At 38.8% G+C, this 72,089-nt stretch overlaps 1 protein-coding gene and 1 long non-coding RNA gene across 2 annotated transcripts; one reads left to right on the top strand and one right to left on the bottom strand.

The window, feature by feature from the left end:
* Nucleotides 1-20,876: 20,876 nt before the first annotated feature.
* LOC114300303 (uncharacterized) lies at nt 20,877-61,230 on the bottom strand. Its single transcript, XM_028245197.2, has 10 exons — nt 61,035-61,230; nt 60,137-60,292; nt 59,544-59,621; nt 59,291-59,416; nt 58,911-58,985; nt 35,114-35,269; nt 34,555-34,629; nt 34,302-34,427; nt 22,319-22,393; nt 20,877-21,099 (listed from the first exon to the last, which is right to left on the bottom strand). The coding sequence occupies exons 1-10, from the start codon at nt 61,147-61,149 to the stop codon at nt 21,023-21,025; spliced, it is 1,059 nt and encodes a 352-aa protein (XP_028100998.2). The 5' UTR covers nt 61,150-61,230; the 3' UTR covers nt 20,877-21,022.
* LOC145819654 (uncharacterized) lies at nt 55,097-57,274 on the top strand. The gene is made up of 3 exons (XR_014360425.1): nt 55,097-55,204; nt 56,190-56,243; nt 57,007-57,274. It is a non-coding gene; the product is annotated as an uncharacterized LOC145819654 (long non-coding RNA).
* Nucleotides 61,231-72,089: the final 10,859 nt, after the last annotated feature.

Below are 72,089 nucleotides of genomic sequence, written 5' to 3'. Positions count from 1 at the left end.
ACTTTGCAAAAGAAGTGTTGATAGACTAGGGCACAAATTGTAATAAAGAAGTTGAACGAATTTTTTTTTTTTGGACTAAAATTTTGATATGTTATTTATGAATTTTTTTTTGATTTCACATGAAATGGTAATTTTATTTGGCGGGCCTTGTATTTTGCTTGGCTTTTTGTAGCGGTTGAGGTTAAACCGTCACTATAAAAAAAAAATATGGCAGCATTTTAGGAAAAAATTGTTACTGAAAGTTTTATTTTTAGTTGCGGTCAATAACTGATACAATAGCCCATCTATAGCAACATTTTTCAAGCTGATGCAATAAAAAACGCTACTAAAACTTGATTTCCTTGTAGTGAGTAAATCTAGGATCAAGAACTTGCTAGGATTGGAGGAATTAAAGCCTCTAAGTAATTGAACCCTAAATTCATAAACTTAAGTCATATAAATGTGACTTCAAGAAGAATGTGTAGTTAAGTATGTGAATTGAGCAAAGATTATAGGAATTGTAATCAATTTGGACATGCATGCATGAATTTGTTTTGATTCTTCAATTTTGAGCATAAACCTTGTAAATTATGATGGGTTGGAAATTATATCTTTCATGCATGCATGAATTATCATGTTTTAGAGTCCAATTTTAAGTTTATAAGTCTACAGATGCAAGATTTGAAAAATGATTCATATACATGAAGTTTACGTTTTGAATTTTGATGAATTCATGGAATTTTGAACTATGGGTTGAAACTAGCTTCAAATATATGCATTTGGGAGTGTTCTTGCATATTTGAGTGAGTCATGCATAAATTTGAAGCCTTGGTTGTGTGTTTGAAGCTCAAACAAAATTATGGAGATTCCAGAATTTGAGCAGTTCGCTCAATCGATGGAATTGTCGCTTGAGCGTACATTTCGAGCTCCTAGTACTTTTGCAGACATCGGAGATTGGCTCGAGCAACCAAAAGACAGCTCGAGCGACCACCTTTTATTTTCAGTCTTGGCTCGAACAACCAAGAAGTTGGCATGAGCATAAAATGAGAGCATCCAATACTTTTGTAGACTAAGGGGTTCGCTCAAGCGAAGTACCCTATTTCAGGAAACTTTGAAAAGTTGTATTTTGTTCCGATTTTCATTCTTTTTCATTTTTGAGTATTCTTAGGCATACATTGAACATCCTAAATGAACTAAAGAGTTAGAAAGAAGCCTAAGAAAAGATTAACGAATTTGAGAACGGATTGAATTGTATTTGTGACCCAATTTCTATATGTGTTACGAATTGTGTACGGTCAACTTTGAGAACGAATCAACCAACTGAACACTGTGAGTAATATCTTAGTAAAGATATTTTCATGTATGTTATTTTCTAAATACTACCTATGTGGTAAGCTTTCTGAACTCATGAATTTGTATTATGAATGAGTATTTTGCCTGTCTGATTTGTAAATGGCTTGAAAAGGTGATTGATAAGCACGAACCTATAAGATTGGACCAAAGGTCGTTTTGTACGAATACAAAATGGGCCCAAGGTCATTTGGTATATTTGACAAAGACACGGAATGGGCCTAAGGCCATTTAGAATGTTTGACAAGATAGACCTAAGGTCATCTTATATATGAATTAGACTGAAAGTTATTTTGTATGTTTGTTAAATGGTCCAAAGGTCATTTTGAATAAGGAAATGATTGGACCAAATGTCGTTTTGAATATGAATACGAATGTGAACATGATCATGACTACAAAAACAACCATGAAATTGAATGGACCAAAGGTCGTTTTGAATATGAGTACGAATGTGAACATGATCATGACTATCAAAATGACCACGGAATTGATTGGATTAAAGGTCGTTTCGGGTATGAATACGAATGTGAACATGATCATGACTACAAACGTGCGCACAAATAAGAATTTGAAAATAATGTACCTGAGGTCGTTTTGTACATGTGTCTTGAAGGACTAGATGGTCATTTGTGTATGGATCCATTAGACCTAAGGTCAGTTTATGAATAAATGTTTGGACCCAAGGTCGTTTTGCCCCTTTAATATGCCTTGAGCATAAGGAATGGACGTGAGGTCGTTCTATTTTGATAATGATCAATATGTGTTATTCATGAGTATGATTTACCTATTTAAGAGTCTCATTCATATAACCTTTTATTCTGGTATTATTCACTAGGCGTTAGCTCACTCTTTATCTATATGTATGTAGGTGAGCAGCGGGATGTTCAGCCCTAACTCTAGTGAAATTGTGAAAGAGTACCAAGTTTTGTGGAGTCAGCCTAGGATGCCTCATGCAAGAGGCTTTGTTTTTAATCCTTTCTCATCTTTTGACTTCTCGTTTCTTTTTGTTGGTCGCTTGACCATATATGTAAATATTGTAAGCTTTAAGCTACATGTGAAGTAACGTTTGGATGGTCCTGGAAACACGAACTTTGTAATTATCTGTTGTGTGAGTTATCATATACATATGTGAAAAGTTTTGTTATGTCATGCATGCATAGCTCATTGGACAAAATTTAAAGTTCTGCTTTTGTATCTGGACCATATTATTAATTTTTTTTTTATGGCTTTCAGTTTAAGGCCGTCGGTAATCTCATGATTACTGGCTAGTTATGATCCTAATCTATAGGAGCGGGTTGGGGTCATGACAATTACCTATCTTTATTTTGCATGTCTGTCTTAATGGATACGAAAATCAACAAAATCCAATGCGGGTTTTTATGGGGTGACAGTCAGATGAAGAAAAAGCTTCACATGGTTAAATGAGAGAGAGTAACTATGGATAAGGGATTGGGAGGCTTAGGCTTGAGAAATTAAGGGAGATGAATGACTCTCTACTGTTAAAGTGGTGGTGGAGGAGAATGAGAGATTATGGAGAAAATTAGTATGTGATTTATATTGCCTTCATGAAGTGTGTTGGTTACCCCAATTTCCTATTAATGAGATCCAGTTTAGGACTCTAGAGGGAAATTATGTTGGTGGAAAGAAAAGTCCAGTTGTATTTAATCTGTTTTTGAGAAATGTTATTTTTAAGTTGGGTGATGGGTCTAGAATGGCATTTTGGAAGGATAGGTGGCTAGGAGGAGGTGGTGCACTAAAAGATCTCTTTCCTAGATTGTGTCACTTAAGCATCAATAAGGATGGAGGTGTGGCTGATTTTATGGAAGTCGTCAATGGAGTGATCTCCTGCAAATTATTGTTTCGAAGGTCTTTGTTCGCTTGGAAGGAAGAGGAGGTCATCAGAATTCAGCTGTTGCTATACTACAGGAAATCTCATTTTTGCCGATTAGAAACTTGGTCGGCAAAAGTCTATTTTTAGTCGACAAAAGCTATTCACGACCAATTTTTTTGGTCGCCAATTGAGGGTTGGCAAAAGTAATTAGCGACCAAAACTTTTGTTAGTCAGGAAAAAATTGGAACAAAATAAGTAAGGAACAAAATGAAGAAAAGCAAGAAACTTGTATAACCACATTAGGAAAGTACCTGCTTAAATATAGTACTTGTCCTAGACCCACTGTATCCAATTAGAAGAAGTTTTTGAAGGGTTCTTTGCTCAATGTAGTCAGGCACAGCTCGGCTAACTAGATTATTCACTTGTTCTCCACAAGGATTTGCAGACTTGGAAGGAACATGAAGGGATAGTACAGCACAAACCAGCTTTGTACCAGCCTGAAAGGTAACTAAGTTTAACTAAAAAAAAAATAGTGCTTTTCTTTTTTTTTTTTGGTGTGGTTAAAAAGATGCAGAAGTATATAGACATCGATACACACCTTACCCCAGATATACCCTCTTGTATTTTTCTGTTCCTCTTCCTGGTATGAACCATCCCCGTTCATGCAAAAGTGTGGGTTTCCAGCACATTGGACCCTTGCCAGCTACAATGTTCAACACAGTAATATTAGGAACAACTCAGGAATGTCATGGGTAATAGGTGGGCCATGGTACTCCATGGAAAACAAGTATTTTGCTCCATCACCACCTAAATTCGCCCCTTCCGGTGACATTTCAATTACCTTTCTAAATTACTCAAAGTTTGGTTTCTAGGTATATAAACAAAAAAACCACCCTAATGAAACAGAGTAAATCATTTCAAGAAAAGCTCTAGCTTTACGATTTCACCATCAAAAGAAATCTAAACAAGAAAAAACAAGAACTAATCAAATTGCATTCCAAGTATAAAAATAAAAATAAAAAAATAAAAAACCCTAATCCTAGTTTGTGTTACAGACTATAGAGCAGTGAACTGAGAAAATTGAAGGGAAGGATGGGAAATTAAGAGAGAAGAGAAAGTGGGATTTGAATTTCTTACCAGGGATGCCTCCAAACACCATAATCTATCAAAGATTGATGTACCCATAAAAATTTTTAAAAAATGCAAATACCAGATCAGATTTCACCATTAACATTATTTTTCTATTCTAGAAGATGGCTCTCATATTTAATTATGCAAACGAACAAATTCTAAATACATCTACATAATTCAAGAAAACTTAGATGATAATAATTTTTAATGCATTTTCATCATCCAAAAAACAAAGGAACAGTAGAAATCTGAGTCGGCTTTCTTACCTTAGGCAAAACAACAAGAACGAAAAAAACAAAACATGAACACAAACATTGAGAGGAAGAGGGAGAGACTGACAGAGAATGAGTAAGAGAGGGAGAGAGGATTTATACCTCAATTTGTTTTTAGGGAGAGTTGAAGGATTTCTACCTCAAATTGTATTTAGAATTTCCACACAGTAGGCTCAAAACATGAGGCACACTAGCAATAGAATTCCTAAACCCATGAATTGGGGCCAAAATACCCACTAATCAGACACTAGCAACAAAATTCCCAAACCTAGGAATTGGGGCCAAAATACCCACTAATCATTAATGATGCCATTTTGGTATTAACAAGACAAGACTAACAAAACAATATGAAAACCCTACATACACTGACTGATTTTGTAAATGGGTTGGTTTCAACAAAAAATAAAGAAATGCTTACCAGACAGTGTCGGTAGAGGATTTCTTGATGGCTAGGTGAGACCAAGCGAGTTGTACGGAGTTACAGAGCTCTTTCTTCCACTGAAATTCTCTCTTCAGAACAAGAAGAGTATAAGAAAGAGAAGTAAAGGAAACCAAAGAGAAAAAGTGAGATAGAGAGAGACAGAAGCTTGAAAAAATATACCTAGATAATGGTGGCAAGGCGAAGATGGACGGTGGCGCTGATGGTGGAGAGGTGATGTTGGCGGACGATAGCGTTGATGGTGAAGAGGCAAGATGAGTGGCGCGACTGAGAGGGTGGGATCGATTAGGCGTGTTTTTGTGAAATATTATAAGGGTTTGAATTTGTTTCACCCTACAACAATATTGGTCGGCTATTTGGAGTCTGTGAATTTAACAAGAAAAACGACGTCATTTTGAAATTTACGACTAAATTGCAACAGTCGCTAAAAGATTTTAATCTCCCTCCTAGTGTTTCACTTTCCCGTCTAAATTTTTGGCGACCAATATTTCAAATTAGTCGCGAAAAATCACTTTTCAGCGACTAAATTACTTTAGTCGGTAAAAGTATGAACTTTTGCCTACCAATTTTTTTCTTAGTAGCCAAATGTGATTTTTTTGCGACCAAAATATTTTTGGTCAGCAAAAGTGGTCGGTAAATGTGTTATTTCTTATAGTGCTAAATGTAGAAGTAGTCATAAGGTTGAGCGAGCCTGATACGATGGCCTGGAAGTTGGATCCTACAGGAATTTTTTCAGTTTCTTTGCTCTATAAAAGCTTCAAATCATTGGTGGGATCACCGGTTAAGCTACTCGAAGTGAAATTCTTCGGATGGTTAGCTTGGTGTGGGAGGATCAAATCGGCAGATCGACTTATGAGGATTGGGATTATTTCTAAATAGGAGAATGGGATGTGTAAGTTCTATGGAGTTGCTATTGAATCAATTGAGCATGTTCTGATCTAGTGTGGTAAGGTTTGGAAAGTATGCATTGAAATCTTAAAATGGTAGGGAATGATTTGGGTGGTTTCGGGGTTGGTCAGCACTCTATTGGAATGGTGGCAAAAGTAGAAGCATAAAAAAGCAAAGAAGGTGATCTAGGAAGTAATCTCATTTGCAGTTATATGGTCAATCTGGGCTTAAGGAACAAATGCATGTTTAATAATGTGCAACAAGATTGGGGAGAGTTGGTTGATTTAATGAAGCACTATGTCGTATTTTGAGCTAGTGTGAAATCTGAGCTGAGGGGGTATCCAGAAATAGCATCCTTTACTGTTGGCAAGATCTTTCATTGCGTATCTAAAGGGGCTGAAGATAGGTGCTATTGTTAGGCTGTGCACTAAGGTCTTCCAGAAGGATGTGGCTCGATTCATTATTGCACAAATGGTTCTATTGATTATTTGGTGTTGCTAAAGATTTAAGTTGGGGCTGCTATGCTTTTGATATGCTTCTGTTGTTATTATTGCCAAGGTGAGCTTGGTGTGGTTTATTACTTGCTGTTGTGGTGAATGATGTCTAATGAGGTGGTGAATTGTGCGGGATTTGCATATGAGGCTATTGTTGTGCAGTGAAAATTGTGTTTGGTTTTATTAGTGCTTATTTTGTAGCTTTGTTTTTTTGGTTGTTCTGTAGTTGGTGCCATATTAGCCTTTGGTGTAGTGTTAGTAAATGATTGGACTTTCTTGTTAGTGTCAACTTAGTTGGGATGATTGAGTTTGCTTTGATTGTTTTTGCACTCCCTTTTTATTGATGTTTACATTCTTATATGTTTGATCTTATCAATAAAATTTTCTTTTGCTAAAAAAAAAAAAAAAAAACATTTGTGGCATCAGTTAAATTGAAATGGTTAAGTGGGGTGGTTCGGACCGGAACTAAGTTTGATTTTCGGTTCAACCTGCTAGTCTGATTTTCAAAACTTCTCAAACTATTTTTTTTTTTCAAATTTATTTTTCCTTTTCAAATTTTATCCAAATAAAATATAAAAATGAGTTATGTTATTGATTGTTACACTTGTCTCTTGTATAAAGGGATGTCTGAATTAAAGAATTAGTTTTCTGCTGAGTCTATTGACCACCACACCAAGTTTGATGCTGAAATTTGTAAATTAGTACTTGATTAGAACCCACTAACAAGCACTATATACATAAAATAAAAAGAAAATGGTGATATAATCACCGTATTTATTATTCAAAGTCTATGTGACAAACAATACTCTCATCCTCTCCCTATATCTGCGATTACTTATTATGCATACTGAGAGGGAGACTTGTGCCGAACAAATGGATCGAGCTACGGCAGCACAGGATATGATATTGGGCCTTGCGAGAAGATCATGTGCCTGACCGAACAACCAATGCAGCTCCCCGGCCCATTACGTTGGGCTGGGCAAACCGACCAGAATGTGGAGCGTGCAGGTGTTCAACTGAGCTGTTGTTCAGTGAAATTCGATATTCGGTTAGATCCGCACTGATGTGTTGGGCCGAGTTACGGATAGTCCGGACTGACGTAGGACCGAGGCATCCTTTGAGATAGTAGAGTGAGGCCGAGATGCCGAATCGTGCACCCTACGACCAATCAATTTAGATGGACCGATATATTATAGCTCGGCCATCCCAGTCTGTTATGATGTTTGATTCTTCCAAGTGATAGCCCGGTTGTGTAAGCCACCTGGACCAATGGTGAAGAAGGGGAAATCCACTCCTAGTATGCATTAAGTAGAGGGGCGCACAGCCGCCTGCCCAAAGAAGGACAGTAGAGGTAGTGCACCTACAATCTCTGAGGTTGCATGGCCAGCCTAGAGAAGGAGAAGTGTGGAGACATTAGAGGTAAGCAATTTGAAGCAATCTGAAGTGTGGAGACGTTAGACGTTAGAGGTAAGCAGGCCGATGCGCAGAGATATGTTCGCAAATGCAAAAAATGTCAAAAATTTGCTCACCAGATTCACCAACCAGCCAGAGAGTTGCTCTCCCTTACAAGTCCTTGGACATTTGCACTTTGGGGGCTAGACATTGTAGGACCTCTTCCCGCAGCTCTAGGCTACTGCAAATTTTTCATCGCTGCTACCGACTACTTCACCAAGTGGGTGGAGGCCGAGCCATTGGCCACCATTAAGGAAAAGGACATTAAAAAATTTGTCTGGCAGAATGTCATCACCCATTTCAACATCCCAAAAGCCCTCATTTCGGATAATGGCACTCAGTTCGACGGAAAACTCTTTCGCGGGTTCTGTGAGGAGTTAAAGATTGAGTTCTTCAATTCTGCACCGGCTTACCCCCAATCAAATGGTCAAGCTGAAGCTTCAAACAAAACCATCTTGGATGGGCTGAAGAAGCGACTAGAGAAGGCCAAAGGAAAGTGGGCTGAAGAACTCCCGAATGTGCTTTGGGCGTACCGCACTACACCAAGGCGCTCAACCGGGGAAACTCCAATCGCCTTGGCTTACGGCATGGAGGCAGTCATACCATTGGAGATTGGCATGCCAACCATCCGATCTGAAAGTTTTCAACCAGACTTGAACAATGAAGCTGTAGCCTTGGAGCTTGACCTAGCCGAAGAAAGAAGGGAACGGGCTCTAATCCACATAACAACTTACCAACAAGAGCTCTCCAAGAAATACAACAAGACCGTGCAGCCTAGGCTATTCAAGGTCAGAGACTGGATCTTGAGAAAGGTAATGGGCAACACAGTGATCCCTGGTGAGGGCAAATTATGAGCAAATTGGGAGGGACCATACAAGATAACTGGCCTTGCGAGTAAAAGGGCATACTACCTGGAAGACGTAGATGGTAAAGCTATCCCCAGACCATGGAATGCGGCCAATCTCAAGATATTTTACTTTTGAAATGTAATCTTTTTTACTTCTTTGCTCCTTGTAACTTAACCTTTTGGCGTTGGGTGTAATCTGTAACATGTAATAGAATATGACGCATTCTTTCTCTTATGTTTGTGTTTCTACACAGAAATGTTACAAAGATATTAAGCTGCAATAAGTACCAGGGGCAAGTGTTCCAAATCAGGATAACTTTTGCAGAACGAGCGGTTATCCAGTTATGAGTTGATTTTGCTTGTTGAACTGAGTTGAACTCGCTCGACTGCCCAAATAGTTGGTGTTTTGCCTAACTTGTATTTGAGCCGAGCCAATTTTATTCATAATTATTCGAGCTGATTTTTGCTCAGCTTTGTGAAGCTGATTTTGCTCATCATTGACTGAGCTGGTTTTGGCTCGCCGATTAAAGAGCAGGTTTCGCTCGTGATTACCCGAGTTGTTTCTTGCTCACCGATGTAGAGCTGATTTTGCTCATTCATTGAGCTAATTTCACTTGACCACATGAACGAAATAAATTTTCCCAACTTATATTGTAACCGAGCTGACATTGCTCGCCCGCTTAAAATGTTGGTGTCTTTACCTAGTTTTGAATAGAGCCGAGCTGACCTTTCTTGGCCTATCTAACAGTTGGTGTTATGTTCAGCTAATATTTTAAACCAAGATGAATTTGCTCATTAAACTGAGACCATTACGCTTAGAATGCACTGAGACGCTTTTATCTCAGCCAAACCGAAGAAAATGACAACAACAAGGCAAACAAAAATTTGCATACATGGTGAGCAAAAAGTTCGCTTTTCATTCATGATAAAGTTTGTTTAAAATAGTGGGGCTTGTAGCCCGGCTACATCAACACAAATAAAAAAGAAAAAAGAAAAAAGAAAAAAGAGAAAGATCAATCCAGGTTCATGTTGTTTGCCTGGTCGGTCACCCCTATCTCGACATCTTCCACTTGAGCGCCGACCACCGCATCCACCTTTTGATCGGGTTCCTCACGCTCTTGGGCTCCTCCTTCCTTGGACACCTCAGAAGGAGGATTTTGCTTGGTTTGTTGCATGGTGGAGGCTTCTGCCACAGCTGCTAGCTTCGCCTCTTTTATTAGTTTTTTCTGCACGGCGCTGGCATAAGCCTGTATGTGGACTGGAATGAAGGTGGCAGGGGGATTTTGGAACACGTCTGTAACGCCCCGAAATAATCCCAACATGAATGATACATCAAGCACATACATTCATTAGTTTCAACCATTCCCATTTGCTATATCAAAATCTCTATAGTTTATACAAGGGTTCCACATGCAAATTATACATCCATGGGTAAGAAAACACATGAATCTATAGCACGTGAAGCATAAAGTTCCAAAATAAATAGAATGCCCTTACGGGCTACAACTTCCAAGGCTTAAGCCCGGTTACACAAAAGTGGTCTCTCGGATCCATACAAAAATAGCCCTTGGCTAGCAATTTAATCACAACAACAAAAAGAGTATTACTCTTCACAACAATTCCACGCCTTCAATTCAGCGGGATCACCATATCTTTACATGCACCAAAACCCATAGGGGTAAGCGCAAAGCCCAGTAGAGAAATACCAAACAAAGTATATACATTTATGTTAGATGGCCAAAATTGAATGCGAGTGCATGTGCGATGCAATACTCTTTTCAAAATATTAGTTATGTCTTTCTTGAGAAACACCATGCATTTCATTTACAATTGCAATCTCATCAATTTCCAAATTTTAATTTTTTAGTCACAGAGGGCGGTAAATATGACACTAGTAATCCCTAGGCTGGTGTCTGCAAGTAGACTCTACGAGTACTACCAAACTGTCATTTTTATCGGTATTAACCGGAAGGCTTGACACCTATCCGCGCGGTTTTTTGGTCTTTCACTATGGACTCTCAGGCCAACTTATCAAATTCATCTACACCCCCTAACCGGACTTACCATCGTATTTACCCTATACACAATTTCATAGTTCACATTATAATATAATCCTTCTCAAAATAAACATGATGAGAATGTGCAATGATAATAATAAATCCAATGGAGGCATGATGCAATACAAAATAACCCAAAATATCCTTCTATTTCGAAACATTTCTACAACAAAAAATCAATTTACTACATTATTCATTACTTCCCCTCAACAGTATTTCACAATGGCCAAGCCACCCATTTATAGCAACAACAATCTCTCAACATGACCAATTCATAACAAGCTATTCCCTTCAAGGTCACAAGAGATACTTTTCAAACATCAACCCCCATGTTTCTCGATCTTTCACAAAACCAAGATACACAACCATTTATTAACTCATAACAACACACTTTTAAATACTCAACCATAATGTTAAAATCACATCTCATTTCTCGTGTATCATGTTGTAGACGTCCCCGAACGCCCCGGGAGGAACGAGCTCCCGTTCCGTTCATATTGGGGTCACTACAGCTCAGGACTCTCAAATTTGTCACGGTTCTAAGTCTGAACCAAAGATTCCAAATCCGGCAAATCGTTTTGAGAAAACTGATTTTTGAAAGAAGTGCCAAACATGGACTGCTTTGCCAGATACAGAGTCGCCACCTAAATGTTTTTAAAATGGGAAATTTAGGAAACCCTGACTCAGTGCCAAAGGCCACGTGTCCGTCATCACCAAAGTTGCCTCGGCTCGGGAACTTGGGTACGATTGGGGAAGGTCACTTCGTGAGCACCCCCGCTCGCCCGGTCAAAGACCGGCCTCTACTAACCATGATATTAATTTTTGAAAACTTTGTGTGTCTTTATTCCGGTTATTAGCCTAGGTTACTATGTGATGCACACAGCATATAAGTATAGACTGGGTCGCCCGAATTGGAACAAAACATTTCATGCTTGTTTATTTGAAAGATGGTTTGCTACTCGCAAGTAGGCTTAAAATGCAGATTTTGCCACCCTCAGGTGGGCTTAGAAAAGATGGTTTTGCCACTATCTAGTGGGCTTAAAACAAACATTTGATGAATTGTCTCAATCCAACTAACCCAACCTTCACCCACAGGCATTCAAGCAGTTATATCACATAAGCAATTAGCCTCATGGTAAGCATGCTATTCATGGCAGTCACTCACACGCATGCAAGGATGCTAAAGCATAAAACTCACCGAGTACTCCAAGCCAAAACAAAAACTCATTAGAAATCATGCATGAATCCTAAGTATACAGAAATGCCTAATGCAATACATGCAAAAATGCAAACTATAGCAGGCTCGGCTATTCTAAACATGGCATATGGAATGCTACAGCTAACATGTATTCAATTTGGAATTGAAAATACAATGCAGTTAGTATGATGCGCCGAGCCCGGTGCATGCAAAACAGATGAATGATGCAAACATGCTTTCATACTGTATGCTAATTGAAATATGCCCTAATCTAACCATCATAAGCAGGTAAATAAAAGGGAAGAAAGACGTGGGGTTGGAAGACATACATCACACTCACCCACACTTATTACAACATTGCCCTCGCGCAGAGGGTCCGAATAAATATACAGTCCCGAATAAAAGAATATTACAGTCCAAATAATACAGTCCAAATAATGCACAAATTCCTAATTAATTAACAAATTAACTAAGAAAGCTGTAAAACTGGCATGCAAGCCAGGGACTGCCTTGCTTCTGATGAATGCTATATGTTTGGGCTGCCTTGCGCGGAAATCCACTGGGATGCCCCAATTAGCCTCTGTTTAGCAGTTATTCTTGGAAAGCGTGCCAGACTCCGAAAAGTTGCTGATTCTTCATTTTTGCTGCAACAGAGAGCAGGAAAGAGGCATAGCAATGTATTTTCACAAATATATGCATACCTCGATCCTCGTGCCACCAATCACGCATATCGAGGCATGATGGCTGAGGAGTCGAAATGCACAATTCAATATAGGATGAATGCACATGAAAACACAGCTAAAACCTAACTCCATCATGGATAATCCGGAGTGTCGGTGACTAGGGAATTGAGATACATTCCGTCACTCGGAGTACGGAATGCACCTCGTTTCCCGTGCCCGGGCTAACTCCTATTCCGAACATGATGCAATATGCATGACATGCATGAAATGCAACTAAGATACAATTCTAACATACACAATGTTATGAAATGAGATGCCTCGAAATGCGTGCACGCGGGCACGCAAACCGAGGAAATGCATGAATGCGATCTAAGATATAACCTAGTATGCACTATGCTGTGAAAATGAGATGCCTCGAAATGCGTGCACACGGGCACGCAAACCGAGGCAATGGCATACGCAATGCAATGGCATGGGATGGCATATAGAATGCAACATGGACTTATACTAACATGAGAGAGCCTCAGCCACACTCACATAAGAAGCCGATGGATGAAAATGAAGTGCCTCGAAATGCGTGCACACGGGCACCCAAACCGAGGCAATGGCATACGCAATGCAATATGGCATGAAAACATGATATGGGCTTATACCAACATGAGAGAGCCTCAGCCACACTCACATAAGAAGCCGATGGATGAAAAATGAAGTGCCTTGAAATGCGTGCACACGGGCACGCAAACTGAGGCAATGGCATACGCAATGCAATATGACATGAAAACATGATATGGGCTTATACCAACATGAGAGAGCCTCAGCCACACTCACATAGGATGCCGATGAATGAAAATGAAGTGCCACGAAATGCGTGCACACGGGCACGCAAACCGAGGCAATGACATACACAATGCAAATGACATGAAAATGTGATATGGGCTTATACCAACATGAGAGAGCCTCAGCAACACTCACATAGGATGCCGATGGATAAAAATGAAGTGCCTCGAAACGCGTGCACACGGGCACGCAAATCGAGACAATGACATACACAATGCAATATGGCTAAAATGGCATATAGAATGCAACATGGACTTACACTAACATGAGAGAGCCTCAGCCACACTCACATAAGAGGCCGATGGATGCAAATGAAGTGCCTCGAAATGCGTGTGCAATGGCATGAAAAATGATATGCAAACATGCTAATGGATTTTCAGCAATGAAATGTGGGGGAAAACAACCCCGAAATGAGACGAAAACACACCCGATGCATGAAATCTCTCCCGAAATGCAAATTAGGCGCATAGAATGAACTACAGCTATACAAAGCATGCATAATTGGTACACGAGATGAAAAGACAGAAGCAAGGCAGCCTCAAAATAAGCATTTTTCAGTTCAAAACATGGTCAAGTAGCAAGCAAAAACAGTGCAAAACTAGCATGCAAGAAATGGCCCTAAACATGGGATTAAGAAGCAACTCACAGCTGCTGTCCTCAAACAGGTTAGGGCCCTTCAACAAAGTTGAAGAGGGGCCCAAAATATGATGTTTTCCAGAACTGTAAAAACCCCAAAAACAAACACAGGTATGGCTGCACTCCCATGCAAGAAAAAGGGCCAAAAGGTGGCCAAAGAGGCAAGTGGTATATGCAAAGCCCAAAATGAAAAATTCCCTTCTACAAAATTGAAGAGGGACAAAAAATAAGCATATTTATAGAACTGTAAAAACTCCAAAACAGTATACAAACATGCTAGAAATGCAATGCAAAATGAGGCTCAAAAGTGGCTATAACACAAAGTATACAAAATATTCACCAAACAGCCAAAGACCCTTAATGAAACATGTTAACAAGGTCAAAATAAGACTATTTCTAGGCCTGTAAAAAGACCAAAAACAGAAGCATGATAGGCTGCCAAAGCATGCAAGAAAATGGCATTCAAGGAGGATATTGAAGCAAGTGCAATATGGAGGGCTCAAAATGGGTTGAGCCCTTAATGAAACAAGAAAATGAGCTCAAAAAAATGACCTTTTCAGTTTTGGTCGGAGCTCAAATCAATAAGCATGTATGGCTTACAAAAGGTGCAAGAAATGGACCAAAAAGGGGGAAATGCTCCTCACCCTTGAAGACCAATGCTTTTGTTGCTTCTTGGACCAACTTTGATGACTTTAAGCTGCTGGAATTCCTCCCCTTGCTGCTGGAATGGAGGGGTGGTGGTAGAGCTTGATGATGATGAAGAAATGAGGTGTATAACTTGGATATTTTTTGAGAAAATGAGAGAGATAGAGGGAGAGTTGTATGTAAAGCTTCAAAGCAATTTTGTTCCAACCCCTCATACAAGTGTTGGCAGCTGGCTATATGGAACAAAAAGAGGGTGTAAAGGTGGGGGAAAAAGGAGGCAAGCTTTCCCCCACAAAATATCCCCCGGATTGAGATATTTTCTGGGGGAAACAGCTATACAGCTGTAAAGTGTGCAGAGAGAGGAACATGGCCGGCCCATTATTGGACTTGGATGTGGCCGGCCGGCCACCCCCCCTAGCCGGCCGGCCAAGGGTCAAAAAGGCCAAGTGGCTTTAGTGGCCAGCCACCACATATTGGTGGCCTCCCAGGTCTCCTCTTCACAACCCTGTGGTTCGAATTTGGAAACTCTAAAACAGGAGAGAGAACAAGCCATTTTTAGGAGGGGTTCAAAAGGTTCAAATGGAATTAATGGCCGGCCATAAACTTTTAGGGTCCTCCCATGTGTGTACAACACAAATATGTGGTTCAAAGTTCAAGAAAGTGGCCCAAGGGTGTTCAACATTGGCTCGGAAGGAGGGGTTCAAAAGGGTCAAGAAACATTAGTGGCCGGCCATGAACTTTTAGGGTCCTCCCATGTGTGTACATCACAAATACGTGGTTTGGGTTTGAAGAAAATGGCTCCAAGGTGTTCAACATTAGCCCGGAAGTGTGAAAAACGGGCATCGGAGGGCGTCGGAGAAGTAAAAACTGGTTGTTGAGACAATTGCTGGCCTCCCACCCTTCTACGGTCTTCCTGGTGATAAAACAGAGGTTCCTGCCAAAAATGAACAAAAACCGATGCAAAACAAATGCTCGGGGGCCAAAACAAGCAGTTCGGGGTCCCGAAAATGGGCTGCTAAGCACCGAAAGTGGCATTTGGCCACGAAGTGGGTTTCTCCGACCCCAGTGTCCCTTGAAAGGGAGAAAATAAGATGTACGCCAAAAATCAGAGCAAACGGAGATGGTTAGGCGGTCCCGAACCGAGGCACACGGCCAACGGTCCCGAAAAACCGGAAACCGGACTCCGAAATGGGCAAAATGGCCTGCGGCCACAAAATGTAGCCCACGGCCACTGAGAGATGGTCTACTGGACCTCTCCCTCCCCTCAGGAAAAGAAACAGAGAAAACCGAGTCTGGTTCGCAAACCGAGGCAAGGCACAGAAGAGGGTTCGGAAGTCCGGAGGCAGGGCTCACGGCCGCGACTCTGAAACTTCTGAACGAGCACATTATGCAATATCACCAAGTGCTCAACTGGTGACGTCTGAGTCTCAAGGTCGGTCAAAAATGGGGTGTCTACACATGTAAATTGCCATACTTGCAAACATATGATGAAAGTTTACTCTCTTAATATAGAACACCAAGATATCTCTAAGCATGTTCACATCTTTCAAAATTTCCCCAAAATTTCTAGGGTTTTTTGTCAAAACAAAACAAACATCTCCATCTTTTAAAAAAAAAAAATTTCTCTCATGATATTCCCTCTCTTATTATTTGAGTTATACTTCTCATGAAAATAGTTAGAAGGAGAGAGAAATCAAACCCACCATTCAAACTCTAGCATTTATGAGACAAGACCAAACCCCCAATACCATTTATGAAACCCTTAAGCCAACCAAACCAAACATAAATATATATATAACTCATGAAAATTTCCCTACCTCAAGTTTGATGGAGAAATGGAGTAGAAACCCTAAGATTCAAGGATGAGAGAGAGCTTTGATTTCCCACCACCACAAGTGAAACTCTTGCTCCAGATCTTCAAGGTTATGAGAGATGATGATGATCTAACCCGATGGAGCAAGAATCAAAGGTTTTTGGTGCTTTGGTTAGGGTTTTTAGAGAGAAGGAGGAGAGAAAATGTTTTTAGAGAGAGAGGGAGGGGTATTAGAATGAGATACAAACAGCCCAAAAGTGTAAAAAAAATAGAATTTTCGGACTGGTTCCGCCCTGCACGTGCGATTACCCTCTCCCGTACGTGCGGCACTGATCCCCGCACGTGCGGCTGGTCTCTCACTACCCCTCCGCACCTGGAATTTAAGCAGAATGCAACACACTCGGACTCCTCTCTTCCCGCATGTGCGGCCCCAACCCAGTAGCTTAGAATTTCCTGATTTGACTCCTGGGCGCTCCGGACCTAACCACGCATCCTCTGGAATCTCTCAGTAAACAAGACAAGAATAAGAACTAAATCTCAAAGAGTATTTTCGGATACCTCAAACTCCCTAACAGCAAGAAGAAAACGGAGTGAGGACGGAAGAAAAGAAAAGAAAACAAGACCCGGTTGTCACAACGTCAGAGTCTTGACCAAGGCCAAGTTTTGCCACGACGGCTTTCCAACCACACCGGGAAAAAATGTCCTTGGTCTCTTGCACCTGCCGTTCATAAGCTTTTTCACCCTCCGCATAACGCGGCCTTCAGTATCATCTACCTGCTTCTCCAGTTTGGCTTTGTGGGCTTCGCGGAGTTTGTGTAGCTCAGCGATGTATTTGGCCTTGGTCACTTGCAGGGTATTTTGCTTATCCTTATCTGTCCTGGCCAGCCGCTTTGCAAGTCGGTCGTGCTCGGCCACCGCCTCTTCCTGTGTGGCTTCAACTTCTCTAGCTCGGTGGTCTTGGCCTTGTTATCGGTGATGGCCTCCCGCAGACTTTGTCGCACGACGATCATTCGCTCATGGGCCAGGTAGTTCTTCTGCGCGGCCTACAAGGAAAGAGGTGTCAACATGCCAAAACCGAGCAACAAGTTAACGACAAGGGGACTTGTTCACTTACCAGCATGATTGACTTTGCTGTCGAACGGATGACTTTTAGGTCGGACAATTCTTCATGCTTCTTCATGTCGACAGGGAGCAACAATCCCTTGGTCATGTTGAAGCCGAGTGAGTAATTCTTGTCGACATAGACCGAGTCGGCGGTAGTGACTGCCCGGCCTTTGTATTTCATCTCGGGTGACTAGACTGGGGGGCACTGGAGCGGGTAGATGGCTCGGTGATTAGTTGATCAGTCTGCTTCCCCAGGTCGGCAGATGGATGCTCAGCAGAATCTTCATCCACCAAATGTTGCTCGGTTTGGTTTCTTCTCGACTTCTTCTTAGACCGACCGGTAGCTTGCTCGCTGGTAAGAGCCAACACTGCCCCTTATCTTGCATAACTGGCGTGGAAGATTGTTCCCCAACTGTTTCTATGGGCTGAGAGTCGCTCGGCTTGCCAGTGATCATTGAATTGATAGCCCGAATCTTGGCCATTTTCTACTTGGCAGTCAAAGGAACTAGTTTGATTGGGGGAAGGTTTGGATCTGGCTTTAGAGAAGGGGCACGAAGGAAGTCGGTCACCCTGCTCCTGTGCGGCGCCATGTAATGGTAACTCGGTTCGTAGCCGAGCAATTTTTAAGGCTTTCGCTCCTCGGCTGGGTGCTGCAATGCAATCCTTATGGCTTCTTAGTTTGCGCGAGAGTAATCTTCTGCCAAGAGTCTGTAGTTTGCAACAGGAAAGCAAGGGTTAGATTGGCAAAAACAAGAATAGTTACAAAAAAAAAAAACACATGCCAAGATGCTCACTAGCACTCCTAAAGTCTTTTCTAATGTACCAGCCCGATATGGGCGCTTCGGTGTCCTCGTAATTACCGGACACCCACAAGAAATCGTCGTCGTTTGTCTCTTTATCCGGGTTACCCTCAATAAGTTTCGCTCGGCCTTTCTTGACTTTGAGGTACCAGCAAAATCCACCTTTATTTTTGCTAAGAGTGTATTGGTGGAATATCTCAGCGAGGCCGAGATTTAGACCGAGTATTCTATTTAGTGTGGCCACGTCGTTTATTATTTTGTATGTGTTGTTGGAGACTTGGGTAGGGCACAACTTAGTTTGCCTCAAAAATTCGTAGACTAGGGGTTGGACCGGGAAGTGTAAGCCGCCTTCCATGATAGACACGACCATGAAGGGGCATTTGTCCATCTCACCCCAGGAAGTGTCTCCTTTCTTGGCCAACTCCAGGTGGACATTATCTAGGCTGTTGTACTCCCTACGAAATTCAGCCATTGTCCTAGAAGAGCTGACCATAAAACAATATTTCCCCATCTATCCTGGTTTTATTTGTATGGTGAATTAGTTGGTAGCTCGGTCAAAATTGAGCTGTTCAGATTATTATTTGCTCGATCTTTGACCTTACCGATGTAATGTTGATGTGCCTGGTCGGTCCTAGTTCTGCATTATTAAAAATTAGTGCAAGCGTTAGCGCGACAACGAGTGCACGGCTCTCAAAAACTCTCGCATACTGAACTTTTACACAGTTTTGGGCGTTAGACCGGTCGTGAATTGTTAGGCCGGTTGTGGGCCAAGTCCTAATTACTTAACTACTTATCTCGGCTAGATGAGACCCTTAATGCACCAACGCGATGGCTGTCACATGGAAGATTTACAAACTACTTTCAGCTTGGTTCAATCCTATTTGAGGATCTAGATTGGGATCTAGGTTAGTTTTTCCCTAAAATCAATATGTTCATCTTAAAATAGAGGCCATATACAGAAGCTGAGGAAGATGAGGGGCATGATGGCCCCATGTGCGTTCTGGGTTTCAATTTTAACTAATTTCTACAGATACAAATCGATTTTGCCTCTTGAGAGAAGCTTGGGCAATGTATTGACAGTCCCAAACGAAGAACACGAAGAACACGAAAATAGTGATGAAAGTAAGAGGAAGTTACAGATTTGAGTACCAAACCAAGCTCTAATTTGCCTCGACCTTCACTGTGATGCTTGATGAGATGGAAAACACTGGGAATGATGCAAGCGAGAATGACAGCAGCGATAACAATGGCAGAGCAAGCTGGGGCTCAAAAGAGTTTAGGGTTTAGCTCAAGGAAGATGAACAGTGATAAAGGGGAGGGAGGCATGCCTTTCGTATATATGAATGATGAGAAAGGGAGCCAACCTTTTGAATTTCGAAGATAGTGAGACAGTTGTAGGAGTGCACGGAGCCAGTCAATGAAAGCCACGTGGCATTGAAAAGACGGTTTGTCAATACGGCTGATTGATCGATGACAGGACTACTGGCACAATCCTCATTGACCGACCAAATCGAATAGCTCGGTCAGAACAGTAATCCTAATCATGATCAGCTCGGATGGGATTAAGGGGCAATTGAGAGGAAGACTTGTGCCGAACAAATGGACCGAGCTACGACAACACGAGATATGATATTGGGCCTTGATAGGAGATCATGTGCCTGACTGAATTGAACCAACGCGGCTCCCCAGCCCATTACGTTGGGCCGGGCAAACTAACCAGAATGTGGAGTGTGCAAGTGTTCAACCGAGCTGTTGCTCAGCGAAATTCGATATTCGGTTAGATCCGCACTGATGCGTTGGGCCGAGTTACAAATAGTCCGGACTGATGTAGTTCCAAGACATCCTACAAGATAGCAGGGTGAGGTCGAGATGCCGAACAGCGCACCCTACGACCAGTCAATTCAAATGGGCCGGTATATTATAGCTCGGCCATCCCAGTCTGTTGTGATGTTTGCTTCTTCCAAGTGATAGCCCGGTTGTGTAAGCCATCTGGACCAATGGTGAAGGAGAAATCCACTCCTGATATGCGTCGATACCGTTTGGCGGTTCGACAAATACTGTTTGGAGGTTTTGGTTTCTACACGTGTGAGGAAAGTAGAGGGGAGCACAACTACCTGCCCAGAGAAGGACAGTAGAGGTAGTGCGCTCACAATCTCTGAGGGTTGCGTGGCCAACCTAGAGAAGAAGAAGTGTGGACACGTTAGGGGTAAGCAATCTGAAGGAATTCCCAATTTCTCTCTCTAGAGCGTTCTCTATTCTTCTTCCTTTCCTCCAAGTGTGCTGACTTGATAGTCAGAGGGTTTATCCGGCAGCACACCACCGGATAGCTCACCATCTTTTGATTTTCAGGTGAAGCGGTGTTACGTGGAGTTTGGGTTTAAGGAGTACGGATAACTGAGAATATTTTACCCCCGTATACATACAAAATTACAAACTGATTTTTTTTAAAATTAATTTTTACAGACCAATTTGACAGAAAAATGAAAGTATAACAATGATATAATATTACAAAGAATAATGAAATCCTAAGTGGAGTGAGAGGAGTGGTGAACTAAAAGCCAATGATCTACTTCCACATAACCATCACGATGGACATGAGAGAGACAGCTATCCAATGGAATGTTCCTGGCAGAAATGAGGAACCTACGCCCACAAGAAAACAAAGAATGATGAGAGACAAACACAATTAATTTATAGATCAATCCATGAATATTCAAATCGATGGTGAGAGACAAACGCAAGTAATAGATCGATGGATGAATATTCAAACATGGATGATGAGATACAAAATACAGGTAACCGATCGATGGATGAATAATTAAACATGCCCCCTTATTTGATTATCAAACATGCCCTTAAAGATTTAAAGTAGTGTGTTGACATGAGATTCCTACTTCTTGCCTTTTAAGTATTATAAAAAAATAAACAAAAATCTTGGCATGCAATAATTGGACCGTGTAAAATCTCATTTTAGATATTTTCTATATGAAGGTAGACATTTTAATTCACATATAATAAAAGGGTAATGTTATTTAAGTTTAAAAATTAGACTAATTTTTTAAAATAAAATAATTCTTTCTCATATTTTCTCTAATTATCAATCAATTATCTTACCTATATTAAATTTAGAAAAGTAAGTTTAAAAAAATAGATTTATGTATCATTTTCATAATTAAAATGTGAATTTTTTGAATTTCATCAACTATAAAGAGACACCTATAACAGATTACTAAAATATGTTTTAATATTAAATATATTAATGACTTTCCTAGTCCAGCCCAAGGATTCAAAAACCTGGGGCTATCAAGTATACCAGAAACGGCTTTCATGGATGCAATCAATATCTTTATTTTATAATTAACAATTTGTGAAAAATTCACATTGATAAATTCAATTTTTTTAAAAAAAAATTATTATAATGTTCACTTATAGATAGTTGGTTTTAAATTGATGATGTATTGGGTAACCTTATCAAATAAAATGAAAATTTCTATTTCATAGATGAAATAGAATGAATCAAAATCCATTAAACTATTTACTTTATGGAGTTGAATTCATTACTTCTTTTAAGACTAAGCCTTTAACATTGTATTTGGTTAAAAGATTTGAGAAGGGATTTAAAAAGGAAATGAAAAAAGTGTGTTAAACTAGTTAAAATATAAATATATTTTATTTACATTTCACTTATATTATCTTTTTTTCTTTTTAAATTCTCTAAACAAACACAATGTGAGAGAGTCATGTAGCCAATTAACCTAGGCTAGCCTAGTTGGTTGCAAACCAAAGAGGAAAAAAAAAAAATACAAAACACAATTGGAAAGAAGGGCTTAGAAGTTAGGAGTGATTTGAATCGTCATCTTACCTTGATTGCTATTGCTTGAAGACGTTGAGTTTGAAACCTTAATCCCAAGCTTTGCACAGTCAGAACCAAGGGCACCTAAACCAAAAAATAAAATACAAAAACAAATATTAGAAGCCACAAAATCATTGGTGTACGAGAACGAAATAATTCTCTTGTATAATCTTATTGATCAAGTTTGTACTCCTCCAAAAGTCGTTGCTTTATTATCTGAAAACACAAACGTGAGCTAGCCGGCAGATGTGTGCCGGAAACCTCTCTAATGCCTAAGTCAGCAAATAGACAATAGATATAAAAACTCTGTGTATTCTTGAGTAAAAATTGTGATACCTGTACATAGGTCCTGTATGAGCTTTTGTAGATGCTGCCTGGCACAATCCTAGTAGGACTCCAACTCTCCTCAACAGAGTCCTCCTAGGAATCACACTCTCAAAGATAATGCTTATCCTGATAACATCCTACTCACTACCAACTAAGTGAGATGGCTTAAACCTCCTTACCTCGGTTTGGTAGCAGCTCAATCGAGCTAGCATGGTCGTGCCCTACGCCTGACTTAACCATACTCACACAGCTCGGTGCTGCTTTAGGCAACACAGCAAGTCTTTACTATTTAGACAACGCCCTGTAGAGCTATCATATACCTCGGTCCTCCTTCCAACGATACCTTGGTCCAGGATAGCCAGACCAGGCCACTGGTAGCTTGCCTCTGACAGAACTATCGGGATAAAAGACCAAGCTTCATTACCTCGGCCCGTAGTTTTGCCCAACATGTAGGAGATTGCGCCTAGCTCGGTCCATATCAATAGTTGCACTTAGCTCGGCCCAATTTACACATAAATTACCTTATCAATTGCCCCTTAATTCCATCTGCATAGCATGATTAGGATTATTAACTTCCAGTTGAGCTGCCCAAGTCCAACCTCGTTGAAATAACAATTCCAGCCGAGATAAAACAATGATTCCTGCCGAACTTAAGTCTGTTTGGCTTCCTGAACTTGCACCGGTCGCCCGACCTGTCGTTTAAAAATTTTTGACAACACATCCTTATCAGGACACGTGGCACACGTTGATTGCTTCCTGGTACTATGCCAGCCGTTTTACATTGCTAAAAAAATTTGAAAAAGGCCCGCCGTTTTGCCTCCATCATAAATATAACCCCTTCATTTCGAACAGTCACCTTTTTACTGTTCATCTTCGTTCTGGAGAGAATCTCTGCATTCTGAGTTCCATATCCGTGCCTTCTGAGCTCTAATCCCAAACCAAGGACCTACAATATCCGTTTCGCTTGCCTTCTTGCTAGTTGGATTTTGTCCTCATGCTTTTGTACTCGTAAGTTTGCAAATGCCTCTCTCTCCCTTTTGCTGATGTTCCTTTTTATTTATTTCTATATTCCAGTGCTTAACCTCCATTTGTGTGTTATATACACTAGAGCGTTTGAGTACTATACAAAAAGAAAAAACCTCACGCTCAATCCTAAACACACGTATATGACCTTCAGAACATGATCTTTGATCCAAAATCGTGCTGTGACCGTACTAGGCACTTGTTTGTGACCTTTAGGCTTGTACCTGACCGAACTAGAAATGCATTGATCACCAACCATGCTATAAACTGTGAGTCGGACCTGTTTTATGGCCGAACTAGGAAATACTCTGTAAGGCCGTTATAACCGAACTAAATTTACTTAACTTTACTTAGCCCGGTCTAATTTTTTGGGCATAACCTGTTATTTCCACTTTGCAGACTTGACTAGGCTGGCCAGACACACCCTAGCACTTTGCCTCTGGGCCATTTTGCTCAACCGAGCCATCCAAAGTCACACTAGCACCGAGCTAGGCCGCCCTGCTCATTTTTACACAACAATTTTTTAGTATTAATGGGTAAATACCGATTTCTGGTGGACTCGCTTGGAGTCATGGCCAAATTTCGTAGAGACTACCATATTCTGGACGACATCCACCTCTCCTTGGCCGAGCTAGACACTACACCCTGGGGCAAACCGGGCTTCATCCTTTTCACACTTATATCGATCGTAGAAGCCGGGCTGCAAGTTCCTAAGGCAAACTAGATTATATTGTACCCAACTATCTACAAACACTTATAGAATAATAAATGGTATTGTCGAGCTAAACCACCGGCTCGGCCTCAACCTCGGATTGGCCGAGATATTCCATCAATATTTGCTCAGCCAAAATGATGACGGTTGGGTGTACTACCTCAGAGTAAAAAGAGGCCGAGAAAAAATTATCAAAAACACACCGGACAGAGACTTAAATGATGGTGATTTCTTTTGGGTTTCTGGCCATTTTGAAGATCAAGAAGCCCAGATATCGGGCTACAATATAAACTGGAATAAAGAAACTGCTGGTAAGAACATTCCGGTTCAACTTTCTTTTTTGTTTCAATAACCACCGCGCTAACCCATTACGTTCATTGTCTTTTTCATAGATTTAAACAAGCTTAAATCACATTATGCCTACTCCAATCAAGACACCCTTTGTGCCGCACTTCGATACCGCCATCGAGATTGGACCGAGCTACTAAATTTCAAGCCGACCTATTGGTATAGCGGAAAAAGAAAGGCTAGGGTTACTGACTTCCTTCTTGAACCATCACCCGAAACAGACCCCAACTTGCCCTAGATCAACCTTATCCCCCTAACCGAAGAGCAAGAGATGGCTAAAAGGAGAGCCGTCCGGGCTCCAATCACCGAATAGGCATCTAACTCAAATGCTGAGGTTCAGACTGTGCAGACTATAACCTGTCAGACCATCGAAACCGTCGTTGCATTGCCCTCCTCCTGGGCTACCTCATCTCGGCACAACAAGAGGCTGTGCACCTTGTCCTCTCAACCGCAGTAGCTAATGGATGAAGAGGATGCCGAACCACAAGAGACCGAGCTACCCGTAAGCCAACCGAGACAAGGGGGAGCCGCCCCTGGCCACACTAGCTCCTCTTCGGCATGGGCGCCGACTTTAACTTTCAAAGGCTGTGCCGTTACCACGGCTGATTCTGTCGCTGTCAAGAAAGACCACTTACTGGCTTTGGTTTATCCAAAAGTTTGTGTCTTCCTGCCAATATGGAAAAGTATGAGAACTTGACCGAGCTGAAGACAATTTGGTCCACCACCAAGTCGATGGTCCTGGTAAGCTTTGGACTTCTCAGTAAATCTATTTTTTCCCACAATCATTTTGTACGGTTTAAAACTTATTTTTACGAACACTATGCAGGCCATCTAGAAAAATCACATTGCGCACCAGCATGTGATCGAATTGCGAAGAACGGTCAAGACAACTGTCGCTGAGGTGAAAACAAAAGAGGCTGAGCTACAAGTCCTAAAGGCTTCTCTGGCCAAGCTAAGCGCTGTAAATGAAAAACTCACTGAGCAGGTTAGCGCAGCTGAGGCAGATAAGCAGAAGGCCTTAGCCGAGAGAAAATATCGATATTTGCGCGAACTCGCTAAGCTTAAGAAAAAGAAGGACGCCGAGATTGCGGAGCTGCAGAAGAAGATGGAGGATGCAGAGGAAAAGAAAGTGAAGAAACCTACGTCAAGCAGTGCGAAGCTGCGAAAGACATATTCTTCAAGTGTGGCTGGAAGGCTGTAGCTGAAAAGCTCGGTCAGTCGCCCGACTACCAGATGTTCCTCCATCCTCTTGCACATTTTATTCCAGTCTACATGACGGACTAGGCAAATGCCATCTAGAAAAAATACCTTGAAGTGGAAGCTGAGGAGGAAGAGGTCCCAGATCTCGCTGACATTCCACCCGTCAACGTTCCATCTGCCAACACTGACCTTGGTCGCTAGTCTTCTTTGCCAGCCTGGTCGGAAGTACCTAACCAAGCTGTGCTGGACCTTAGCGAAGCGACTAAGATTGATCAAGCACGTGAAGACGAAGTTAGAGGAGTCCGAGTCGATTTGGATGCCGAGCTGGATGACCTCTTTGCTTGATTTACCAACACTTTTTTGTTTTTGCTTATTTAAAAAATGTAACTGGGCTACAAGCTCCTCCCCTTGTACTTAATTTCAAATGAATGAAATCAAACTTTCCTTTTTTAGCATCTCTTCGTTCAGTTTACATCACTTTTTCGCTTTGTAGTGTATCAGTTTTGCTGCATGCCCAGCCGACCTAGTTAGCTTGGTTATGCCTTTATCATGCCCACCTTGTTCGACCGAGGTACTTATCCTGGCTGAAAAACAACTTTGGGAAACTGCAAAAACTTTTGTAATCGAGATGTGTGGCTTGATCCTTATCTCGGCTAAAAGAAAACAGGTTTGATTAACCCTGCCAATGTACTTGAGCCTAGATCCTTATTTTGATTTGAGGGACGAACTAAGTGTTTGGTCAAACCTACCCACCTTCTTGAACCGAGGTCCTTATCTTGGCTGAAGGAGAAAAAAATCTGTTGGTCAAACCTGCCAACTTCTCTAAGCCTAGACCCTTATCTCGGCAATAGGGAAGAGCTAAATGTTGGTCAAACCTACCAACTTTCTTGAGCCTAGATTCTTATCTCGGCTGAAGAGGAAAAATTTGTTGGTCAAACCTGCTAACTTCCTTGAGCCTAGATCCTTATCTCGGCTTAAGGGATGTGCTAAATGTTGGTTAAACCTGCCAACTTTCTTGAGACTAGATCCTTATCTCGGCTGAAGAGAAAAATTTGTTGGTCAGACCTACCAATTTCCCTGAGCCTAGATCCTTATCTCGACTTTAGGGACGAGCTAAGTGTTGGTCAAACCTGCTAACTTTCTTGAGCCTAGATCCTTATATCGGCTAAAAAAAAAAAATTTGTTGGTCAAACCTGCCAACTTTCTTGAGCCTAGATCCTTACCTCGGCTGAAGAAGAAAGCTTTGTTTTTGGTCAAACCTGCCAATCATCTTAATTGCCCCCAGTCGATAATAAATATGAATAACTTGTACATATAAAGGAAAGACTTTCGCCAGAAAAAGCTACTTGTTTTTATTGCAAAAGAAAAATTACAAGTGTTTTAAGAAAAGGCTAAAAATAAAATAGTTTGAGATTGGCCATGTTCCATAGCTTGAGAACATCCTTGCTATCTATATCTTCTAAGTGATGTCCTTTTTCCCGCTAACCCAATCACCTGGTATGGTCCTTCCTAGTTAGGTCCTAACTTGCCATCTCTAGGTACTAAAGTGTTGCCCATTACTTTATGCAGTACCCAATCTCCAATCATGAAGTGTCTTGGGTGTACTGTTTTGTTGTATTTTCTGGACAACTCTTGTTGATATGAGGCAATGTGTACCAATGCCCTTTCCCTTCTTTCTTCTGCGAGGTCAAGTTCTAGGGCTATGGCCTCACCATTCAAGTTTGGATCAAAATTTTCGCTTCTAATAGTGGGGAGGCCCACTTCCAGGGGGATTACTACCTCCATGCCATAGGCCAAAGAAAAAAGTGTTTTGCTAGTTGACCGTTGAGGTGTGGTACGGTAAGCCCACAAAACATGGAGAAGTTCCTTAGCCCATTTGCCTTTTTCCCTTTCCAACCTTTTCTTCAAACCGTCTAAGACTACTTTGTTGGAAGCTTCAGCCTAGCCATTAGCTTAGGGGTACGTCGATGTAGAGTTGTAGAATTTTATTTTGTATTCTTCGCAAAAGCTCTTAAAGATCTTACCATCAAACTGAGTGCAGTTGTCAGATATTAAAGCCTTAGGTATGCCAAACCAAGTTATGATGTTCTGCCAGATAAAATTCTTGACGTCATTTTGTTTTATGGATGCGAGTGCTTCTGCCTCCACCCACTTTGTGAAATAGTCTGTTGTTGTGAGAAAGAAGTTTCTGTTACAGAGCACAGTTGGGAGTGGTCCCACTATATCCAGCCCCCACATTGCAAAGGGCCATGGGCTGGTCAACGGTAGAAGCTCTCTAGCTGGTTGATGTATTTGGTGTGTGAACTTCTGACATTTCTCACACTTCTTGACATATTTCTTTGAATCTTCTTGCATGTACGACCACTAATACCCTTGTGAAATTGCTCGGTAGGCCAGTGATCTTCCCTCTTGTTGGCTTCCGTCAATGCCTTCGTGTATTTCGAAAAAAAATGCCTCGACCTTACTGGGATAGACACACTTCAAGTAAGGTCCTGTGAAGGATTTTTTATGCAATGCTAGTGATGGGGAGAGCCAAAATCACTGTGACTTTGCTAGAATTTTGTTAGCTTCTTTCTTTTCTTCAGGCAAGATGCCATCTGTTAAAAATACTATGATGGGATCCATCTAGGAAGGGCCTAGCTCGGCACAACATACTTCGGCTGCTTCAGGCTCTTCAATACTTGGTCTGGGTAGGAAGTCAATCAACAATGGGTGTGGGTTAGATGTATCTACCATTGACGCAAAACTGGCCAGCTCATCTGCCTTACTATTTTCCTCTCGGCTGATTTGCTCTATTCGAACTACTTCAAATTTCATGATCTCCTTTTTGACCAACTCTTGGTACTTAGCCATTCTATCATTCTTTGCTTCGTAGTCACCCAAAATCTGGTTGACTACCAGTTGGGAGTCACTGTACACCATTAGCTCGGTGGCCTTTATGCGAAGTGCTAATTTCAAACCTGCTAATAATGCTTCATACTGTGCCTTGTTGTTGGATGCTGGGAAGCCAAGGTCGACTGCTTGCTCAATTGTTAGGCCATCCGGTGAGATAAGGACTATGCCTAGTCCTGCACCGTACCTGTTGGATGCTCCGTCCACGAAGAGTTTCCACATCTCTCTGACGAATAGCTTCCACCAAGTAGAGAGATCTGATGATGTATTGGGATTAGGGGCATTGTTGATGCCTTCTTCCAAGTTAATGCCTGCCTTTGGGTTTTGGTCTTCACTATCTGACTGGCTCAAGTCTTTACTTTTGGGTGGGTTTTTGCTGGCAGTGCTGTGGTCTGTTCTTTCTTCCCTTTCTTCAGGCCTGAATGGCTTGCTATGCAGTTAGGCGTTCTGCTTTGGGGGTTGTGCTATTCCCGCGACACTTTCTCTCCTTTTTTCGGTTGCCTCGGTCAAGTCGATCGGGTAAACATGATGACTTCCAGGCGTGAACTCGGCCACGAGGTCTGCCAAAGCTTGGACCTTTATTGCGGTTCTTGGTTGAAACTTAATGTCGAACTACCCCAACTCCACTGCCTACTTCAAAATTTGTCCAGAAAAATCCACCCTTTCAAACAAGGCTTTTAAGGGGAAAGCCGTTAAGACAATCACGGTGTGGGCATGGAAGTAGTGCGACAATTTTCTTGAGGCCATCATCAAAGCTAAGGCCAACTTTTCCAATGGCAAGTATCTTGTTTCAGCGCCCAGCAATGTCTTGCTGACATAAAAGATAGACAGGTGTTGTATTCCCTCTGCTCTTACTAACACTACGCTCACTGCATGCTAGGAAACTACTAAGTACGAAAAGAGCTCCTCTCCTGGTACTGGGGTCACTAACAATGGAGGAGAGGTCTTGTAGTCTTTCAAGCTTTCCAGGGCACGGTCGCACTCAACATTCCACTCAAACTTGGCCTTCAGTGCTTGGAAGAACGGTCGATACTTGTCTGATGATCGACTTATAAATCGGTTTAGTGCGGCTGCTAGGCCAGTGAGATGCTGCACCTCTTTGACGGTGATGGGCCTTTCAAGATCTTAGATGGCTTTGATTTGAGAGGGATCAACTTCTATACCCCGGTTGGTCACTTAGAAGCCTAGAAATTTACCTGACCCCACGCCTAATGCGCACTTAGATGTGTTCAGTCGCAACTTGTGGAACTTCAAAATTTGAAACATCTCATTTAGGTCTTTGAGATGGTCCCCCTTCATCTCTGCTTTTGACCACCATATCATCTATGTAAGCCTCCATTGTTCTGCCTAACAAAGGTTCGAACATTTTGGTGATCATCTGTTGAAATGTAGCCCCTGCATTTTTTAGGCCAAAGGGCATGACCTTGTAGCAATATAGTCCTCTGGGTGTTGTAAACGACGTGACCTCCTAATCCGGCTCATACATAGTGATCTGATGGTAACCGCGATACGCATCAAGAAAGCTAAGTCGGTTATGTCTTGCTGTTAGGTCCACTAGTTGGTCTATTCGTGGTAGGGAAAAGCTGTCTTTTAGGCATGCTTTGTTAACTATTTTGTAGTCCACGCAAACGCACCATTTTTCGTTCTTTTTTGGCACCACTACAGTGTTAGAAATCCACCTGGGATAGTGTACTTCTTTGATTGCCCTACTTCAACAAGTTTCCCATTTCTTCGGCCACTATCTTTGCATGGTGGAGTGTCGATCGACGAGTTCGCTGTATAATTGGTCTGGCGGTTGGATGAACATTAAGTTGATGGTATATGAAATTGGGGTCAATGCCAGGCATGTCATACGGCGTCCAGACGAACACTTCAATGTAAGAGGTCAAAAATTCCATGATTTGTATTCTCTTGGTGTTGGACAGAGACGAACCGAACAAAAAGAACTTTTCTAGGTTCTTTTCATCTATCCTTACCTCTACCACATCTTCCACTGTCTTCTGTTCGGCTGCTTTGCCAACGTCTACGAACAGTTCGCTTCTCTCTGGTTCTTTTACCATCTATACAAACCCCTTTGCAGCTCGGCTGCCGTTTACTGTAACGAATCACTATTTCGACATGATTTGGTCCCCTAAGACTTCTTCAATCATTCCAATTTCGTTGGGGAACCGTAGCATCTAATGGTAGGCTAATGCCACTAATCGCATGGCATGCAACCATGCTCTTTCTAAGATTATGTTGTAAGTAGAAGGGACCTTCAATACCCAAAATTCCACCTATTTCGTCATTGTTCCTGCCTTGACTAGCAGAATTATCTTGCCTACCGACCATTCTGGCATTGAGTTGAAGCCGACTAAGGGAGATGTTGCGGGTGCCAAGTCTTTGTCCTCCAATTTTAGTTGCTTGAAGGTCTCGTAATACATTATCTCGTAGGAGCTCCCTTGGTCAATTAGGATCCGCTTGATGTCGAAGTTTTTGACGCGCAAAGTAACCACCAACGCGTCATTGTGAGGGCATTATAACCTTGCTAAGTCCCTATCAGAAAAGGAGATGACATTCATTGCTTCTGTTTTTCTCCTCTTGACTTTATGTTGTGCACTTAGCACCTCTCTCAAGTGCTCATCCTTTTTGATCATCCCTCTGAGCTCACATACCCGTTCAGATTCGATGATCCCATGTATTACGTTGATTATGCCTTGGGGTAGACTGTCGATCGGCATCCCATCTAGCCTATTGCGGTCCTGGGGGGCCGGCTGTGTTCCCCCCTCTATATATTGGTCCAGGTGGCCAGCGGCCACTAACTCCTGCAGATGTTGCCTTAATGGCATACCATTTTCAGTTCGCAGTTCGGTGCCCCTTTTCATCATGGAAGGTGCAACGGTACCTCTCATCGTAGCCCCTTTGCGTTTCTCCCAACTTGGCTGGCCGCCGAACAAAGGGTTCATCGCGTGTCTCGCTAAGAATCTAGTAGATAGGTTTATTGAATACCGTGGTGATGGCAGTGTGGACTCTCAACTTCCTTGCTTGGGGGTCCTCCCTGTTGGCTCGTCTGCCTCGCCCTTTTTTGCTTGGTTGTTCAACCGTGTTGACTTTTGCCGAAGTCTTTCTATCTAGTATCGCTGTTGTGCCAGATTTTGTTTTAGTGCGGGCGCTATCTTCTTCTACCCGGATGTGCTGATGTACTCTCTCTATTAGGGCCTCCATTGTGAGGGGTGGTATCATCGTCATTGAATCCCTTAACTTGTTACCTGCTGGTAAACCCCGTTTATACTGTGCGATGGCAAGGTTTATGGGGCAATCCCCAATCTGATTGAAAGTCTCCGAATATCAATTATTGTAAGACTTCAATATTTCCTTCTCGCCCATGTCAATGGAGAGTAGCTGGTCAATCTCTACTGGCATCTTGGTGTTTGTTCTGAATCTGGTCACAAATGCCTCTGCCAACTGCGCCCATGAAGCTATGCTACCTTCTGGCAACCTCTCAAACCATGCTAGACCCAATTCACCAAGGTTAGAAGGAAATAAATACACATTAGGGCTTCATTTCGTTGATACACGGCCATAACTTGGTGAAAGTGGCTTAAGTGCATGCAAGGGTCTGACTTCCCCTCATAAGTAGTGAATTTGGGCTGGTGGAAGCCTGAGGTAACGATGCGTTCTCAATTGCCGGAATGAACGGTGAGCTCTGCAACTTTGCTAACACTTTATCTGCTAGTTCATAAGCAAGGCATGGTATTGGCATCCCTACCTCGACGCTCCCATGTGTCCTAGGAGCCAATCGCTATAGAGCTGAAACTCTACGAGGGTTGCGAGCCTGGGTGTCCTCCCTCCATCGGGCCCTCTCCTCTAGCACAGTACGCAGGTCTGCCGACCTAGGCAACTCCGTGTGCCTAGATGTCGTTTGGTGCGTGTGTGAGGGTCGATAACTGCTTCCCTCCGGATACGACCTCTCAGTCGTTATTCTCTTAGACCTGGAGTAACGAGTCCTAGAGGTTCGTGATTGTGTATCGCCTGTCCTTAGGCTTCTGCTCTCCATCTGAGACGGTGTGACTTGCTTGTCACGATCTTCTGAGTGGCGAGGGTGCGCCTTGCTCTTGCCCACCTCTTCTTCCGCCGCTCATTTGCCTTTTTTCTGGCCCTTCATAGTCTCCATGTCTGCCGCCATCCTCCTTATCAATTCATCCTACTCTCTTACGTGATCCTCCAGAACCTGAGGATCCATCATTCGCCTTTGTCTGTCAGGGCTTTGAGAGTGACGCGGACTTGAGCCCCGTCTATCGCGTGTGTTTCTCTGTGAGTTCTGCCTCTGGGGATCCAATTCTTCCATGGGCGGAACAAAAGGTAGACCTTCGTGTCTCCCGCCCCCTTTTGGGGTTTGTCCATCAATGGCAGAATGTTTTAAATCTTCGTTGTGCGCCATTGAACGTAGTGGAAGGAGAAACTTTAATCAAAAGGTTTGTTTTTCGCGTATTTCCCACAGATGGCTCCAATTGTACGAGGACGAAATAATTCTCTCATATGATCCTGTTGATCAAGTTTACACTCCTCCAAATGTTGCCACTTTACTACCTGAAAACACAAACGTGAGCTAGCCGGCGGGTGTATGCCGGAAACCTCTCCGATGCTTAAGTCAGCAAATAGACAATAGACACAAAAGTTTTGTGTATTCTAGAGTAAAATTTGTGATACCTGTACATAGGTCCTGTATGAGCTTTTCTAGATGCTGCCTGGCACAATCCTAGTAGGATTCCAACTCTTCTCAGCAGAGTCCTCCTAGGAATCACACTCCCAAAGATAATACCTATCCTGATAACACCCTATACACTACCAACCAAGTGAGATGGTTTCAACCTCCTTACCTCGGTTTGGTAACAGCTCAACCAAGCTAGCATGGTCATGCCCTACGCCTGACTTAACCGTACTCATACAGCTCGGTGCTTCTTTAGGCAACACAACAAGTCTTTACTGTTTAGATGACACCCTGTAGAGCTATCATATACCTCGGTCCTCCTTCCAACGATACCTCCATCCAAGACAGCCAGACCAGGCCACTGGTAGCTTGTCTCTGACGGAACTGTCGGGATAAAAGACCAAGCTTCATTACCTTGGCCCGTAGTTCAGCCCAACATCTAGGAGATTGTACTTAGCTCGGTCCATTTCAATAGTTGCACTTAGCTCAGCCCAATTTACACATAAATTACCCTCTCAATTGGTTAAAGTTCACTTCCACCATAAAAAAGAACAAAAGGTCGGTGGTGGGTAGTTAAATTATGCATATGTAGAAATATTATCCAGTTATTCGGGCAAAAATCAATCACTGAATCGGACACAATCGTGTCTCATGGGTGTGAATCCACTTCATGTGAGATAGTTGTAATCAGATCATTAATCAACTATTGTGTTCGTAGACATTTTCAATAATATCGACATATACATGTACATGTAGGATCAAAATAGAAGAGAGTTTTGAGGGCATGAATTAATTCTTACAGTCACTGTAGCAGGGGAAGGCAGTGATGTTGAGAAGATTAGAGTAACCAGGGTTGCATTGGCAAGTTTGCGTCACTGTTTTGTTCTTCGTGCATGTTCCTTCGCCACAATAGACCCAATAACAAGCTACAAAACCCATAATCATATTATTAATATTAATTAAGGTAACCAGATTATATCCAGAAATAAAGGAAAAATTAAATGATATTGATGGTAAGAGTAGAGAGGGTATAGTGTGAGTAAGGATGATTACGATCAAATACAGATGAATTTAATGGAACGGATGGAGCTGGAGGAGCTGCTGGCATGCACGAGTAGTCAAGAGAACCTGCAACCACCAACCAAAATCAAACCATTATTAATTCCATCACTAAACTGCACAAATAATATTTGTATGTATATAAACACACCAACTACTGTTTGATTAAAATTAATTTATAAGATGAATTTATAATATGTTTTGGCAGATTGCTGAAAAGTTGTGTTGTTGTTGTTGTGACTGTTATGCATTTTCTACTATTTTTATTTTGTTGAAGCCAAGTCAATAGTAATATTATGTTTGAGTTTTGATTTTGTAAAAGAAAATAGAAATTGAAAAAAAAATTCAATTTCTGCTTAATTTTTTTATCCTTCATTCACTATTTTTATTTTTATTTTTTCGTCAAAATTCAAATACAACCTAAAGTAACTTGATAGTTGAGAGTTTGAAAACTTTTTAGATAGATATTGTATTTGTTTATAAGAGAATTATGAGAGGGAAAGAAAAGAGTATAGGAAAATGAAGAAAGAGAAGAGAAGAGAGGGTAAATTACAATTAGGAATAACGCAGGGAAGAAACAGAAGATCCTGTTCACTGTCAAGACGGGAATGCTTCCAACCATTTTCACATTCGCATTTGAAGCCGAATGGCCTGTCAAGTGCTACACTGCAATTTCCTTTTCCACATTCCACTTCTTTGCATATATTGTCTGTGTATACACATGCATTCACATTCATGGGACAGAGATTATATTATTATTTTGAAAAATGTTAAGGGCTTCAATATTTTATTAAAGGTTTTATCAAATGTCTTACATAAGTGTGACCGAGTAAGACATTTGATATAATATTTGATAAAATATTTGGTGTGAATCCCACACCCTGTGACTATTATTTTTTATTATCAAACATGCCCTTAGAGATTTAAAGTAGTGTGTTGAAATGAGATACCTACTTCTTGCCTTTTAAGTATTATAAAAAAAAAAAAAAACAAAAATCTTGGCATGCAATAATAATCGGTCCATGTAAATGAAGGTAGACATTTTAGTTCCCATTTAATAAAAGGGTGATGTTATTTAAGTTAAAAATTAGACTAACTTTTTGAACTCAATTATGTGATAGTCTATTAACATATCTAAGACAACTTTTTCTCATATCTTCTCTAATTATCAACAAATTATCGTACTTATATTGAGTTTAGAAAAGTAAGTTTAAAAAAAATAGATTTATGTATCATTTTCGTAATTAAACTGTGAATTTTATTAATTTCAACAACTATAAAGAGACACCTAACAGCTTACTAAAATATGTTTTAATATTAAATATATTAATGACTTTTCTTAGTCCAGCCTAATGATTCAAAAACCTGGGGCTATCAAGTATACCACAAACGGCTTTCATATGCAATCGACATCTTCATTTTATAATTACAATTTGTGAAAAATTCACATTGATAAATTCATATTTAAATAAAAAAAATTTATTATTATAATGTTTACTTATAGATTTTTTTTTTGATCAACAAAATAAAAAGAACTTTATTGATGAAACAAAAGACTATTACATCAATAAAAGAAAAAGAGGATGGGTGCAAAAAGCATCACGACGACTCAAATCAATCACAACTAGGTTGGCACCCATAAGACCATCCAATCATATGTTAGCACACCATCAAGTGTGGGTGAGGAACCAACCCAAAACACCAAAACTAACCTCACCCAAGTACAAAACCAAGAAGACTAATACAACAGTGCAACCCAACCTACCAACCAACAAGAAACCAGGACAACAACTAAAAACACCAATCTGCAGCAGCCACTCCAACAGATCATTACCCACACATATCAGCAACATACCATATCAGCAACAATCCATAGCAGCAGCAAAAAAGGCTTGAACACTTCCATTACCAGCAAAACAATACAATTTGACAGCACCAGAGTAGATTCTTGGACACTTCTGTTGTTTTATCTGATTGTATTTCAACTTCAACCATGGTTACCATCAGATAAAACAACCGCTGTTCATTATCCAATTTATTAATTGCATGCTCTTTCAAATCTCTCCAGTTGTGAATCAAGTACTATGCAGATCAGCCACCAACACCTAGCCATTTCAGATACAAAACCTGACTTGACTCAGATTTTCCACAATCTGATGCACAAAGAGTACTGGACAGAAGGCATGGAGGACTTAACCCACAACCCAACATGCACTTTCACAACCTCACACAGCTCATTCATATCTGGTTGCTTGCCATTAAACACAACCTCATTTCTTAGCCTCCAAGTGGACCACAACATCACTATAGGTACTAGCAGCCAGATTTTCTTTACAGCTTTTTTGTGCTTAGTTCCCAACCACCAAGATAGCACTCCATCCACAGTAGGAGGGGATACCCAGCAGAGATTCCACCATTGTAACAAACATCCCCAAACCTTCCAAATCTGAAAACACTGCACAAAAAGATGATCCACAGATTCCACAGTAGCTGAACAGAAAGGGGAATCAGTCACAGAAGTATGACCCAACACTCCAAGCCTCTGCAGAACAGCAGCTGTTTTGATTCTACCTCTCCAAGCCAACCAACTTATAAATTGTGCTTTGGGTGGAGCTTCATTAAACCAAATCATCCTAGGAACAAGTAACCTAGGTCCAGACCTTAACAAAAGCCAATTTCTCACAAATAGCACTGTAAACTCACTAGAGGGGGATGCAGCCCACCTTACTACATCTTGCAGATCCACATTCAGCCTAGGAACATCCCTTATCAACAATTGCATCTTCTTCACCTCCTCTTCCTCCCAAGCAAATAATGACCTTCTAAATTGAAGCCTCCAATCACCCGTACTGTCCCTCCTCTGCATAAAGGAACTCAGCAGTCCATCTTTATCCATGGAGAGCCTAAACAATCTGGTAAACTCTACTTTCAACTGTAAATCCTTGAACCATCTATCATGCCAAAACTGAATCCTACACCCATTCCCAACCACAATCTTGCACTGTGACACAAAGAACTGAAATAGCTCCGGATTAGATCTTTCCACCACTACAAGAAAACCTGGCAAATAACATGGAGGTTTTTGCGATGGGGTAATTGCCGTCGCAAAAAATGGTCTTTTTGCAACGGCGTGTATCTGCCGTCGAGAAAAATGGACTTTTGCGACGGGGCTGACCTCTGTCGCTAATGATTGTAAAAGAAAAATGCTGGAACATTTGCGATGCACGGTATACTGTCGCAAATAGTATTATTTAGCGATGGTAAGAAGTTGCCGTCGCAAATGGTGGACCATCTGTGATGGCAGAAGCCCATCGCAAAAAACTATGGGTAAAACGACGTCGTTTTTATTTGTTAATTATGTATCATTTGCGATAGTTGAAATATGTCATCGCAAAAAAATAAATTTTTGATATCCCGCTATTTCTATCCTATTCGCAGTCAAAGTCCCTAAAATCCCCAAAATCCTCAAATCAAAATCCATCTGAAACCAAAATCCCTAAAATCACCAAAATCCTAACCTAATGTACTGTTGCCCAATCCATTGATCCAACTATTAGAACCAAAATCCCCAAAATCCTCAACTCAAAATCATTCAGCATTGCCGGAGTGAAGGAGGGTGAACGACAGACTTCGCAGAGTGATGAGGGTGAACGATGGCCTTCGCCGGAGTGACGAGTAGCAGCGACTGTGAACGACGAGTGATGAGGCAAGACAGAGCATCAACGTTTCAGAATTTTTATCAATCAGGTGAACATTTTAAGGGTGAGTTCCACCACCTTCAATCCTTTCCAGATCCTTGCTTATTGGGCTGCAAGCATTGGACATTTACGTACTTGTTGAATAGAGAAAATAATTAAATTCCAACAAAGTAGGATATTGATTTTGAATTGAATTTCTCCAAAATTTTTAAAATGGTATCAAAGTTATATCTTGGTTGGTCTCTACAATCAATTCTTTGTTCCCGATCTATTTTTTCCGTCTCAGTCATCCCTCTATCACTTCTGCATGCAATTAGGTTGCGTCTGTAATAAATATAAAGTGTTAGAGCCTATCTCGTTTATATAAGCTATCCAAACTTGATAAATAGTCTACAAGTTTTGTCACTCAACCCTAATTGATTTTGAGTTGAATATTATCAACATTCTAATGTAGTATCAGAGTTGATTCTTGGATGGCTTCTTGGGGTATTTCTACATTTATATCTCACTCATCTTTTTTTAATCTCTCTATAATCTCCACGGGTGATTGGACCACATGCATGAAAGATTTAGCCAACGTCTCTCTAAGACACATAAATTTGGTCTATACAGTTAGGGTTTGATGTCTAAAAAATTTAATATGTCATTAGAGTTGGATCTTGAGTAATTTCTTGAGCCAAGTCTTCACGCATGTTGTGTTTCCCTCACTTTATATATAAAATACTTTGTTATTATTTTCATTCATATTCACTAGTCTCTCCACTTAAACTCAATTTACAGCAAAAGTTCAATTTTTTCCGATGTACCTATATATATATATATATATTTATAGGAAGCAATTGAATGATTTAAAAAAAATGTAAGAGGAAAAAAAACCTAGGTACCATTCTTTTGTCTCCAGGGAAGATATTCACAGAGCTAGGTTAAAAAGGACATTCTTGCTTGGTGCCTAAGTTAAAGTTGTTAATTTGATAAAAGAGATTCACATCGGACGCCACTCTCTCCCTCGCTACTAATTTGATAAAGATATTTTGTCTATTTTTTTTTTATCATAACATATAAAGATATTAGAGTTCGCATTTTTAAACACATGTACGATGCACACCTTTGTATTCAATGATAAAAAAAATAAGTGAAAAAATTATTTATAAATAGTATTTTTCATAAGCTACACTATGGTTTGTCTTGAGGCAAGTGGTTAATTCAATCAATAGAATAAAAATGAGAGACATCTCATTGTGAATACAAAGCAAATTACACCCCCAGACTTGTATTCCAAATTGCCACAAACTAGATACATATACATACACCTTCCATATAAGAAATAAAAGTTTTTTTTTCTTCTTTTCCTTTCATAAATCCCTACTCAAATTCAAGATCCAACACAGCCTAAAGGTAAACTCGCTGCCAAACCACAACCACAACAAAAGAAAAGAACTTATTAAAGCCATATCTATATAACAGCACATAAGTGGTACTAGTTCACAAATTTACAACTAGTAGGTTTAGCTGCCAAACATAGGTATTTTCTCTTGTTCTATAGCAGAGTAAAAGTGAGGCATCATCAATACACTTTTTTTTAACATAATAGGCAGTATTAATTTTAATATTTTTAACACAACAGAAAGGTAACACATTCAGGAGTGATCTTATTTCATCTGGTTCAAATAAAACTTTCCTTCTCTGTTCTTATTTACTAGTACGTTAAACTTCTCTTCCTTTGTTCCCCTCCTAAGCTTCAGAAGCATAGCAAATTTGGTATAATTTTCAATTACCTGCATTGAACAGGAGAAAATTTGTCAATGTCATATCATCAATTTTTGTTGTCCTTGAAGAATTCGATAAAATGTGTCAATGGCAAGTACTATGATTTTGTTTGTGTTTATTTAGTAGATTATTATTATTTTTTCTTTCAAATGTTTGGTTAATAGAATTGAATTTATGAGACTTCTAAATTGAAATGTTTCTGGGTTTATGGGTTCTTGAAAACTTGTCTTTGAAAGTTAGTTATTTTGGTTCTATTCATGCCATTTATCTGAGATTCTATACTTACATTGCGTTTTTTCCACGGGACTAAAGGTAAGAAAGAACAAAATTGTTCACCAATCCCCTCTTCCCTTAGGATAATTAATATTTGATATTATGTCTTGTAATTACATTTTTACCCTTACATCTCATTATGACTCTTACATTTGTTGTAATTATATTTTTTTCTAGGGCATATTTGTTTTGCATGTGAGATGTGTATCTCCCAGTAAGTTTGCCTGAAGCAAATTAATAGTGGGAAACACATATGCATATGGAAAATGACTGGCATTTAAATATATTTATATATATTGTTGAGAAGATTACAAAATAAGTGAAGTGTGCATTTGAGGGAAGTACAGATGATGGATAAGAGTTGGATTGATTTGCCAAATAGGATGTCGAGGGAATACATTAATGGGATTGATCAATTCCTTGTGTTTGCCTACACCAATAGGTTTGAAGGTTCGACGATTAGTTGTCCGTGTAGAAAATGTGAGAATCGATACCATCTTGTACAAGAGGGTGTACGGGAGCATATGATTTTGAATGGTTTTTTAAAAAAGTACAAACATTGGATTAATCATGGGGAATCTTACGTATCTCTGCATGGTAATCGAGAGAATGAAGCATTGGCTAATTTAGACATTGGGGACGATATGGTTGGAATAATACAAGGGGCTATGGGAAATCCACATGCCGGTACAAGTGTTGAGGGTAATGAACCATAGGGGCTTGATCTCCATGCATCTGAACCCTAGCTCGGTCCAAATGCAGAGACTGCAAAGTATTTCAAACTTCTTCAAGATGCACAAAGTGAATTGTATCCGGGTTGTCAGAAGTTCACATCTTTGTCATTAATTGTTCGACTTCTACATCTGAAGGTGCTTAATCAGTGGACAGACAAGTCTGTTGACATGTTGCTTGAGTTATTGAATGAGGCATTCCCGTTGGGTGTGAAACTCCCGGACTCATATTATAAAGCTCAAAAGGTCACAACAGATTTGGGCTTCACGTATGAGATGTGGGATACATGTCCCAATAGTTGCATGTTGTTTCGAAACGAGGACACCAATCTTGATAAATGTGTCATATGCAACAGTTCAAGATGGAAATCAAATGGTGATGGTGGTTCAAATGGTCCTCACAATGGTGGCAAACGAATAGCTGCAAAACAAATGAGGTATTTTCCTTTAAAGCCAAGGTTGCAGAGGTTGTTTACGTCATCCAAGACGGCTAAGTTAATGAGATGGCATGCAGAGGAACAAACTAATGACGGTGTCTTTAGGCATCCTGCAGACTCCCTTGCATGGAAAGATTTTGATCGTCGGAATATTGACTTTAGTAATGATTGCCGAAGTGTAAGGCTTGGCTTAGCATCTGATGGCTTTAACCCATTCAGGACGATGAACATAGTTCATAGCACTTGGCCTGTTGTACTCATTCCATACAACTTGCCACCATGGATGTGCATGAAACAACCATTTCTAATTTTATTTGTGCTTATTGACGGCCCGAAAGGACCTGGTGACAAGATTGATGTGTATATGCAACCGTTGATTGAGGAGTTGAAAGAACTATGCAATGACGGTGTCTCTACATTTGATGCATCAACAAATCAAATGTTTCAAATGCATGCAGCTTTACTGTGGACAATTAGTGATTTTCCTGCATATGCAAACTTGTCAGGATAGAGCACTAAAGGCGAATATGCATGTCCTTGTTGCAATAGGGAAACTACATCGTGTTGGTTGAAGCATAGTAGGAAACAATCATACTTGGGTCATCGTAGATTTTTACCTAGTGGTCATAAATTTCGAAAGGATAAAGTATCATTTGATGGTAGTCGGGAAGTCAGATTCAAACCAAAATTGTTGTCTGGAACTGAGATGCTGCTATAATTAGAATCTGAGGGTATTTTAACCCAATACGAGAGGGATGACCTTAAGGAGAGGCATAGGAGACAAGTAGAGAATGAGAAAGCTGGACATCACACCCATAGCTAGAAGAAAAAGAGTATCTTCTATGAACTGCCATATTGGGAGCACAATCTAATAAGACATAACCTCGATGTGATGCATATAGAGAAGAATGTTTGTGACAATGTGTTGTGGACAATATTAGGGGTTGCAGGAAATCGAAGGATGGTGTTAATGCCCGGTGTGATTTACAAGAAATGAATATTAGAAAATCCCTACATTTGCAGTTAAGAGGGTCGAATAAAGCTTATTTACCACCGGCACAATTCACGATGACCAAGGATGAGAAAGATTTGTTCTTGAAAGTATTGAAGGAAGTTAGAGTTCCCGACGGGTATTCATTCAATATATCGCGTCGCGTGCACTTACATGATAGAAGTATTGGGGGTCTTAAGAGCCACAATAATCATATTCTGATGCAACAACTAATTCTATTGGCCATTCGAAGATTGTTACCGAAGAATGTAATTGAACCTTTGATTGAATTGAGCAATTTCTTTAGACAATTGTGTTCCAAAGTGAATCGTGCGAGGGATTTGCAATATATTCAAGATCGTATCGCCGTAACACTTTGTCATCTAAAGAAAATATTTTCTCCTACTTTTTTTTGATATAATGGAGCACTTGCCTATATATCTAGCTGACAAAGCATTATTGGGTGGAGCGATTCAGTTTCGATGGATGTATCCAATTAAAAGGTATCTTCTTACTTTGAAGTAATATGTGCGTAATAAAGCTCATCCAGAAGGTTCAATTGCTAAAGGATATCTTATGGAAGAATGCATGAATTTTTGTGCACAATATCTCAATGATGTAGAAACCAAATCTAATCGACCCGTGAGGAACTACAGTGGTGATGATAATCTGGGTCGTGCTGTTGGTGAAAGCACAAGCTTTTATCTTGATAATACTTCTTGGGTACAAATTCATCGATATGTCTTATTCAATACATCCGCGGTTCAACCATTCATAAAGTAAGTTATGTTACTCACTCAATATTTTATTATGTTTCATTGAATTTTGAACCAAATTTTTTTTTTGGATAAAATTTCAATCTACACAGCAAACACCTTGAAGAACTTAAGGTCAAAATGCCTCGTGTTGACGATCATCAGCTTCGGCGTGAACATTTTGAAACTTTTCACATTTGGTTCAAGGAACACGTATGTATTTAAATCTACAGATTCTATTTACCTAAGTCGAACTACATTTTAAATTTTACAATTTTTATTTTTTAAAATAGGTTCAAACTTTGCGAAGGACTAGTGATGTCACATTTTCTGAAGAGATTATTGTATTGGCAAATGGTCCTCATAACCTGGCAAGGAGGTTCAATGGGTATATAATGAATGGGTTTCAGTATTGAGTAAAGGCCATGGATGACTGTCGAGCCACACAAAATTGTGGTGTAGCTTTGAAGGCAGATACCATAAGTTATGCTAGTCGGAAAGACAAGAATCCTCACGTGGGGTCTGTGTACTATTATGGACAATTGACAGATATTGTTGAGATTCGATATTCCAATGAGAAGAAGCATGTGTTGTTTAAGTGTGATTGGATTGACAACATTCACGGGAAGATACAAGATGTCTTCAATTTCACGTTGGTTAACTTCAATCATTTGTTGTACCGAGATGATCGAATTACCAATGAACCTTTCATCTTGGCATCCCAAGCAGAGCAAGTTTGGAATTTTGTAGACCCGTTAGAACCAGACTGGCAAGTAGTGGTGAAGATGTCTCAAAGAGGTTTATTTGATATGAATTCGACTGATCTAGAAATCGAGCCATATATGAGCCAACAATTAGAAGAAAACATAATGCTCCGTGATGAAGAAGTTGGTTGGGTGAGGGAAGCCACAGAAGGAGAAATACTTGATGTGGAAATAGACTGATATTTAATAAACATCAGTAATTGAATTCAGGCCAAGGTTGTAGTTAATGTTCAGTTTCTTAATTTACTTTGTCTTTGTAATTGTATTAGTTCAATTAATGTCATATTATAATTAATTCAAAACCATTCTCTACGTTTCTAATGTCAATTAATGTCACGGCACTTGCAGATTATTATGGCAAGGAAGAGGAAGCCTGATTATCCCCTACGCATGATGTTCGATGTGGTACGTAAGAGGACATCAACGGCACCACCATCAGAGGAGGCATCACATCGACCACCATCAGAAGGGCCATTAGTGCCACCACTATCTGACCAGCCACCGCAGCGACTACTATTAGTGGCACCACCATTAGAGGAGGCATCACAGCGAGCACCATTAGTGCCCCCGCATCGACCACCATCAGTGGCACCACAACAACTATCATCTACTCAACCTCCACGCCTCCCATTGGTGTGTCCACCATCAGTGGCACTACCATTAGAGGAGGCATCACAGCGAGCACCATCAGAGGGGCCATTAGTGCCACCACATCAACCACCATCAGTGGCACCACAATAGCTATCATTTACTCAACCTCTAGGCCTACCAGCGGTGCGTCCACCATCAGTGGCACCGCAGCAGCTATCATCCCGACTAGAGTCATCGGCTTATGGGCCATCCGCAGGTATATAAATTTGCTTTGATTTCTATGAAAATTATTTAAATGTATATTTATTTGTTCTCATTACATATAACTTGTTTATTTTTATTGTATTTTTCAGACCCTTCGACTTCTTCACAGCGTACCTCAGGTATAAGAAATTGATTTGTATTGACATTATTTAAATTTGCATTTGTTTATTATCATTGCATATTGTTTATTCTTATTGTATCTCGCAGGTCATTTTAGTTCTTCATCAACCTCGAGTAGGTGTAGTAGAGGATGTGCCAAGGGCATTAGAGAGTGGGGTACTGGTACAAAGTTGGACATACGATTTGATGAAAGTTACTGTCCAATAGGCGATAATGTGTCTAAGTTAACTACACAACTTGGCATTATTGTGCGAAATGGTAACATTGTTCCTCTTACTTTTCTTGACTGGAACACTGTGTCTGATGATATTCTTGATGCTATCTGGAAGGATGTGAAGGTAAAAGTGTATTTTTGTCCAAAAATTTAAATTCCAAAATTGTGTTATTATTATTTAAACTTTGAAATTGTGTTTTATAGGACAATTTGAATATATGTCCAGAGGAGTACAAGCCAATTTGCATGAAAAACTGTAACAGCATATGGAAGGATCACAAGAATAAGATTAAGTCTAAGTATTTCGAGCCTAGAAGTTCTGATCCTAATCTGAAGGATGATGTTCCTTTGCACATTGTGCCAAGCCAGTGGGAAGAATTTGTGGAGTATTGGCGTACTTCTGATGCTGAGGCATACAAATAAGTTATATGTATGATATGTAAACATACAAATCATAGTTATATACTTACATTTGTTAAACCTGTTATAGAAAATTGCAACTAGGAACGTTAAAAATCGGCGAGCTCACGGCATAGCTCATACCACAGGGTGCACTACTTTCGCTCAAATACGGCATGAGGTTTATATTTTATTGTTTTATTTTTGTATATAAATAAACATTGTATATTTGTAAATTATTTGGATTCTAATTTTCATATTTCTAAAAAAATGTAGATGACCAATAAGGGGGAGTCTACTGATAAGATGAATGTTTGGCTTATGACACGTAGAGCAGATGACCCAGAGGTTATCCAGACCTTGGTAGTTTCCAAACACCTTTGATTGTATTTAAAGTTTATTTTTTATTTTTTGTGTGTCAATCATCTTAATTTGGCATATACTTGTATGTCTTATTCAATACGGGATGAGTTTAATGCCCAACTCTCTATGCTACCTGAGGATTGTCGGACTTTGGAGGTTAGTAATGCCATTTTCCATGAGTTGATAGGTCATGACGAATATGGATATTGTCGCACATACGGGAGAACTGTGCCTCGGAGAGCAGTATATAAAGATGGTGCTGGGCCATTACAGTTAATACCCCAGCTATCGACTATTGTTCAGATCACCCAGCAAGTTCGTGCGGAGCTAAGGGATGAGTTGAGGGAGGAGCTGAGGGAGGATATGCGAGCAGAGTTCTCTACACATTTACAGCAGCTGAGAGCTGAGATGATGGCCTTTGTGTCACAGGGGGCAAGTGTGGATCCCAACAGACAGGTTTGATATAAATTAAATTGTTTGATAGTTAAATTTTCACACAACATTATGTATAAAATTCGAATATGATTAACACATTATGCATTGACTATCATAGGCTCCTGATGCATCGAGTGGCCACCGGGCATTTAGGGAATCTGCAGAAGACGAGAATCCATATACACCATCAGAAGATCAGGTATAAAATGTATCTTTACATTCTAAGCTAAAATGTATCTTTGCATTCTAAGCTAAGAGACTTGTGGGAGAAGACGAGACTCAAATCGGATTCTCGGACTAGGAGTTAGAGACGGATTTCAGCTTCGGCAAACTAGTTCTTTAAGAAACTTGAATTCGAGGTGTTGACGCCCCAAAATACCAAACGGGGACGGATTGGGGCAAAACTTGGCACACACGACCGCCTAGGCACGAGAGACTTGTGGGAGAAGATGGGGCTTGAATCGGGTTCCCAGTTTGGGAGTTAGAGTCAGATATCACTCTAGGCAAACTAGTTCCTTAAGAAACTTGAATTCGAGGTGTTGACGCCCCAAAATACCAAACGGGGTCGGATTGGCACGAAACTTGGCACACACGACTGCCTAGACACGAGAGACTTGTGGGAGAAGACGAGACTCCAATCGGGTTCCCAGTTTGGGAGTTAGAGTCCGATATCACTCTAAGCAAACTAGTTCCTTAAGAAACTTGAATTCGAGGTGTTGATGCCCCAAAATACCAAACGGGGTCGGATTGGCACGAAACTTGGCACACAAGACCGCTTAGGCACGAGAGACTTGTGGGAGAAGACGGGACTCTAATCGGGTTCCCAGTTTGGGAGTTAGAGTCGGATATCATTCTAGGCAAACTAGTTCCTTAAGAAACTTGAATTCGAGGTGCTGATGCCCCAAAATCACCAAACAGGGTTGGCTTGGCACGAAACTTGGCATACACGACCGCCTAGGCACGAGAGACTTGTGGGAGAAGACGGGACTCCAATCGGGTTCCCGGTTTGGGAGTTAGAGCCATGTTTCGGTCTAGGCAAACTAGTTCCTTAAGAAACTTGAATTCGAGGTGTTGACGCCCCAAAATCACCAAGCAAACTAGTTCCTTAAGAAACTTGAATTCGAGGTGTTGATGCCCCAAAATCACCAAACGGGGCCGGATTGGCACGAAACTTGGTACACACGACTGCCTAGGCATGAGAAACTTGTAGGAGAAAATGGGACTCTAATCGGGTTCCCAATTTGGGAGTTAGAGTCAGATATCACTCTAGGCAAACTAGTTTCTTAAGAAACTTGAATTCGAGGTGTTGACGCCCCAAAATCACCAAACGGGGTTAGATTGGCACGAAACATGGCACACACAACCGCCTAGGCACGAGAGACTTGCGAGAGACTTGTCGGAGAAGACGGGACTCCAATCGAGTTCTCGGTTTGGGAGTTAGAGCTGTATTTCGGTCTAGGCAAACTAGTTCCTTAAAAAACTTGAATTCGAGGTGTTGACGCCCCAAAATCACCAAACGGGGTTAGATTGGCACGAAACTCGGCACACACAACCGCCTAGGCACGAGAGACTTATGGGAGAAGATGGGGCTCGAATCGGGTTCCCAGTTTGGGAGTTAGAGTTGTATTTCGATCTAGGCAAATTAGTTCCTTAAGAAACTTGAATTCCAGGTGTTGACAACCCAAAATCACCAAACGACGTCGGTTGAGCACGAAACTTGGCACACACGACCGCCTAGGCACGTGAGACTTGTGGGAGAAGACGGAGCTCGAATTAGGTTCCCGGTTTTGGAGTTAGGGTCGAATTTCTGTCTAGCCAAAATTATTTACTTAACTATCTTCGTAATTATATAATAGTTAATTTTTTATGTTTTTTTGTAATTAAAATATTAACACATAATTATATTGTTATTAATTATTTTTATTTTTTATTTTCAGATATTTCCTGAGCAGCAGTTTGCTTCTTGTGGAATGTAGGCGTGTGAAGATTGCTACAAACTTTTGTTTTTGTAACCCACAGAAGAATCATGACGAAAACTTTTATTTTTGATTTACGTTATTTAGATTTGTGAACAACATTATGGATGTATTATGCAACATTATGTGGTGGGATAATTTTGCTGATGTGTTGTTATGAATGGAAGAATACTTTAATTATGGATGGATTTTTATTTATATACAAGAATTTTTATATTATTATGTAATTATCGATTTTTTTTATAGGTATTTTCATTTAATACAGGTAATTTTCATATTTTTAATAATTTTATTCTAGTTTTTTTTTTTTTTGAGACGGCACCACACTGTCTCAAAAAAAAATTAGAACTAGGTTTTTTGCGACGGTAGTATAGCCGTCACAAAAGATATTGGCGTTATTAATTAGTTGAAACAGAAGGCCTTTAGCGACGGTATTCTTCACCGTCGCAAATAATATTTTTAGAGACGGCATGTTTGCGGTCTCAAATAACCATTTAGCGACTATATTTTTGCCGTCGCAAATAACCATTGTAGCGACGGCATGTTTGCGGTCTCAAATAAACATTTAGCGATGGTATTTTGCTGTCGCAAATAACCATTTTAGCGACGGCACCACAGTGCTGTCTCAAAAACTTCAGATTTCTACCCATTATTGCTGACTGTATTTTGCCATCGCAAATAGGCATATTTGCCGTCGCCTATATTTTGCGACGGCGTTACACCGTCATAAAGGCCTTTAGCAACCCCCTTTGTTGCGATCCCCCTCTTGCCGTCGCTAAAAGCCAGTTGCCGTCGTAAAAAAGCTTTTGAGACGGCGTTTTGGGTATTTGCGACAGCATTTTGCCGTCGCAAAAAAGCAAATTTTTTGTAGTGCACACTCAGAACATCACTCCACAGAATAGATTCCTTACCCTCCCCAGCCTTCAATGGTAACCATCTGCCACCTGCAGACCCATACTTGCTGATAATAACCTTTTTCCATAGTGACTGATCCTCCACCCCATACCTCCACCACCACTTTAACAACATACAAACATTAGTATCCCTTGCCTTCCTAATATCTAGCCCTCCTTGGTCCTTCCTCATTGTAACATCCTTCCATTTTACCATATGAATCTTCCTTCTCAACTCTGAAGTGCCCCACAAGAAAGCTGACTTCAACTTATAAATTTCCTTAGCAATACTAATGGGTAATTTGAATAGAGAAAGATAATAACCAAGGATACTAACCAAAACTGATTTTACCCAAGTTAGCCTTGTAGCAAATGGCAATAGCTTCCTTTTCCACATAGCTAACCTTGACTTAATCTTATCCACCATAGGTTGCCAAGTCTTCTTCCTTCGCAGATTCACATCCAATGGTAATCCCAAATCCTTTAGAGGTAACTTTTGACATAAACAATGCAGTGTTCATGAACCATAGTATCACTAACTCCAACTCCACACACCACACTTTTATAAAAATTTATCTTTAGCCCTGACATTACCTCAAAACATCTAAGAATTCTTTTAACATTTACAATCTCCTCCCACTCAGTTTCACAGAACAATATAGTGTCATCAGCAAACTGGAGATGAGACATCTTCAATTCTGTAGAGCCAACGGTAGCTCCCTTAATTAAACCCAAACTCTTTGCCCTTTCCAACAATAAATTTAACCCTTCTGCATCAATGTTAAACAGAAATGGCGAGAAAGGGTCACCCTGTCGCAACCCCTTCTGTGGACAGAATTCATCAGTTGGAGAGCCATTTTGTGAGAACCCAAATATAAAAATTAAGTAAATAATTAAATAATAATAATAATAATATTACAATCTCAAATATTTTGATGGTGAATTCTAAAGTGCAAATTAAATATTTGGAGGGTCTTTTAATTAATTTTAAAACCTAAAATAAATTTATGATGAAAGTCTTCAATTTAAAGGCAAGATTTATTATTTAAAAAATAAATAAATAAATAAATAAAATAAAATTAAGTGTCAAATTAGTAAGCATATTTTGATCTAATAGTAGTTGTATTTTATTTAAATTAATGGAGAGATAAAATAAAATAAAATAAAACAAAGAAAAGAAGTTCTTGTCTAGAGTCATTTATGTTATGTATAACAAAGAAAAGAAAAGAAAAACCCTAGGTTCCTAATACATTCTATAGCAGCAGCCACAGCAGCCACGGGGAGAAAGAAGTTCAGAGAAAAGAAGGAAAAAAAAAGGGGGTTTGCAAACAAGGAATAACTTTTGGGTGTGTGGTAGGTCTCTATCTTTCTTCTTCTCTTTGTTTTTATTCTTTATCCTTCTTCTATTATTATTTAGATCATTGATGGAGAGGTTGTAGGTTTATGTATTTTGTATATATATATATATATATGTACTGTTAAGAAATTTGAGGAGTTAAATTATGTATAAAGAATGGGTATTATTCTTAGTTCAAAAATTCTGCGCATAATCATGAACTTTAAAAATCAAGAAACCATATTAAACGAATGAATTTTAAACTGAAATTTTTACAGTAGATCAATTACATATTGAATTGCATATCTGAATTTTTTCATAATTTTTGGGATCCGAAAACCATATAATCTGATGCGTTCAAATCTGTCTAGAAAACTGGTTTTAAACAGTAAATTCGGTAGTGTTGTTCTCTTTGGGTATAAATCCAAAAATTATCAAATTAGTGTCATTAGAACCGGTTACAATTATAGTTTCGTACGCTTTTGGCCTTGCATTGATTGCTTATGTATATTAAGAGAACCGTCAATTTCTTTAAAGTGCTGCAGAAAACAACCTGTTTGGATATAATAAATTGTAGATAATTATTTTGATAAGAAAATCAAGTGAAACCGATTGGGTTTGAAACTTAGGATATATTAGATCATATCTGGAGGTTATTGGAATTTTTCGAATAGCGTGGAGTGGGTTTTGTAATTTTCAAAGTTAGCGAATAGGTTGGGAAGGCTTGTTTGAAATTCTGTTTTATATTAAAGTCACAATTAATTAAGTTTTGACCGGAACCCATGTCTTGGGTGATTTTAAACCTTGAAGAACATGAACTTAGGTAATATTTAAGAGTAACGGTGAGTTGGGTTGAGCCGTGTTAGTGCGCTTTAGTTGGGGTTACTTAGTTCCTATTTTTTAGTATTTTTAAATTAGTTGTAACGTATAGTTTTTTTTATGCTTGGTTCAGGGCACTAGTTGAACTTTTACACTTTATTCGAGGATTATATTATTTCGTTTTCAGGTGAGTAGTTTCATGCTACATATTTTTATAAATGTTCCCCTACCTTGAACTGTTGGAAAACTAAATTGTTGTTTCATGATTAAACTGTTTTGATAAATTATTATATTATCAATTGAATCAAATTATTTCTGAAACATGTGTGAACTTGGCATACTGTAAACTATTTATTTTGGTCTCATGTTTATAATGATGAACTATCATGTTTTGCGAAACTGATGTGTATTGATTATTGGGACCATGTGTGTATTTAGTCCAGGGAAATTATTCCACTGTGTGTGGTGACTCTGGCCACTAGGGAGCAGATCCGGGTTGGGCTGTGATGACTTTAGTGCTCAACGATTGTAAGGAAAAGACCTTTAAAAATAACTAGGTGACCTTCAATCGGATCGTCTTTGAGAAAAGGCCCAGGTGCCACCCTGAGGATGACTCTTAGTTCGGTATTGGATCCAATGGGGCTTATAGCCTGAGAAATGTGTGGCATATTATTTGTTTTTCTTGGTACCTAGAAAATTATTGGTGTTCATGTTATAATTTGTTTTATAGTGATGTTTGTCGTTTATCATGTTCTTGCGAGACATGAGTATTTTAAGTGTTGAATTGTGGAACCTTCTTTTTGAAACAGATTGTATTTATCAAACTGTATGCCAATCTAGTTTCTGTGATATATATCTTATTTTGGAATTGAACCCTATTTTCAAAACTGTATTTACTATCCATGTTGCTACTCACTGAGCTATCAGCTGACTTAGTTGTTTACCATTTCCAGGTGTTAGAAGGACTTAGAATGGACTCATGGCATAGTGGGGACTCAATTGCATGGACCTCTAGGGCATTTATTTAATTTGTTTTAGGTTGCTTTGTCGAGTTTTGTGCATACATTGTGGTTGGGTTTTATTTAGAATTATTTTATTTTGTGGGCGGTTTGTGTCACATTTAGTATATATATATATATATATTTAGGAAGTTGGTTATGACTTGTTTTTCACTTGTGGTATGTCACTGGATTGAGTGTTGATTTATTTATTTCTGGGCTATCATCACATTTATTCTTTATGGTTTTGGATTCATGTTTAGGCTTACGTGTGCCTTGGGTTAAGTCCCTGTGGGCCACGGCCGGTCATGCCCGGATTTGGGGTGTGACACATTTACTAAAACAGATACTCCTGCAGTTGTAACACAGGTTTTCATCCATCCAATCCATCTCTTTCCAAATCCAAGATTAGCCATCATGGAGAATAGATACTCCCAATTGATTGAATCGTATGTTTTTTCAAAATCCAACTTTAATATGACCCCCTACATTTTTGACTTTTTCCACCAATCTACAACCCCATTAGCTATCATGACTCCATCAAAAATATTTCTACCATCCAAGAAAGCCGTCTGCACTTCACTAATGACATCAGGCATCACTTGCTTTAGTCTTTTTGAAAGCACTTTTGCTAAGATTTTATACACAACCCCCACTAGACTTATCGGCCTATAATCTGTTAGACCATTTGGACTATCCTGTTTCGAGATAAGAGTGATAAAAGAACTATTTAGCCCTTTAACCAACTTGCTATGCTGATAAAACTCTTGCATAAAATTAAATATATCAGTCTTCATAAGTTTCCAACATTTCTAAATACATGCCATATGGAACCCATCCGGACTTGGCGCTTTATTCCCGTCACACTCTTTAATGGCCTCCCATACTTCTTCCAATGTGAATTTAGGCTCCAATACTGCCACACCCCTTGCATGACCAATTGTCACAAAATTTCCGGACAGCTTTGGCCTAGATGGCCAATCTTCAACAAAGGCCTTCAAAAAATGCCTCAACACTTCACTCCGCACAAGCTCAGGATCATCAACACTGAGACCATTAATGACCACTGAGTTTAACAGATTCCTTCTCTGCCTCTTGTTTGCAATGACGTGAAAGTATTTTGTATTGCTATCACCATTTTGAGCCCAGTTTAGTCTAGACTTTTGGAACCAAATCTAGGCCTTTCTCTTTCTAAGTGTCCGTACCAGATGTTTTTCCTTCCTTCTACATGCTACTTCGTTGGGTTCCAACACCCTGGATTCGGCTAAGAGCTCCAATGCATGTAAATCCTCTTCAGCCTTTTTTAATTGCTCCTCAACCATTCCAAACACTTCAACATTCCATCTTTTCAGCACCTCCTTCAAACCTCCTAGCTTTCTTTGGACTCTATACCCTGCCCACCCTTGCACCAGCCTTTCAGACCAAGCTTTTTGAGCTACTGAAATGAAATATGGATGTAGTGTCCATGCATTAAGAAACCTAAATGGCCTAGGCCCTCAATTCCTCTCATCTTCCATCAACAAGAGAGGGCAATTGTCAGACACCAACCTTGGCAAACCCCACATCTTGAATCTAAACTTCTCCAACCAGACTGTATCCAGCAAAAACCTATCAAGCCTACTCCATCTCTCCCAATCCAATGAATTACACCAAGTAAATCTTCTTCCTAACATTGGTACATCCACCATTTCCAGCTGGTCAATAAAACAATTGAACTCTGCCATACCTCTATCTCTTCTCACACACCCTCTTCTATCTTCAATGGTTCTAATCTCATTATAATCCCCACCCATACACCAAGGCTTTTGGAAACTTGACCTCATATTAACTATTATTTCCCACAGCTTTGCCCTTTTAAATACATCATTTGGCCCATACACATTAAGAAATACACATTCAAACAACCCGAGGGCCTTACCTGAAATGAGCAGAAAATTCCTATTGCAACAACAATCCAGCAGCTGGAACACCTCTGGATTCCATAAGCTCAACAACCCTCCTGCACTACCTTCAGAATCAATAGTCATGAACTCTAGCATCTCCCACGACCAGATGGATTTAGCAAACATCTCATATATTCTACTATGTTTTGTTTCTTGTAGAAGCAGCACATCCACTCTACTTTCCTTAATAATCTGCCTAACTCTACTTGTTTTCTCCAATCTCCCCAACCCTCTAATATTCCACGTCATAATCTTCATTGATTACTAACTTTACCCCATATTAGACCCCTACCCTCTTGGTCAACTAGGCTTGACCCAGTCTAACCCTTTTCCCCTTTTCAAATCTATCTTCATCTTGAAGCTCCAACTACACAATTTTTTGAACTACTTCTTGTGAGAACCCGAATATAAAAATTAAGTAAATAATTAAATAATAATAATATTACAATCTCAAATATTTTGGTGGTGAATCCTAAAGTGCAAATTAAATATTTGGAGGATCTTTTAATTAATTTTAAACCTAAAATAAATTTATGGTGAAAGTCTTTAATTTAGAGGCAAGATTTATTATTTAAATAAATAAATAAATTTAAGTGCCAAATTAGTAAGCATATTTTGATCTAATAATATTTGTATTTTAATGGAGATAGAAATTTAAAATAATATAAAGAGATAATAATTTAAAACCTTTTGTTTAGATATAAAAAAAAAACAACCCTAGTTTTCCTAACAAAAGCCCTAACCCTTATTATAATTTTTTTTTTTCCCACAAAACTTTCAACACATAGCAGCCGTGAGAGAAAGAAAGGAGAGAGGGGAAAAGAAGCTACGTTCGGTGTCTCTAGGAATTATCTGAATCTAAAGCAAATTCTTCAAGGTAGACCAATGTTTTAATTGTTTTGTCTCTTCTTTTACTTTTTTTTCCCCTTCTTTCTTCATTGTGATGTGCCACTATTTTGGGTATTCTTGAGTACTCTTTTGGGTATAGTGGCTTGTGTGCAGAGGTTATTTGGAGGCTAGAATGTATGGCTTTGGTAAGGTGACGGGCTGAAGGTGTGTTTGGGTGGTAATGGGTCAAATTGTGAGAGTGTAACGTAGAGGGTGTAGATTGTAGTCTAAAAATTCTGTACAAAGTCACAAATTTTAAAAATCAAGAAACCATATCAAACGGATGAATTTTGAACTGAAATTTTTTACAGTAGATCAATTACATATTGAATTGCATATCTGAATTTTTTCATAATTTTTGGGAGTCAAAACCCATATAAATTGAGGTATTCAAATTTGTCCAGGAAACCAGTCCGAAACAGTAAATTCGGGAGTGTTGTTCTCTTTGGGTATAAATCCAAAAATTATCAAATTAGTGTCATTGGAACCGGTTATGAGTCTAGTTTCTTACATTTTTGGCCTTGCATTGATTGCTCGTGTATATTAAGAGAACCGTCAATTTCTTTAAAGTGCTGCAGAAAACAACCTGTTTGGATATAATAAATTGTAGATAATTATTTTGATAAGAAAATCAAGGGAAACCAATTGGGTTTGAAACTTAGGATATATTAGTTGATATCTAGAGGGTTTTATAATTTTTCGAACAACGTAGAGTGGGTTTTTAATTTTCAAAGTTAGCGAATAAATTGGAAAAACTCTGTTTTATCTTAAAGTCACTTTTAGTTAAGTTTCGATCGGAACCTATGTCTTGGGTGATTTTAGACCTTGAAGAACATGAAATTAGGTAATATTTAAGAGTAACGGTGAGTTGGGTTGAGCCGTGTTAGTGCGCTTTAGTTTGGGGTTACTTAGTTTATTATTCTCTTTAGTATTTTTAAATTAGTAATGACGTGTAGTCTTCATACTTGGTTCAGGGCACTAGTTGGAGTTTCATACTTTATTCGAGGATTATATTATTTTGTTTTCAGGTGAGTAGTTTCACGCTACATATTTTTATAAATGTTTCCCTATCCTGAACTGTTGGAAAATTAAATTGTTGTTTCATGACTAAACTGTTTTGATAAATTATTATATTATCAATTGAATCAAATTATTTCTGAAACGTGTGAACTTGGCATACTGTAAACTATTTGTTTGGTCTCATGTTTATAATGATGAACTACAATGTTTTACGAAACTGATGTGTATTGATTATTGGGACCATATGTGTATTTAGTCCAGGGAAATTATTCCACTGTGTGCGGTGACTCTGGCCACTAGGGAACAGATCCGGGTTGGGCCGTGATGACTCTAGTGCTCAACGATTGTAAGGAAAAGACCTTAAAAAAAAGCTAGGTGACCTTCAATCGGATTGTCTTTGAGAAAAGGCCCAGGTGCCACCCTGAGGATGACTCTTAGTTCGGTATTGGATCCAACGGGGCTTATGGCCTTGAGAGCTGTGTGGCATATTATTTGTTTTTCTTGGTATCCAAAAAATTATTGGTGTTCATGTTTTAATCTGTTTTAAGTGAAAAATGTCATTTATCATGTTCTTGCGAGACATGAGTATTTTAAGTGTTGAATTGTGGAACCTTCTTTTTGAAATAGATTATAATTACCAAACTGTATGCCAATCTAGTTTCTGTAATATATATCTTATTTTGGAATTGAACCCTGTTTTCAAAACTGTATTTACTATCCATGTTGTTACTCATTGAGCTATCAGATGACTTAGTTGTTTACCATTTCCAGGTGTTAGAAGGACTTAGAGTGGACTCATGGCGTAGCGGGGACTCAATTGCATGGACCTCTAGGGCATTTATTTACTTTGTTTTAGGTTGCTTTGTCGAGTTTTGTGCATACATTGTGGTTGGGTTTTATTTAGAATTATTTTATTTTGTGGGCGGTTTGTGTCCCATTTAGTATATATATATTTTTAGGAAGTTGGTTATGACTTGTTTTTCACTTGTGGTATGTCACTGGATTGAGTGTTGATTTATTTATTTCTGGGCTATCATCACATTTATTCTTTATGGTTTTGGGTTCATGTTTAGGCTTATGTGTGCCTTGGGCTAAGTCCCTGTGGGCCACGGCCGGTCATGCCCGGATTTGGGGTGTGACACTTCTAACTCTTTACCATCGCAGTCCATGCCCAAACTTTTATCGACCTGCAAGGTAGCTCATGTTTCCTCAATCATCATCTTCTTCCTCATACTCAGCTGACTACTCTGTGAATAAGAGCGGGTAGAGCAGTAGCCGCTGCCCTAAATACTGCTCCTCCTTGGAACCCATTCGAAAAAGATGTTTGAGTTTTTTGCATTCTCTTCCTCCCTCCTTCTGCAGCTTGTCAACATTACATTGGGCCACCTCATCTGGACACCCCACTTCGTTATCCCTAACCTCGACCCCTTTGGCCAGCTCAGCATAACCTCTCTGATCACCTTCAATCTGGGAGCAACAGTCATACTTCTCATCACCATTAATCTGCTTCAAGCTTTCAATAGATCCACTTTTACTCCAATCTGGTCCTTCCAAAGCCTCAGGACATTCACAAACCCTTACAGGATACAACTCACTGTTGCAGCTCAACCTTATAGTCCTGTTAATAAACTCCATATTCCCTGTGATAATTCTTATTTTTCCACAACAGAAAGAAGCATTCTTGATGCTATCCTCATGAAGCTGCACCACTTCTCCCCAGACAGCCCCTATCCTCTTGAAAGTATCCACACTCCATAAATTAAAAGGGACCCCATAACAACTAACCCAAACACATCTCTCCTGATTCGTACTGCATCCCTTAGTCCACTCTTCCATTGAACTGCACCATGCAAATATCCATTCCTTAAGTTTCTCCTTCTGCCTTTTCATCTGCATAACTGATGTGAAAGATAAAATTGCAATCCTACCTTCACCTGCTCTAATTTGCACCTCCTTCAACCCTCTCTTCTCACATTCCTTCTTAAAATTTGAAAAAGCGAAAAAACTATAAAGCTTGACTATCAAGCTTTCATACAGCCACCCATTACCTATTTCACTAGCTTGAACCACAATTTCCTCCCTTCCCCGTGCAACTCTTTCCCCAACAACCTCAGCATAAGACTTTATCTTCTGAAGCTCTTGCCTTTTCTGAATACCTCCTCTATGAACAACACTGTTCATGTTCACTTCCTTTTTGTATATCCTTTGTCTAAAACCCCCTTGCTGCTCGACTTTAAATTGATGATGTATTGGGTAACCTTATCAAATAAAATGAAATTTCTATTTCATTTATGAAATAGAATGAATCAAAATCCATTAAACTATTTACTTTATCAGAGTTGAATCCATGACTTTTTTTTTTTGGACTAAGCCTCTAACGTTCTATTTGGTTAGGGAATTCTATTTGGTTAAGGAATTTGAGAAAGAATTTAAAAAGGAAAAGGAAAAAATTATGTGAAACTAGATGAAATGTAGGTGTATTTTATTAACATTCTACTTATATATATATTTTTTTCTTTCCATATTCTTCAACCAAACACAGTGTAAGAGAGTCATGTAGTCAATAGGGCTAGGCTAGCCTAGTTGGTTGCAGACCAAAAAGGAAAAAAAACAAAACAAAACACAACTGGAAAGAAGGGCCTAGAAGTTAGGAGTGATTTGAATGGTCATCTCACCTTGATTGCTATTGCTTGAAGCCGTTGAGTTTGAAACCTTAATTCCAAGCTTTGCACAGTCAGAGCCAAGGGCACCTAAATCAGAAAACAAGATACAAAAACAAATATTAGGAGCCACAAAATCATTGGTTAAAGTTCACTTTCACCATAAAAAAGAACAGAAGGTCGGTGGTGGTTAGTTAAATGTTGCATATGTAGAAATATTATCCAGTTATTCTATTTGGGCAAAAATCAATCACCGAATTAGACACAATCCTTTCTCATGGGTGTATCAGTTCATTAATCGACTTTTGTATTTGTAGACATTTTCAATTATATCGACATATGTACATGTAGAATCAAAATAGAAGAGACTTTTGAGGGCATGGATTAATTCTTACAGTCACTGTAGCAGGGGAAGGCAGCGATGTTGAGAAGATTAGAGTAACCAGGGTTGCATTGGCAAGTATGCGTCATTGCTTTGTTCTTCGTGCATGTTCCTCCGCCACAATAGACCCAATAACAAGCTACAAAACCCAAAATCAAATTATTAATATTAATTAAGGTAACCAGATTATATCCAGAAATAAAAGAAAAATTAAATGATATTGATGGTAAGAGTAGAGAGGGTATAGTGTGAGTAAGGATGATTACGATCAAATAAAGATGAATTTAATGGAATAACGGATGGAGCTGGAGGAGCTGCTGGCATGCACGAGTAGTCAAGAGAACCTGCAACCACCAACCAAAATCAAACCATTATTAATTCCATCACTAAACTGCACAAATAATATTTGTATGTATATAAACACACCAACTACTGTTTGATTAACATTAATTTATAAGATGAATTTATAACATGTTTTGGCAGATTGCTGAAAAGTTGTGTTGTTATTATTGTTGTTGTGACTGTTATGCATTTTCTACTATTTTTATATTTTATTTAAGCCAAGTCAATAGTAATATTATGTTTGAGTTTTGATTTTGTAAAAGATTTACAGAGACGAAAAAGAAAATAGAAATTGAAAAAAAAAAAATTCAATTTCTGCTTAATTTTTTTATCCTTCATTCACTATTTTTAATTTTATTTTTTTGTCAAAATTCGAATACAACCTAAAGTAACTTGATAGTTGAGAGTTTGAAAACTTTTTAGATAGATATTGTATTTGTTTATAAGAGAATTATGAGAGAGAAAGAAAGGAGTAGTAGGAAAATGAAGAAAGAGAAGAGAAGAGAGGGTAAATTACAATTAGGAATAACGCAGGGAAGAAACAGAAAATCCTGTTCACTGTCAAGACGGGTACGCTTCCAACCATTTTCACATTCGCATTTGAAGCCGAATGGGCTGTCAAGTGCTACACTGCAATTTCCTTTTCCACATTCCACTTCTTTGCATATATTGTCTGTGTACACACATGCATTCACATTCATGAGAGAGAGATTATATTATTATTTTGAAAAATGTTAGGGATCTAAATATTTAATTAAGGTCATGTTTGTTTGGGCGGACTGGATTAGCATTCTCATGACTAATAGTCCTAGGACTACGAATCCGTTGGATTATATATCTTATCTTAACTAATAGTCAAGTTTAAAATAATTAGTCCATACTTCAATTGTTTAACCAAATATCGGATTAATAATTTTATTGGACTATTAGTCCAATCCCAATCTCATGTCCACCCAAACAAACATGGTCTAAAGGTTTTACTAAATGTCTTACATAACTGTGGGACCTATACTGTGTGGAACTGTGTGAGATATTTGGTAGAACATTTGATAAAATATTTGGTGGGAGTCCCACACCCTATGAGACATTTAGGCCATGTTTGTTTGGCCGGACTGGATTAGCATTCCCATGACTAATAGTCCTAGGACTACGATTCCGTTGGATTATGTATCCTATCTTAACTAATAGTCAAATTTAAAATAATTAGTTCGTACTTCAATTGTTTAACCAAACATCGGATTAATAATTTTATTGGACTATTAATCCAATCCCAAATTCATGTCCACCCAAACAAACATGACCTTAATATAATATTTGATAAAATATTTAAGGTTGCTAGCCTTACTCTATTATTTTTTTTTTATCTACGAAAGTTAATTATTAGTCATTAAATTAGCACGAGAGATATCACTTACCAGCGTAAGGAACGAGAATAGGTGCGATGCCATCATATGCTTTAGCACTCAGAGGAAGCACAACCGCAGCAAGGATAATAGCTACAAAAGCCATGAAACTATGGGAAGCCGCCATCTGTTTCAACTTTCAGAGAGAGAAATAGAGAAAGAAAGAGAGAAGCAGGGATATGGTGGTGTTGTATTCAGTCGGGGATATATATATATATATATATATAAAACCTTGTGAAGAGGGTGGTTTGGGATGAAAAATCAGCATAATAATGTTGTCACAATGAATTAAATGTATGGTTTGAAATTAAAGCTTTCAATTCCTTGTATTGGTAGGTTAGTTTGAAAATGTCAAATGAGATAGAGATTTTCATATGCAGTTTAATGCTGACAAAAACAACCAACCAACTTAAATGAAATTGCATAAAACGACAGAGCGATTGGGAGTGACGGAATGAGAGACGGGGGCATTTCTCTTTTATTTTGTTTTATTTTATTTTATTTTAGAGTATTAAAAGTTGTTAAATAAAAAAGTGTAAATTACAACTTCTCTTCAAGTTTGGTGAAGTTTTGATATAATTACATTAAGTTCCCTTATAATTTTAATTTATATAACACTTAGACCCCTTTCTATTACTAATTTGTTATTTATGTTGATGAAAATACTTTGCTACACACCATAATGGTGTGCACCATATGCATTTGTTACACATTTTTGTGATAAATATTACGTATTTTGTAGTAGGAATTATGATAATTTGTAATTCAAGAATAAAGTTACGTATTTGTTGATAGTGTTATATATTTTTGTGATAATATTACATATTATTTTATCCAAACTTTTTCTAACCACAAAATATATAACACTATCACAAAATACGTCACATAATCACAAAAAAAGTAACTTCATTTTTCAACCACAAATTATCATACCTTCTATCAAAAAAATATGTAACATTTACTCCAAAAATGCATAACACATACTACAAAAAACAAGTAACAATGTACATATGGTACACACCTCATCGGATTTCCTCACTCAATCGTAACATTTGTGATATTTCATTTTGACATATTGAGATGTTAGTTATGACTTGATTATGATTTAGTTACACACATTGTGATGTGAGTAATGACTCATTGTGATGTTAGTTATGAGATTATTTTAGTTATAATTCAAAAAAGGTCTTTAGTTACATCCTATGGTAATAACTTTATTTTTATTATTTTTATTTTAAATAACGACTTTGAAATGATTCAGTTATAATATTCGATATAATCAATTTCACAAATATTATAACTTGTATTAAATACATTTATTTTAGACTAGTTTCAAAATGTGAATAACAAAGATAGTCACAAATTCTTTCTTTTTACATACCAGCAATCTTCTCTTCATTGTCGTAATGGCTTATCATGTTTCTTTTTGAGTTCCTGTAAGTCTACTGTTTCAGGAAAAAAAGAAGAAAAAAAGAAGCATTATTTAGGTTTATCTCCGAAGTCCACAGTATTGTTGAGCCTTATGGACCACCAAGGTGCCCATCAAGTGGTTTGTTTCGATTTGAATGGCATATTTTGTGTAAATTATTTTTTCAAAAAAATTAATCGGATAATCCTACCTTATAATTTTATTATATTGTATTTTAAAATGAATAATCTATTTTCAAAATTTTAGTTATGTTATCATATTTTTTTAAAATTAAAATATATATATATATAATGAAATTATATAGTTATCAAATCAATCTTTATTTTTTTTATGGACGATCTACACATAAAACTTGATAAAATGATTGATTCCTATTATCAAAATGAAACTTGTTTGGTAAGTCAAGATGTTGCCATGGTTATTCATTTGAATTTATTAGTGTTCTTGGGGAAGGTTTTTTCATAACCCCCCTACTTGGCTTCATGATCTAATTTGTAGGGAATGAAAGTCCTGTCTAATTTGTTTCTGATTGAAGGATGGAATAAGGCAAGAAGGATGGATATGAGAAGAAGATTTTAAAATATACATTATACTAAATAGTGGCATCAAATTCTAGTTGTTATGGTTGGTTATTTTGATGGAAGATGGTTGTCTTTTTGTTTTGTATAGTTAATCTTGCATTAATCCACTCTGTTTAACAGATATACGCACATATCCGTGTGCACAAGCACACACACACACACGAACATATATATTCTTTCCTCAAAGTCGGGGGCATAGGCAGTAGGAATGTGTAGAATTCTCATTCACACCCTTTGGCAAACCTGGAGGAGTGATCAAACTTCGGTCAAGTCTCGTGTTCTTTCTTTGCATATTCATGCAGATTTGTAAGCACTAACTTCATATGAAAATCAGTACAATGTCACAGTGGATCACCAAAATATTTGTAGGCTTATTTCGCTTTAGATTCTCAAATTTCTATTTAGACAAGCTCATAGATAGATTGCAATTAAACCCTTTGTCAGATGATGCATGCCTATTTTCGAACTAATACCACTTCCTATATTGAATATGGAAGTTATGCTGATGATGATTTAATTTGATCATTACCTTTCAGCATTCCTAAACCACTTCCTGTATGCTTTCAGCATTACTTGTCTATTGGAATGTTTTTGCTCTAATAATTCAATTTGATCATCTTGAATGCCAAAGCATGCTACTCATTCCAAAGATGCTAGTTTTCTGGGAAAGTTACAAAATCTTACATGTCCATATTCCCAACACTTTTGTCCAATCAAATTTTGATTCTTAGTACACTTGAAGCCTTGAAATTTATCAGGTCGAAAGGCTCAACAAGTAGGCATTTTAAAGCTCAGATGAGTTTCAGTAAATAACTATTTCTAGATGTAGTCTATTTGAGTGTACCTTTGGTTACTTGCAACAGAGACAACTTAAAAAGGCATTAAACCATGTATATATTGTGTTTTTGGTCATGTACTGTGTATTGAAGTAGTAATTTTGTCAAATCCAACATAACCTATTTTATAGTTCTGAGAGGAGGCATGTGTTTGCAATAAGATGAATGAAAATGAAGATGTTTATTTTGTATGGAGGGCATGGTTGGGCTATGGATTTGATCTAGTTAAGGGGTAGAAGGTTGATATCTTGGCTTATAAATGTTGAAAAATTTCAGAGCAACTTCTTAAGGTATGCATTTTTGTTATGTCATGGAAGTGGAAAGTCACTGGACTAAGTTGGAGATAGACAAGGTCAAAGGAATGTCTTATGCATTATTTGCTGGGAGTTGTGTGTATAAGTTTGTTGGGCCCTGATGTTAAGCATGTGGGCTCTGGAGTTTATCCTTGATGAACTGGGCTGGTGTTTTATTGTGTGCTTGTGGGCTTCCTAATTACCAATAACAACTGATATTAGAGCCGATGGTAGATGATCTATGGGCGGGCTCTCCTGGAGCATTGATGTTGCTGGTTTTAGGTTTGCACGCACACTCTCAATGGAGCAAGATAGATCCATGACAACTCTCGATGGAGCAAAGAAAATTCCTAGTGCACGTGGCGAGATTGGACTACGGCAATGTCACACCCCAAATCCGGGCATGACCGGCTGTGGCCCACATGGACTTAGCCCAAGACACACGTAAGCCAAAACATGAACCTAAAACCATAAAGAATAAATGTGACGATAGCCTAGAAACAAAATAAATCAAAACCCAATCCAGTGACACGCCACAAGTGCAAAACAAGCCATAACCAACTTCCTAAAAATTATATATACAATAAATGGGATACAAACCGTCCACAAAATAAAATAATTCTAAATAAAACCCAACCACAATGTATGCACAAAACTCGACATGACAACCTAAAACAGACTAAATGAATGTCCTAGAGGTCCATGCAATTGAGTCCTTGCTACGCCATGAGTCCACTCTAAGTCCTTCTAACACTTAGAAATGATAAACAACTAAGTCAGCTGATAGCTTAGTGAGTAGCAACATGGATAGTAAATACAATTTTGAAAACATAGTTCAATTCCAAAATAAGATATATATCACAAAAACTAGATTGGCATACAGTTTGGTAAAGACAATCTGTTTTAAAAAGAAGGTTCTACAGTTCAACAGTTAAAATACTAATATCTCTCAAGAACATGATAAATGACATTTTCCGCTTAAAACAGATTACAACATGAACACCAATAATTTTCTGGATACCAAGAAATAACAAGTAACATGCCACACAGTTCTCAAGGCTATAAGCCTCGTTGGATCTAATACTGAACTAAGAGTCATCCTCAAGGTGGCAACCCAGGCTTTTTCTCGAAGACGATCCGATTGAAGGTCACCTAGCCTAACTTAGGTCTTTTCCTAACAATCGTTGAGCACTAGAGTCATCACTACCCAACTCGGATCTGTTCCCTAGTGGCCAGAGTCACCACACACAGTGGAATAATTTCCCTGGACTAAAATATACAGATGGTCCCAATAATCAATACACATCAGTTTCGCAAAACATGGTAGTTCACCATTATAAATATGAGACCAAAACAAATAGTTTGTAGTATGCCAAGTTTACACATGTTTCAGAAATAATTTGATTCCATTGATAATATAATAATTTATCAAAATAGTTTAGTCTTGAAACAATAATTTAATTTTCCAACAGCTCAGGGTAGGGGAACATATATAAAAATATGTAGCATGAAACTACTCACCTAGAAATGGAATAATGCAATCCTCGAATAGAGTATAAAAGTCCAACTAGTGCCCTGAACTAAGGCCTCGTTTGGCAAGAGGCTATATTAGTCAATTAGCCAAAAAGTTACTAAATTAGCTAAAAAGCCAACAACCCATACCAAAAAGTCAAAGATTCTCTTTTCTCTCTACTTTTTGCACATCTTTTCGTAATTAGCCAAAAAGTCATCCCAAACATACAAGTTTTTTTTACCTACCTTTTTAGTCAAATAGCCAAAAAGTTACTAAATTAGCCTGTTCCCAAACGAGGCCTAAGTATGAAAACTATACGTCACTACTAATTTAAAAATACTAAAGAATAGGAACTAAGTAACCTCAAACTAAAGCGCACTAACACGGCTCAACCCAACTCACCGTTACTCTTAAATATTACCTAAGTTCATGTTCTTCAAGGTTTAAAATCACCCAAGACATGGGTTCAAATCGAAACTTAATTAAAACAAAATTTAAGATAAAACAGAATTTTAAACAATCTTTCCCAATATATTCGCTAACTTTGAAAATTACAAAACTCACTCCATGCTGTTCGAAAAATTCCAAAACCCTCCAAATATCACCTAATATATCTTAAGTTTCAAACCCAATTGGTTTTACTTGATTTGCTTACCAAAATAATTATCTACAATTAATTATATCTAAACAGATTATTTTCTGCATCACTTTAAAGAAATTGATGGTTCTCTTAGTATACATGAGAAATCAATGCAAGGCCAAAAATGTATGAAACTAGACTCGTAAATGGTTCTAATGACACTAATTTGATAATTTCCGGATATATACCCAAAGAGAACGATGGTTCCGAACTTACTGTTTTAAATCAGTTTTCTGGACAGATTTGAATGCCTCAGTTTATATAGATTTCAACTCCCAAAAATTATGAAAAAATTCAGATATACAATTCAATATGTAATTAATCTACTGTAAAAATTTCAGTTCGAAATACATTCGTTTGATATGATTTCTTGATTTTTAAAGATTGTTGTTCTGTGCAGAATTCTTATCTAATGACTTCAACTCCTTAATTTGCTTTGAAATTTTGCATGATAATAATATGCACAGAATACTAGCCAATCCATTCCTTTTTCTTCTAACAACTCACAATACCCACATGCACCCTAACTATGTATACAGCATACTATAATAGAACAAGAATAGATTTATTGTTACCTTAGAGTTGTTGAGCCACAAAGGTTCTTTCTCTCTCTCTCTCTCTCTTTTCTATCTCTTGCTCTCTCTTCCTCTCTCACGTTGCTACTAGCGGTTGCTGCTATAGTGTTGTTAGAAACCCTAGGGTTGTTATATATATATATATATATATCTAAACAAAATTCTAAATAATTATCCTTTGTTTTGTATTATTATTTTTATTTCGCCATTAATTTAAATATATATAACTATTATTATATCATAATAAACTTACCAACTTGCCCCCTATATTATTTATTTATTTATTTTTTAATAACTCTTGCCTCTAAACTAAAGACTTCCACTATACATTTATTTGAGGTTTAAAATTAATTGAAAGACCCTCCAAATATTTAATTTGCACTTTAGGATTCACCATCAAAATATTTGAGATTGTAAAATTATTATTATTTAATTATTTACTTTATTTTTATATTCGGGTTCTCACATTCTCTCCCCTTAAAAGAAAAGTTTCATCCTTGAAACTAACCTGAGTAAATTATGAGAACAGATGCGGGTACCTCTCGTGCATCTCATCATCGCGTTCCCAAGTCGCATTTTTAACTAGATGATTACGCCACAGTACCTTAACCAATTTAATGGCCTTTGTACGTAACATTTTCTCTTTCGAAACCAAAATCTGAACAAGCATCCCCTCATACAAAAAATCCTCTCTAATTTGAAGTGGCTCATAATCTATCACATGTGACGGACTCTACACTTATTTCCTCAACATAGACACGTGAAACACATTTGCACTCTTGCCAACCTAGGGGGTAGAGCAACACGGTACGCAACCTCACCAACTTTCTCCAATACCTCAAATGGAGCAATGTATCTAGGACTCAACTTTCATTTCTTTCCAAACCTGATGACTTCTTTCCATGGTGATACTTTCAAGAATACCATATCCCCCACATGAAACTCTAAATCTCTCCGACGATGATCAGCATAACTTTTTTTGTCTACTCTGAGCAGTCCATAATCTCTCTCTGATGGTGATAATTTTCTGTGTAGCATCCTCCACCAAATCAGGTCCCAACATTTGCCTCTCACCAACCTCATACTAACACAAAGGAGACCTACACTTCCTCCCATACAAAGCCTCTCAAGGAGCTACACCCAAACTAGAATGATAACTATTATTATATGCAAACTCCATAAGCGGCAAATAATCATCCCAATTACCTCTCCACTCTAAAGCACATGCCCTCAACATATCCTCAAGGGTTTGAATAGTCCTCTCCGATTGCCCATCTGTCTGAGGGTGATAAGCTGAACTAAAATTTAACTAAGTACCCATAGCTGACTGTAACGTACCCAAAACTTGGACACAAAACGAGGGTCTCGATCTGACACTATTGACACAGGTACACAATGCAATCTAACAATCTCTTTCACATACAACTATGCAAATCGAGCTAGAGAATAGTTCATTCGAACTACAATAAAATGTGCTGACTTGGTTAATCTATCAACAACTACCCAAACTATATCGTGATTATTACTAGTACGAGGTAAACCACACACAAAGTTCATTGTAATATGATCTCACTTCCACTCTAGTATAGGTAAGGGTTGTAGTTTCCCCGCAGGTTTCTGATGTTCTATTTTAACCTGTTGACACACCAAACACTGAGCCATAAATTCTGCAATATCTCCATTCATACCATTCCACCAAAAGTGTTCACTAACCACAAAGTCTACATGCTTACCCTCTACCATCTTTCCTTTAATACGCTCACACTGGGGGTCAATCTCTTGAGCTAAATAAATCCGTTCTCTCAAGGTCGGTTGAACTGTCAATTGACTACAATAAGCCCTATCAGCAGGTGTAATAACCTCAAGCCTCAAACGTCTCATGTCTTCCACAAAAAAACTCTCAATAAACAAAGCAGCTACATCTCCAACTGCGACCTTCCTACTCAAGGCATTTGCCACCACATTTGCCTTCCCCGGATGATACAAAATATTCACATCGTAATCTTTTAGCAACTCAAGCCATCTTCTTTGTCTCAAATTTAGTTCCTTATGTGTGAAAATATCCTTCAAACTCTTATGATCAGTGTAAATCTCACATGACTCTTCATACAAATAATGCCGCCAGATCTTAAGAGAAAAAATCATTGCTGCTAACTCCAAGTCATACGTAGGATAATTTCTCTTATGTATTTTCAACTATCGTGACGCATAAGCAATCACCTTCCCATGCTACATGAGCACACATCCTAAACTCTGTCATGAAGCATCACTATAAATCACAAAACCACCTTCATCTGTCGGTAAGGCAGGGATTGGAGCTGATGTCAATCTTTGTTTAAACTCTTGGAAGCTACGCTCACAATCATCATTCCACTCAAACTTTATCCCTTTCCTAGTGAGATTGGTAAGTGGCAAAGCAATACGGGAGAATCCTTCCACAAACCGTCTGTGATATCCAGCAAGCCCTAGAAAGCTACGTACCTCTATCATAGAAGTAGGTCGTGGCCAATCAACAATTGTTGCCACTTTCGTGCTATCCACAAATATCCCATCTTTACTTACCACATGACCCAAAAAGGATACAATGCTCAACCAAAATTCACACTTCTTAAATTTTGCATACAGTCTCTTCTCCCTAAGGATCTGAAGTACTACCCTCAAATGCTGCTCATGCTCCTCCTTACTCCTTGAATAAATTAGGATGCCATTAACAAACACTACCACAAATTTATCCAATTGGGGTTTGATTACTCTGTTCATCAAATCCATGAATGCGGCTGGTGTATTTGTGAGATCAAAAGGCATTACCAAGAACTCATAATGCCCATAACGGGTTCTAAAAGCGGTCTTAGGAACATCATCATCCCTTATCTTCAACTGGTAATAGCCTGACCTCAAGTCAATTTTAGAGAATACCTGAGCTTCCTACAACTGGTCAAATAGATCATCAATGTGTGGCAAGGGATACCTATTCTTCACTAAGACTTTTTTCAGTTCTTTATAATCAATACACAATCTCATAGACTCATCATTCTTTTTCAGAAACAACACATGTGCTCCCCAAGGTGAAACACTAGGCCTAATAAAACCTTTGTCTAGCAACTCTTGTAACTAAGTTTGTAACTCCCTCAACTCCAATGGTGCCATTCTATAGGGCGCTTTAGAGATAGGTGTTGTATTGGGGACAAAGTCAATGGAAAATTGTACCTCACGATCTAGAGGAAGACCCGGTAGATCCTCTGAAAAAACATCAACAAATTCCCTCACTATAGGCAACTCCTCTAACTTCTGCTCTGGTTGTTTGGTACTCACTACACGAGCTAAATAACTATGACACCCTTTTCTCAACATTCGGTTAGCCTGAAGGGAATAAATAAAACAAATAAAAGACCCTTTCCCATCTCCCTAAAAGAAAAACTCATGTTATCTCGGCATAGCAAAAACGACCCTCTTTCTAAAACAATCAACAGAGGCATGATGCTTTGTCAACTAATCCATCCCCAAAATCACGTCAAAATCCTTCATCTTTAAGGAAATCAAATACACTAGAAAAATTCTACCATCCATCTCTATCTCACAAGATCTACAAACATCATCCAACACTACTGTTTCTCCTAATGGAGTAGACATGGTAATACAAACATCAAAGGCTCACAAAGAATAGACAATCCGTGTAGATATCTAGGTGCCAACTCTTAACCTTTAAAATGAAATCAAGAAAGATTCAACACTAGTTTAAAGAAAACAAACTCAATCACACACTACTAAGAACTGTAGGGACTCGGACCTCGACTAAATGATGAAATGCAAGATATGTAACACGATAAACTACAGCTCTGATACCACAATTGTCACACCCCAAATCCGGGCATGACCAATTGTGGCCCACAGGGACTTAGCCCAAGGCACACTTAAGCCTAAACATGAACCCAAAACCATAAAGAATAAATGTGACGATAGCCTAGAAATAAATAAATCAAAACCCAATCCAATGACATGCCACAAGTGCAAAACAAGCCATAACCAACTTCCTAAAAATTATATATACTCTAAATGGGACACAAACCGCCTACAAAATTAAATAATTCTAAATAAAACCCAACCACAATGTATGCACAAAACTCGACATAACAACCTAAAACAAACTAAATGAATGTCTTAGAGGTCCATGCAATTGAGTCTCTGCTACGCCATGAGTCCACTCTAAGTCCTTCTAGCATTTGGAAATGATAGATAACTAAGTCACATGATAGCTCAATGAGTAGCAACATGGATAGTAAATACAATTTTGAAAATAGGATTCAATTCCAAAATAAGATATATATCACAGAAACTAGATTGGCATACAGTTTGGAAAAGACAATCTGTTTCAAAAAGAAGGTTCCATAGTTCAGCAGTTAAAATACTTATGTCTCTCAAGAACATGATAAATGACATTTTCCACTTAAAACAGATTACAACATGAACACCAATAATTTTCTGGATACCAAGAAATAACAAGTAACATGCCACACAGTTCTCAAGGCTATAAGCCTCGTTGGATCCAATACTGAATTAAGAGTCATCCTCAAGGTGGCAACCCAGGCTTTTTCTCGAAGACGATTCGATTGAAGGTCACCTAGCCTAACTTAGGTCTTTTCCTAACAATCGTTGAGCACTAGAGTCATCACTGCCCAACTCGGATCTGTTCCCTAGTGGCCAGAGTCACCACACACAGTGGAATAATTTCCCTGGACTAAAATATACAGATGATCCTAATAATCAATATACATCAGTTTCGCAAAACATGGTAGTTCGCCATTATAAACATGAGACCAAAACAAATAGTTTACAGTATGCCAAGTTCACACATGTTTCAGAAATAATTTGATTCCATTGATAATATAATAATTTATCAAAACAGTTTAGTCCTGAAACAATAATTTAATTTTCCAACAGCTCAGGATAGGGGAACATATATAAAAATATGTAGCATGAAACTACTCACCTAGAAACAGAATAATGTAATCCTCGAATAGAGTATAAAAATCAAACTAGTGCCTTAAATCAAGTATGAAAACTACACGTCACTACTAATTTAAAAATACTAAAGAATAGGAACTAAGTAACCTCAAACTAAAGCGCACTAACACGGCTCAACCCAACTCACCCTTACTCGTAAATATTACTTAAGTTCATGTTCTTCAAGGTCTAAAATCAC

The sequence above is a fragment of the Camellia sinensis genome, chromosome 2 (genome assembly GCF_055761805.1).
Source record: "Camellia sinensis isolate YWXY chromosome 2, ASM5576180v1, whole genome shotgun sequence".
Classification (NCBI taxonomy): Eukaryota; Viridiplantae; Streptophyta; class Magnoliopsida; order Ericales; family Theaceae; genus Camellia; species Camellia sinensis.
This window is presented reverse-complemented; position numbering and strand designations above follow the sequence as displayed.

Coding starts and splice junctions, on each gene's coding strand:
- LOC114300303 (XM_028245197.2), bottom strand. CDS start 61,149: ATGGCGGCTTCCCATAGTTTCATGGCTTTTGTAGCTATTATCCTTGCT. Junction 59,417..59,543: donor AAATTCATCTTTATTTGATC/GTAATCATCCTT, acceptor TGGGTTTTGTAG/CTTGTTATTGGGTCTATTGT. Junction 58,986..59,290: donor CTTCCCCTGCTACAGTGACT/GTAAGAATTAAT, acceptor TTTCTGATTTAG/GTGCCCTTGGCTCTGACTGT.